The 72,089-nt window shown below is 43.7% G+C and overlaps 2 pseudogenes; both read left to right on the forward strand.

The window, feature by feature from the left end:
• Positions 1 to 18,954: 18,954 nt before the first annotated feature.
• Positions 18,955 to 46,066, forward strand: LOC143389411 (transmembrane protein 242-like; annotated as a pseudogene).
• LOC143389398 (L-lactate dehydrogenase A-like 6A) lies at positions 39,360 to 40,497 on the forward strand (annotated as a pseudogene).
• Positions 46,067 to 72,089: the final 26,023 nt, after the last annotated feature.

The raw sequence follows: 72,089 nt of genomic DNA on the forward strand, positions 1-72,089 counted from the left end.
CTTACTTATTTACTTATTTCAGTGTTGGGGATTGAACCCAGTGTCTGCTAGGCAGCCATGCAACTACTGAGCTACATCCCCAGCCCTGAATTTGTATGGTCTTTATCTTCAATCTACCCTTTTAACTCATTACCCTAAAGCCTGCATTTATTACCATCCCATATTTATTTGTAATTTTCCCCTTTACCACCAAAATATCTCTTTTATTTTTTTTTAATCTACCCATCTAAATGGGAACCACATTTTAAAAGCTTCTTGATATCATATAATATACCAAACTTGTCCCATCTCTGCTTACTTGGTCCACAACTGTGACACTATAAGCCATTTTATTTATTTATTTATTTTTATTAGCATAAGCCATTTTAATAATATTCATTGAAGTTTTTGTTTTCTTATCTATTTCCCATTATTATTACTAACCAATATAGTATCCAAAGCAATCTACATACTCCTTACATCTGGGCCCACTACTGTGCATTCCTTGTATACTTAAGGTTACAGTGCTATTTGTTGCTATAATGAACTTAATTCTCTCCTTGACTTTACAACAACTCCATAGACTGTCACATTTTTCCAGACACTGATTTCTTAATTCTTAATTCTCCAACTTAAGTGTATTTCAATGTTGTCTAGATTGTTGGGGGGGTGGGCAGGGGATAAATGTGTGTATGTATGTGTGTGTGTGTATATATATATATATATATATATATATATATATATATATATATATATATATATATATCCTCCCCTCCCCAATCCATTCATAAGGATTCAATTTATATAGGTATACACACACCCACACACACACACACACACACAAATGCTTGGTGGCCTGAGAGAAATCAAAATTAAAAATTTGAACTATAGTTTCTACTAAATGCATACTGCTTTTCCCAGAGGACATTAGAGAGTTGGGTATTTCTGTTACTTTTTTCCAATTTAATTTCAGGGTACTTGGGACCCTGGTCCTTGCTTCATCACCAGCCAGCTTACAGAAAGCAGGTGCATCTCCTTGTCTGTGCATGTCAATGTGTTCTGATTGGGTGTGTGTCATATCCATGAAATATTTGTCCTACTCTGTCTTGTGGTGGATCTTTCTTTGGACATGCTGTTTGGAATGTCTGAAGGTTAGGATCCCAGCGGAAGACTGAGATACAGCCCATGTCTCATTCTTATCATTACTAACTCTTCCCTCTGAGGTTGCTTAATTCTCTTTTAAATTTTTTTTTTGTAGTTGTAGATGGACAGAACGCCTTTATTTTATTTGTTAATGTTTTTGTGGTGCTGAGAATCGAACCCAGTGCCTCATACATGCTAGATAAGCACTCTGACATTGAGCTACAGCCCCGGCCCCAGAGGCTGCTTAATTCTTTGATTCAAAATGTTCCACCCCATTTCTAATTACTGCCAGACAGATAAGAGCACTCTGTCTTACACTGTATCAAGTTCCACTGATGCTTCTTCTTTTGGGGAGAGTAGGGTGGGGAATAATGGTGATTGAACCCTGGGGGCACTTAACCAGTGCTACATCCCCAGCTTTTCTATTTTTTTTATTTTGAGACAAGGTCTCACTAAGTTGCCTAGGTCTCATTAAGTTGCCAAGGCTGACTTTAAACTTGCAATTCTCCTGACTCATCCTCCCCAGTCTCTGCAATTACAAGTGTACTTGGCCATAGATGCATTATTAAAAATTGAGTAATATTCATGTTTTGTCTTCATTTTTATTTAATTCAAAATGTATTCCAATTTTTCTTGTGCTTTCTTCTTGGACCCATGGCTAATTTAGAAGCATGGTGTTTAAGTTTCAAGCATTCAGGTATTCTCTACATATATTTCTGTTACTTTTTTCCAATTTAATTTCATGATGATCATAGAAGATACTCTGTGTCATTTTAATCCTTTTAAATATATTTAGCATAGTTTTACTTATTTATTTAAAAACTCTTTTGAATTTGAATCTCATTTCTATTTTTTATTGTCTTTAAGAATTATAATTCTTTGAAACCAGCTTCCACATAAAATTTAAATAGAGGTAAGAGGTAATGGTGTCTGTATAGCACTGGAAGTTAGTAATAGTAACAGCCAATCTCACTCCAGGACCATGTTCTAGCACAGGCTCATGGGAAATGGGCAAGCTTGGGCAAGAAGGTAATCCAGGCTCTGTCCAATGGGGTCTGGTTCCATCTGATGCTGACACCTTTCACTGACAATGTCTCCTTCTAGGAAGTGTGTGTGTGGCTCTCTTGTGATGCACTATCCCCCAGAGGCAGAGCCAGGTCTCTCTTTGACCTTGTAAGCAGCAACGGTCCCTGTCCCTCCTAGAGAAGACAGCAGCGTCTCTCTCTGCTTGTCCCAAGACTTCATGGGTGGCCACCAGCTCCCAGCTCCCCACTAATCTCAGAAAGCACAGGGACCCCTGAGCCTCTTAATCAAAGGCCAAAGAAAATTGGAAAGGAGGAAGATCATGCCTTTTTTTTCCCTTCAATGCTGAGGATGAAACCCAGGACTTTGCTCAAGCTAGGCAAGTGCTGTGCCAGTGACCTATACCCCCAGCCCAGGGCATGCCAAATTTTAAAACCTAGTTAAAGTGGCTCCTGGCACCACTAAATTCAAATTATAACTCTTTGGTTATACATCTAGTAAAACAAAAATGATTCATTTCAGTTTTTCTTTCAGCAATGGCTATATCAAGTTGAACAGACTGAACTCCTTAAACAACCATTCCCTTTTACATGGTGGTTAATTAAATTCCCTCAAATATGTTAAATTGCCATTATAAATTTAATATATTCAGTTTTCTTTTGAACCACTTTAAGTGCCTATCCTAAACAGCACAGCCATTCCAAGTACAATAGTAAAAAATCTAGTAAATTAAACCTATAAATAATAGTGAATCTCATATGCACTTGAACATTCCAATACTATTTATAAATTCAATCAAATTTTAAATTTAATTTAAAATCACATCAAAAATCAATTACTTAATTACCCATTGTACATAGGTTCACAAGGAAGGCTGACCTATCTTTGTTCTAATGTGTCCAATTCTCAGTCTCCTTGAGCTTTGGGCAAAAACTTGAATAGCATTATTTGGTTTGCTTCAGCACCTGTATTGCCTTCTCAAGGTGGCTGAGTTCCATATTGGTCAGACGGCCAAGTCCTAGCTGAGACTCCAGTTCTGAGCTTGCTTTTGTCCCAGATCACCCTACCTGCAGCAGTTATGGATCAGTGCCCAACACATGTTAAGTGTTTTCAACAAAGATGCCAAGAACATGCAATGGGGAAAGGGCAGTCTCTTCAATGAAGCATTGGGCAACTGGATATCCACATGCAGAAGAACAAAATTAGACACATTATGCTATCCACAAAACTCAACTCAAGATGGATTAAACACTTGTGAAACCACTAGAAGAAAACACAAGAGAAAAGCTTCATGACATTAGTCATGAATCCAAAACCCAGGCAACAAAGGCAAATGGGCTAAGGAGATTGCATCAAACTGAAACTCTCCTGCCAGCCAAGGATACAACCAACAGGGTGAGGTCAAAGCCCACGGAATGGAGAAAATAAAACAAATATATGAGAAGGGATTAATATCCAAAATATATAAGTAACAACTCAAAATCAAGAATAGAAGTAATCTGATTTAAGATGGGCAAATAGACATTTCTGAAAAGAAGACATACACGTGGCCAACAGGTATAGGAAAACTTGCTCATCATCATCAGGGAATGCAAATTAAGGCCTCAGTGAGATATCATTTCATACCTATCCAAATGGCTATGATCAAGATGATGAAAGATAGGGTTGGGGGAACAGTTCAGGGTGCGAGGCCCTGGGTTCCATCGGCAGCACTGCAAAAAGAAATGAGAAGGAGAAGAAGAGAAGTGGGGGAGAAAAAAAGAGGTGGGTGAAGGAGGGGGTACCCTGAACACCATTAGTGGGAATGTAAACTAGTGTAGCCACATGGAAAACAGTATGGAAATTCCTCAAAAAATTAAAAAATAGAACTGCCATCTGTCCCAACACCCCCACTACTAGGTACTTAACATCAGCACACCCAAGGGACACCTGCACCCTTATGTTTATTGCAGAATAGCCAACACAAGGAAAGAACCTAAGAGTCCATTAACAGAGTAGATAAAGAAAATGTATACACAATGGAATACTTATTTGCCTTAAAAAGTAAAGAAATTCTGTCACTTGTGACAACATGGATGAACTTGAACATTATAGGCCAGGCACAGAAATATGAGTACCACATGATCTCATGTATGTGGAAGTGAAAAAAGTCTAGCACAGAAGCAGAAGAATGTTTCCGGTGGTCACCAGGAGGAGGGGCAGGGAGGGTGGGGTGCTGGCCAACACAAGGGATATGTATTTCAAAATATGATGTTGCATACATGTTGTATATTTGTCAACTTATATAAATAAGCAAGTTTTGTACTGAGGACGGTCATCAGCTCCAAGAAGCCAGTGTGTGGGTAGGGAAGCATGGGCCCGGATGTGGTTGATGCTCAGTGAACTCAGCCTCTCTGTTCTTTGTCCCCTGGACCTGACCCTGAGCTGATCCAGTGGTCTTCCCAGGGGGGCCTCCCTTCCTCAGTTTCCAGAGTATCTCATCCCTGTGCTCATGCCCACCTGGCTCGGGTGCCATGCTATAGGAGACTACAACATTTGGACCTGAATGTTGAAGCCATCTGTCTAGCTTTAGTTTCCAAAATGATCATATGGGTTCAGCTTTTCCTTAGGTAAAGAAAAAATAAACAAATTCAGATCAATGGCAAGTAATAGTAATAATTACAAATCAGCGAGACTTTCTCATAGTCTGACACTGGGAGAAAATAAGCCTTTACCTTGCTGAGGGTGTTAATTTTGAAGACTTTGTTAACTGGGTTTGAGGAAGAGCATTAACTAATCTTTGAGAATTTCTTTCAACATTCCTGCTTGATGGGGGTGATGGGAACCCTCACTCCCTTTAGGGTTTTAGTTGACCTCCTCTGGTCTCTCAGAGGAGTGCTGGGTGACTCTTGTCACCTTCATGCAAGCCAGGCCTCACCCTCACAGGCATTTACATGACATCTGGCCACATACCTCTGTGGCTCTCTCTTCCCATCACGTCAGCCTCCTGCACAAAGTCCCTCTTCCACACCCCTCTCTGGTGAGCTGCTCCCCTTAGCAAGCCAGACCCAGGGTGCCAACCAGTTTGTATTCAAACACACACCTGCCGACTTGGGTATAAAAAAGTGTAAGTGTGTTTCCCCTTGTTGAAGATGATTTTTGCACAACCAAAACGCACCATCAAGATGAAAGAATGTAAGTTACAAACATTGATTCTATTAGACCCCAGTCATGTATTCACTTCACAAACACAGTGTGCCTTACTTTATGCCAGGCAGGGTGGTACAGTGACAAACAAGACCTACCAGCTTCCTGCTGTGAGAGTCGTGACAGTGTCCTGGTAAGAGGAGCCAGACTACAAGCAAGTATGTCCTACCCCTCCACTGCCACACAAGTCAGGTCTCGGGTCCTCAGGGGGCTCCTGTGACCCAGGACCCCAATAGCAGCCCCTCCCCCTGGGGCAGCATCTGCTGCCAGTTATAGCAACCTGTCCACCAAGGATGAATGCCACCACCCTGGATGGCTGGGGACCTGGGGGAAAAATGGACAATTCCATGGACAACAATTTTCCTTTATGTCAAAGGGGACAACAGTGTTTACCCTGCCAGTGTGGGTGTTAAAAGAGCCCATGCCATAAGTACTTGGCACAGTACCTGGAACCAGACAGGTGCTTGGTGAAGATGGTACTTTCTCCAATATGCGCATGTTTCATTTTAGGTGTGGGACTTGGTCAGCTCAGGCTGCAGCAACGAAGTGCCATAGACTTAGAAGCTTAATCAACTTATTTCTCAAGTTCTGGAGCATAGAAACTTGAGATCAGGGTGACATCAGAACTGAGGGATTTTTTTTAATCTACTTATTTTATGCAGTGTTGAGGATTGAACCCAGGCCTCACACATGCGAGGCAAGCGCTCTACCACTGAGCTACCTCCCCAGCCCAGCATGGTTGAGTTCTGATGAGGACTTGCTTCCTGGCTTGCAAATAGCCCCCTCCCACAGTTTCTTCACAGGGGGTAAAGCACAGGGGTGAGTGGCTCTTCTGATAAGGACACTAATTAATCATTTTGTGAGGACCCCATCTTTGCCCTCGTGACCTCAGCTAACCTAATCACCTTCCATAGTCCCTGCTCCAATGCCATCCCACAGGCCTAGGGTTCAACATGTGAGTTTGGAGGGACACATTTGTCTATAATGGTGTGTTTCTCTGGGCTGCTCCTGGGCTTTGTTTTGTTCAGTCTCTCTTGAAAACTCTAAATTCCCAAAACCCCACATAGGTGAACTCTGAGGAAGCATGGCTGAGTATCGCCAAAATTGTACTTGAAGTCGTGTTATCTCTGTGTGTCTCCTTCTTTTTTTCCTTTTTCTCTTTCTCTCTTTTTTGGTGGTGCTGGTTGGGAATGGAACCCAGGGCCTGGAGCATGCTAGCACTTGCTAGGCAAGTACTCTACCACTAACCTTCAACCCCAAGCCCTGTGTTCTCTCTTGTAAAGGAACAGAATGTTCCTCCAGGGATCGAGAGGGTCCCTCTCCACGGGTGGCCTCACCCATTCATCACTCTCTCTAGCTTTCTCCACTCCTGTGAGTACTCAAGGGGTCTCTCTCAGCTGGTTTCTGCTATAATTTTGTCAATGGGAGGTAGTGAGGTGCCGCAGTCTGGCTGGGCTCAACAGTGAGGGGTCATTAGAGGGCATCTATGTCTGGTTCTGGGGGTAGTGACATTCTTCCAGGACTTCCCCTGTGCAGGAAGCTCCCCCTGCTGGCTCTGGGAAGTCACTGGGCTTCCAAACGCTCAGCCCACCTGCCACCTCGGGCTAATGACAGCTTCCCACTACTGCTGGCCTCTGAGTAGCCCAGCCTCTCATTGCTTCTCTGAAGCCTGCCAAGCCTCTGTAAAGAGTCCCTTCATTAAGGAGACTTCTGTGAACCAGCTGAGGGAGTTTCCATTTCCTTCTGGGACCCTCGATGCCAGACATCATTATAATAAATTTCAATATTTTCCCATCCAGCCTACTTCCTCTTATCAGTCATGCTCTTAGTTCAATAGAATATTTTTCCTTCTTTAAAAGAGACATTCTGGAGAGTTTCCAGCTGGCACATGTGGCTTCTGCAAGGTCATGATGGTTTAGCCTGAAGGGAAATAGTCATTTTTAGTTTTATGTGGAAGCGAGGTTGAGAAATCCTGTAAAGGAAACCTGATCCTTGCTCGTGCCTTGAATTAAGAAATAGGAAAAATGTTGAGTCAGAAGTCTTCAGCAGGACTTAGCAGAATGGAGCTAATCCTCTGTCTCTAGGAATCCAGCCCTGAGCCTCCCTCATGCCCCTTCCAAATCTTGGAAATAAGGGAAATAAAATTACTCCCTGAGAGTTCACTTGTACTGAGTCATAACAGAAACACAGAGTGCTCCTAAAACATAAGGGCGCGCAGAGCTGTAGGGCACGGCTTCAGCAGCAGCGACTGCGTCAATGAGAAGAGGCCAGGGAAAGCTGAGCTGCAAGCCTGGCTTCGATGGTGCTCAGTGAGTTGCCCGGAGAGGGAGAAACACACTTAGACCAGCTTAGAGTGTTCTGATACCCTCACTGTAAGTCCATGCCTCAGCTTATCTCAGCCTGATGCATTCAGTGATCAGCTCTTCTCCATCTTTGTGCTCACCATGAAATACTTTCAGAGTAATGATTTTTTTAGATCAAAAGTCATTCATGCCCTGGGTGATGTTAATGCCTTGATAGAGCTGTGTCCATGCCATTGTGGACACACAGAAATACACAAATATACTCATTAATGAAAATAAAATTGTTTGGACCTTATGGAGACTTTTTAACTTGCTACGCATTTAATAATGAATAACGGGAATCTTGTATATAACCAGATAGACCTGGACTACAACTAATGGAGACATAGTTTTTGTAGGAGGCAATCCTCTGACACATAAACAAAGCTCGATTACTGCACATTCCTGCCATTTTCATTATTTTGTAATCACCAACACCACTGTTGCAGAATCCTGATACAAATCTTTGCACTTCATTCATCATTTCTCACAGATTCCCAACAAGTCTGCATTCCAAAACTTAACACATTTTGTCAGATTGCTTTCTGGAAGATAGATTGTAATTCTCCCAATGTTTGTCAGATTTTTAAAATTATTTTTTTAGTTGTAGTTGGACACAATGCCTTTATTTTATTTATTGTTATGTGGTGCTGAGGATCAAACCCAGCACCTCACATGTGCTAGGTGAGTGCTCTACAGCTGAGCCACAGCCCCAGCCAGTTTGTCCGATTTTTTAGGTGGTAAATCATTATGCTATTATTTTAACTTGTATGTTTCTGATTACTAGGGAAGCTGAAATTTTTAATGAACTTATTCAGGATTTGAGTTGCTTATTCTTTATCTTCCTGTTCATATTCTTTGCCTTTCTTAAAATTAGAATATTGTGTTAGCTTTCTATTACTGTGACAAAATACCTGAGAAAATCAACTTTGAAAGCAGGAATTATTTATTTTGGCTCATGACTTCAGAAAGTTCAATTCAAGGTCAGATGGCTTCATTGCTTTGGGCCAGAGGTGAAGTAGAACTTCAAGGCAGGGGAAGCATTTGGAGAAGACGCTGCTCACCAGATGGCCGGGAAGCAGAGAGAGAAGGAGTGTGGAAGTCCAGGGATAAGATGCACCCTTCCAGGGAACACCCCCAGTGCTTCCTCCAACTGGACCCCAACTCCTAAGCTTTCTATCACCTCCCAGTAGTCTATTCAATCATGAACCTGTCAGTGGATTAACCGGTGGATGAGATTAGAGCCCTTTTGATTCAGCCACTTCTATAAAGCCCCACCTCTGAACTTCACTGCTGTGGGACCAGGCCTTCAACACACGAAACTTTGGGGACCCTCAGATCCAAACTACAACAGTTACCTTTGCCTATCTTACTTACTTACAGAGGTCTTATATTAATAGGGACATTGACTTTTATGTTGTATTGCAAATATTTGTTATTTGCCTTTTTAACAATATGGTGTCTTACCATAAGCTCAGATTCAGTTAGGAAGTCAAGTAACAGGAAACTCAACTCCACAGTCTTAAACAAGGTCGACTTTTTATCTCACATAACAAGCATCTCATAAAAAGGCAACTTCTGAAAATGACTCCGTCTTCCACTTTTCACTTTATAGTCACTAAATAGCTGCTATAGTACTAGCCATCAGGTTTGTGCTCCAAGCAGAAGGAGAAGGGAGGAAGAAGAGACAATGACAGCTGACTCCTGCCAATATTCTATTGTCCAGAACTGGTTACATGGCCACCTGTAAAGGAGAGGCAGACGAGGATGAAGGGGAAATAGATTAAATGAGAAAACACACCCCATCTTCCATAGAAGAGTTTCTCCCCCTGCAGAAATGAAGATTGATCCCAGGGCACTCTACCATTGAGCTACATCCCTAGACCTTTTTATTTTATTTATTTTATTTTGAGGCAGGGTCTTGTTAAATTGCTGAGGCTGGTTTTGAAATTGTGATTATCATGCTTCAACCTCCCTAGTAGATGGGATTACAGGTGTGTGCTACCATGCTGGACTATGGAGAGTTTTGAGATTGAAGTCATCAAATTAATCTATATTTATTTCCTTGGTTTTATGTTAGAAAGTTCTTGCTCAAGTGTGTGTTACGTTAGCTATTCATCTATATTTTCTTTCATTACTTTCATATTTCACTTTAGCATTAGAAAGAAATCAAACACCACCCGCCCAATAATTGACCAAAATAATCAACAACATGCACAGTTCCATCTTTTGGACCAAACACGTCCTGGAATCAGGTTGGCTTGGATGTGTCAGTTACATTTTTGCGATCATCACAGAGTGAGATCTATTTTTCTCTGTTTTGTGTTTTAATGAGTTAAAACTAATAGGTAGGAAACATAAAGATTTTTATAAGACTTCTTTTATAACTGGCCACTTTCCTGCGCCCTCACTTCACCCTAAAAGTTTTTCTTTCTTATTATTTGTCTATTTAATTCATCAGAGCTTCAAAGAGGGGTGGGTATCACACGTGGCTTTCTGATTGTTACCTGGTTTCCCACTAGAGCTCTTTAGCCATGTTTTTCATGACACTGAATTAAACTGGCTTCAGTCTCAAGAGCCTGATGAATGTAGTTTTTCCCTGAGAAGTGAATGAAAACAAGCTCCGAGACAGAGCTGATCTGGTCCATGTTATGGGATGTCAATCCCCTATAAGTTTTCACCTGTCACTCAGTGAAGGAATTTCTTCTCTATCACCTCCAACAGATGATAATACAACTTTCCCTCAGGAAGTCCTTGTGACGGGAAAAAGTATAATTCAAAGTAGTTAATTCCATCGTGGGGACATTTCAGATTTTTAGAAGGTTCCTAATTTGGAGATCAATTCCACCTGTCTAATTTCTGCCAGTGCTTCTGGGTAGATCCTACCGCCTTACTTAGCATCAGTCTCCCCATTGTGCTCTCCTCCAGCCTAAATCTCTCTCTTCCCCTCAACCATTTCTTCCCAGGGAATGAGGCTCAGCCTTCCCACCCCCAGCACCCTCACCTGTGTCTTCCTCTCTCTGAAGACAATTCCTCTCAGGTTACCCCAGAAGAGATGGGCCTGAGCAGGAGGGGCTCTCAGGTGAAGCTGCAGAGTGACCGCTGTCATTTCAGCCTTGCCAAACAACTCAACTGCTGCCTGTCACAGGAACCCTGCAGGATAAATTCTCTGAACCTGGGCTTGTGTGTTTTCTTGTATGTTTCCCTGCTGAAGTTCACTTGTTTGTTTCTTTCAGTCTATGTAGTGAGGTGACTTTGAGACATTTCTCCTGTTCATCTTGTTCATTAGGTAACTGTGCCTTCTGGAAACTGTCACAGGCATGTCTCATAGATAGAAGGTGCCTAGGCATCTGTTGAAACAGCACTGCTGAAGACAGAGACCTATGAAATGTCCTTGTTTGTGTCCTTCCAGGTGATACATAAATCCCTCTTGGGGCCTGGGTGCTCAACCAGCTTCAAATACAACCAACTTTTTCAATAATGCTATGAAAGGTGGGACTTTGCAAAAAGGTCTGCTGGAAAAAGAGTAGGACATTGTTCAGGTTATGGTGTTACTCAGAGTTCTGTCTGACCCGTGCGGGATGTGATCAGTTTGGGGGTAGCACCACAGTGGAGCAGCATCTAGGGAGAAACAGAAAAAGGAAAAGGTGACTGCCAAGAGAGGAGTGTCCCGCGGGCCGAAGACAGGCTAGGGTGTTAGAACTCACCATGAGTCATAGTAGGAAGGAAAACCCTCCCCTCCCCTCCCCTCGGTGTGGTGGACCTTAGCTTTCAGCGGGTGTGTGACTGAGAAAATTGGTGGCATGTGAAGGTACATCAGCTGCCTGCTGCCATAGGGCCACCATGTATTTAAGTGATGATCTATTCACATAAAATAATTTATGAGAAAGGGGTGTGTCCCCCATCCACTCCTATTCCAGCAGAGTGCCACAAGGGCCAGTGACATCCACAGCAAGATTGATCTAGTGAACTAGGCAGCCAGAGAAAGCAGGCCTGAGTAGGAGACCCTCCAGGACAGTGCAGGAGCATCAGAAAGAGAAAGCAGACAGACAGGGCATGGCAGATTGGTTGGACCATGCAAAAAAAAAAAAAAAAGAATTTGCTGGGTGACAGATGACCATCCTTGGGTCTGGTGATGAGCCTGGTGAATTTGCGTTGGCCAGCATAAGTAGATCATGTGACAGGAAACACAGAAACCTCTGCAAAAGCAATGGCCTATGGCTTGGAAGTTGGGGGTATGATTGGCATACAACACATGGTGGATGTCTTCAGGGCGTAGGGCTCCTGCTGCAGCACTCTGGGCTACCTGGTTCCTTTAGGAGAACTGTGTCTAAAGCACAGTGTGATCTGAAATCAGGGCTCATAACACACTTGCAGCTGGATCCGTAATTAAGAGGACTTGAGAGAAATTCTTCCTGGATACAAGATGATCAGTTATGTGATTCAAGGTCACTCTCATTTCCATAGTCATGCAACTCTGCAAAGGCAACCAAATAAGGACAAACATACAGCAGGGCTTGAAATAGTAAATCTAATTCTACTATACATCAGCTATTTTGGTTTCTCAACTCTACCAACTCAGAATGTGTTTCGGGAACTGCATCTTTCTTCCTAATTTATTGGAATGAAGTAGATTATCTGTGACCATTTTGACTCACCCCTGCCTTCCTTCCCCAGCAAACAGTTCTCTTCTCTTAGAATATGAAGAAAAGCTCTAAGCTCCACCTAGGGAAGGGAGCACTGACTTAAGGAGAAGGAAAGTTTCCACTCCCTCCATGAAATCCGGTCCTTGTTATTCCTGCTCACCCTCTGGTTCAGAGAAACTGCTGAGTGGAGATGTCACTAAATTTTATTTTTTTTAATTTTTTTATTGGTTGTTCAAAACATTACAAAACTCTTGACATATCATACTTCATACATTCGATTCAAGTGGTTTATGAACTCCCATTTTTACCCCAAATACAGATTGCAGAATCACATCAGTTACACATCCACATTTTTACATAATGCCATATTAGTAACTGTTGTATTCTGCTACCTTTTCTATCATCTACTATGCCCCCTCCCCTCCCTTCCAATCTTCTCTCTCTACCCCATCTACTTTAATTCATTTCTTTCCTTGTTTTTTTCCCATTCGCCTCACAACCTCTTATATGTTATTTTGTATAACAATGAGCGTCTCCTTCCATTTCCATGCAATTACCCTTTTCTCTCCCTTTCCCTCCCACCTTGTGTCTCTGTTTAATGTTAATCTTTTCCTCCTGCTCTTCCTCCCTGCTCTGTTCTTAGTTTCTCTCATTATATCAAAGAAGACATTTGGCATTTGTTTTTTAGGGATTGGCTAGCTTCACTTAGAATAATCTGCTCTAATGCCATCCATTTCCCTGCAAATTCCATGATTTTGTCATTTTTTAGTACAGAGTAATACTCCATTGTGTATAAATGCCACATTTTTTTTATCCATTCATCTTTTGAAGGGCATCTGGTTTGGTTCCACAGTCTAGCTATTGTGAATTGTGCTGCTATGAACATCGATGTGGCAGTATACCTGTAGTACACTCTTTTAAGGTCTTCAGGGAATAGTCCGAGAAGGGCAATAGCTGGGTCAAATGGTGGTTCCATTCCCAGCTTTCCCAGGAATCTCCATACTGCTTTCCAAATTGACCACACCAATTTGCAGTCCCACCAGCAATGTACAAGAGTGCCCTTTTCCCCACATCCTCACCAGCACTTGTTGTTTGACTTCATAATGGCTGCCAATCTTACTGGAGTGAGATGGGTTTTGATTTGCATTTCTCCGACTGCTAGAGATGGTGAGCATTTTTTCATGTACTTGTTGATTGATTGATTGTCCTCCTCTGAGAAGTGTCTGTTCAGGTCCTTGGCCCATTTGTTGATTGGGTTATTGTTATCTTATTGTTTAATTTTTTGAGTTCTTTGTATACTCTGAATATTAGGGCTCTATCAGAAGTGTGAGGAGTAAAAATGTGTTCCCATGATGTAGGCTCCCTATTTACCTCTCTTATTGTTTCTCTTGCTGAGAAAAAACTTTTTAGGCAGAAAGTGTAAATCAGGCGGCATAGCGATACCAGATTTCAAACTAAACTACAGAGCAATAATAACAAAAACAGCATGGTACTGGTACCAAAACAGGCAGGTGGACCAATGGTACAGAATAGAGAACACAGAGACAAATCCACAAAGTTATAACTATCTTATATTTGATAAAGGGGCTAAAAGCATGTAATGGAGAAAGGATAGCATCTTCAACAAATGGTGCTGGGAAAACTGGAAATCCATATGCAACAAAATGAAACTGAATCCCCTTCTCTCGCCATGCACAAAAGTTAACTCAAAATGGATCAAGGAGCTTGATATCAAATCAGAGACTGCGTCTGATAGAAGAAAAAGTTGGCTCCGATCTACATATTGTGGGGTCGGGCTGCAAATTCTTTAATAGGACACCCATAGCACAAGAGTTAATAACAAGAATCAACAAATGGGTCTTACTCAGACGTCGCTAAATTTTAGATCCAACCATGAGCTGAAGGGAGGAAGGCATGCTCTCTGTCTTCTAAGTGGAATAGCTGTATTTCCCTGCGCTTGACTGGAATCATGAAGTTTTAGAAAGAATCCCAGTGACTGAGCAGCTCAGTATTTTCTCAAGGTGATTTCTAAGGTATACAGGGCCACAAGATGCCCGAAACTAAGGTTCTATGGTCAAATAAGTTCATAGAATTTCTGCCTTATATGCCCTGCTCTTGAAGATGCTGAGAAGCCCTGAAGCCAAGTAACCAGGCTTACCAAATTTATTTGATCACAAGTAAGTATGTGTGTTTCCAGGTAACACGTAACAGCTTCTGGAGCTGATGTACCATGAAACACACTTGGAAGGATGCTCGTCCATTGAATCTTTTCCTCAATTTATAGAGAAAGAAAACAAAGCCTGTATTAAGGTGCAAGAGACTAATTGATCTCCGTTACTTGCAGGACTGGGAACTAGACCTAGTTTCCAATTAAGTCCCGGCTCCTCCTATCACCTTCTAAGTCATTGTCCATGGTGGTGACTCTGAGGTCTCCCCTCAAGCATCCTTTTCATTGTCAGGAATTTGAGGTCGTGTCTATTTGTGGTTCACACAGTAATGAATCCATCAAATACTTTGAATGTTTTAAAAAGGGCATTGGGCCCTGTACTGTTGATCCACTCTACAATAAAGAAAAATTGAAAGGAATAATGGATAGCAGCAACTTTTATTTACTGTGATAAAAACAGACATCTTACTCAACCTGGAACTGTTATAAAATAGGATTCTAAAAGATAAGTAATGAGATACTGCAAGTGAGTAATGAGACTCCTGCTTTGGAAGCCTAGCTTCAGCTCACCCAGAGGAATTATTCTCATTGTTACCATTTATATTGCACTGTATTGATTGTAGCACAGTGCACTCCAAAGTAGCTATGGCTCTGGGGACCCTGCACAGAATCTGGGAAGAATCCAAGAGGCCCAACAGCTGCATATTGCAGAAGGCACATAGGCTCTCTGGACAGCACAGACTTTCTCCTTATGATGTAATGCTTCTTGTTCATTTCTTCACCTTCCAAGAATCTTGTCACTGGGTATCCTGCTGGAGAGATTGATTAACTACCCTGGAAACCTTACATAATATTTCTATTTCAATCAGAAAGTCTGTCTTTTAAATAAAGTGATATATTTTGGAAGTATTTTATTGTTTTCCTTACAAAAGTAATGTGTTAAAATGCTTTTGACATTCCAAGTGAAAATGTTGCTTTGGCTAATGTTTCACTAATTAAGGCAGAAAATAGAAGAAATATGGATAGAAAACTCACCTTTCCTTTCCCTCCAGGTCACCTGTGTGAGCATGAAATCCAGCAGATCTTTTTCTTCTATGCATGCACTTAATTTGACAATAACTTTAAAGACCTCTGCACTATATTTTTGTCAAGCAGCAGTGAGAATGATTTGACCAATATGTGACCCTTACAGCATTTTAAAAATAATTCAGCCTCATACTTTAAACACAGAGTAAGTGAAGCTCCAAAGAAATGTTTTAAAAATTGATGGGAAAAAAAAAGCCCAACAGTGTGTGAAACCAGCTAGAGCAAGGGCTACCAGAATCCTGGGAACTGTAATGCTAATAGATTTCTAGCTGTCAAAATTTGAAATAGAATCTACAGGGACCAAAAATTTTGAAATAAAAATGTGGTCAGATGCATGTCTGGTGGGGACTTTTCAGCTGACTCAAAACAAACACCACAATAGCAACAGTGTCTATCTCTGATAAACTTGCCTTCCCAGCAGCCTCCTCTCTGCAGCAAGACATTTCTATTACATTTTCCTAAAAGGGACTCAAGCTTACTTTGAAGTGATAGTCCTGCTGGCATTGCATGCAGCACCAAAGCTCTGTAATTTCCTAATCTCTGGTTTCCACACTTGAAAATACTCTGTCTTGCTATTTTAGAACTAAAGTCTCTGTTTTGCAAAGACTGTGCTCTGAATGTTTGCAAGTCACCTGTTTAGAACTTGTATTATGCATTCCCACAGAACAAGTCTAAGTGGGATTTTGAAATTCCTGAAGCAGGCCAGTTAATCTGATTGCAGTTGAAGTACCTAATTGTGTGCACTGTGGAAATGTGAGACCTTGGGAAACAAGATCTTTTTTAAAAAATGTTTTCTTTCAGTGTTTTAACTTGGGATGCCTGGAATGTGGTCCTAATCTCAGGTACTTTCCTTGTGGTTTAAGGCTTCTGAGACTCTGGAAACACCATCTCCCAGAACCTGGTACAAGGCAAGTACCTAGTGTTGGTGTGGAATGGGGGCTGAAATCTCTCCCGGGAAACAAATGCACGCTCTCCAAAGAACAGTTGGTCCCTCCTGTAGTTTGTATCCAAAAGGGATCCTCAAAATGCAAATGACTTACCCTAAGGCTCAAGAGTAGCCACTGGTTTGCTTTACTTTTTCAGTGCTAGTGTATTGGAAAACAAGCTTGCAAGTAGAAAAGAGGGAAACTGTGGTTTAGATCAGGGAGTTAGTATGAAGCCACATACTCCATTACAAAAGTAGATGGGTCCCTCAGGGTTTGTAGTTGCTCTCAAAACACAGACAGACTCTGGATCACAGAACTCTGCAACTTCTCTAGATTTGAAGGTTCATTGTCTCCCTTTTGTTTCATATAGTAAAGAGCAATAAAATCCTTAAAACAAAAAGGTTCTGTGCTTCTACTGGGAGACAGCAAAGGAGGAGAGAGTGAAGGAACCTGCACTTCTAGACAAGTGAGTTTTCAGGCTCCACTCAATTGAAAACTCTGGAACTAGGACCAGCAATCTGTGTCTAACATTCCTCTCTGGGTGATTCCAGTCATCAAGCTCAAGTGTAAGGACCACTGGCCCAGTGGATAAGGAAGAGCCTCTTTTTAAATCCTAGTGTCACCCCTTAACATCAAGCTGCATAAGCTCTAGCAAGTTGTTCTTTCTGAGTTTTTAAGAGAAGATTAAATGAGACACTGTATTAGAAGCACTTGGGGCAATGCCAGACTGTGTTGATCAGCTTTCCATCACTTTAACAAATAATGAGATAATGAACTTTAAAAGAGAAAAGGCTTACTTTGGCTTATGGTTTTAGAAGTTCTAGTCCATAATAGGTTGGCCTTGTTGCTTTTAGGCCTGTAGGGAGGCAGGACCTCATGGTCGGAACACATGGTGGAGGAAAACCACTTAGATTGGAGGGATAAAAGAGATAAAGGACCCTTTCAGACCCTGGCATCCTACTTTCAGAGAATCTAAAGGTCAAATACATTCTGTGGGATCTCATCCACACAGAAAAAGAGCAGTATTTCTCAATCCTGGCTGATCACTAGTGCCTTCATGCAGCTTTTATTCTTTGCCCTATCCGGGACCTTCAGAGCCATCATCTCCAGTGGTGGAAGCTGGGTATCTGTAATTGTTACAATCTCCATAGGCAATTCTGAGGGGAAAGCCATTGGAAATCAAAGGTGGTAATGATTGGAGAGAACATTTATTGAGTGTTTGTGCCAGGCACTATGCTACCTTCTTTATATACATTTACTTCTCACTGCAACCCTTCCAAGGTAGGTATTTAACAAATGAGGAAACTGAGATACAGAGAAACTAAATAATCCAATTTCACACAACTGAGAAAGTGGTTTAGGACCTGAACTCATGTTTGAGTTGGTAGATGCATTTAACTGGTTAAAATAATCATAATGATAATCTTAATGCATTCATGTAGTCATTCATCAGACATGCATTTACTATGCATGGCCGAGTAATAAACTGGGAGCCAGAGAATGTAAAAATGAATATAGATCCGCATCCCCATCCTCAAGAAACCCACGCCCTAAAGTGATCCGGAAAAAAACAAAACCCAAAACGGCAGACAGGCTGCTTCATTCGGAAAAATGATGTCATGAGTCTCCCAGCGGCTGAAAAAGTTTCCTACTGACCACTAGACCTGTCCTCTCAAGAGCCATGTACCCATCCGTGCCCGTTTGGCTCCCCGCCTCCTAGGCTGTGAGGTCCAGGCCTGTCTGCCAGCTGTCCACGCTCCGCAGCAGCGCTGGGGCGCCCCGGAGCCCACGCGGCTGGCCCTGCGTGGGCCTCGGCGGTCCTCACTGGGTCCCAGAGCTGACGCAGTCATCTTGCCAGGCATCCTCGCTGGGCTGTAGGCCGACCAATCAATTCGGAGGGAGGAGGCGCAGCCCCACGGAGCGAGCAGTGGCTGTCTTCCAGGAGTAAATCCGGTCACTCGCATCAAAGGGACAGGAAATTTCTCAGAAAAGTACAGAGAAAAGACTGAAGCCTGTCTTTAGAATCGCGGGATTTTAGCGCGGGCCCAATCACAGTGTCAGAAAACCGAGCCCCGGGTCTCACCTGGAGGGGACCGTGCTCCTGGCTAATCTGCGACCCCTCACTGCCCCCTAGAGTTAGGGTCGAGCATTCTTTCAATAGACAAAATAATGATTAAAGTCAGCGATGGTCACCTTGGGGAAGGCGAGTGACACTCCCAGGGAGACCGCCGTGGAGGACATCGCCCCCGCTCCCGGTGCGGGGCAGGGGACACTGCGGGCTGCGCTCGCATCTTTCCCGCCCAGACCAGGAGAAGCGAGGGTCTGGGGACAGCGGCCATACTCCGGATTCATCTTCAGGTTGCACGGTGAGGCCGCAGCGGAACCTTTCTCCTCCGCCCTGCTCTAGATTCCACCCGGGCCCCGTTGGCGCCGTACGCAGTGGTGGAGACTTAGACATGGAGACGGCGGGCGCTGGGTCTGGCGAGCCTTCTCATCTGGAGACGCGCCCACTGACGATCGGCTTTTCCTGGTTAAAGGTGTGACGTGGGGAGGTGCGGTGCCTGGCCTGCGCCCAGGGTCATTCCCCTACGCATCCCGCTCAGAGCCCACGTCGCGGCCTTGCCCCTGGATTTGGCGCAGTCGGGAACAGCTGGCGGGGGAGGCTGCCGGAGCCCGGAGGCGGGTCCGCGATCGCTCCTCGCGTGCGGGCTGCATTTCCCCATCCCCTCGGCAGTTTTTCTCCTGCTCTAATTACACTCGCTCTCTTTACCTCCGGGAGAAACTTCACGCCGCCGCCCCGCGGAGAGGGCAAGGAACTGCATCCCGGAATGACCCCTGGAAGCAGAGGTCCTGAGGTCGGGCGCACTTCACCCGAGGCTGCCGCTTACCTTCGGCAACAGCTACTTAGCCATAATTTCTCGAATTTCAGAAGTAATTTTGAATGTAACTTAAAAAGTATCTGAAACTTATTTGTTTTGAACTTAATTGTTTCTTCTTTTTTTTAATTTGAATCTCCCCTCCCCCAAACTCTTGGCAGGTGGAATTTTCCTTGGTTCTGTTGCCACAGCAGGAATGTTGGCTGGATTTGTTACCACACTATCATTGGCTAAAAAGAAAAGCCCTGAATGGTTCAATAAGGTTTGTGACACTGAGATCCATTCTTTGCATTGTTATTGTTTATAATAAATGGCATCTTTTTATATAAAAAAGTAAAGGAAATGTTGATGTCCTTTCTCATTGTTTTAAGAAGTAAGTCTGGGTATACCACATGGGTTAAAGAAATTTACAAATTAATTGATGGTCTTCATTTTCATTTAAAAAGAAGTGCTTGATTCGTGGTTTTTTAAATTTTAGCAGAACAAGACTTTGGAAGCTTATCTGGTATAAGTCACAACATGACTTTAAATTTAGGTAACTCACTGTTAGTATAAGAGGTCTCAATATTTTATGTACTATTAGAAAAAGTATGGCAGTTAAGCTCTTGATACTTACTGCAGTAGGATCTCTGTTTCAGAGATGTAATACTGAAATAAAGCGCATCCTTGTGTCAGTGAGAAATATGTCGGCTCTTTAAACAGGAGGTTCATTCACTGCTATGGCCCCAGCCCCTAGAAAATAATTTAGGTGCTCAGAAACTAGTTGAATGATTGTAACATACTTAAAGCAAAATATCCTTATTAGCAAGATTGACACAGTTGCTTTTTGGTGTTGTGTACCTCATTTCCTTCACTTATGAGGAATTTTCTTTGAGTTTTCTTGTAGATTCGTGTCTTTGTATTGTTCCATCTCTTCTTCCCGCCTCTTTTGACTTATTCAGTACTTCATTGCTTTAACAAATGTTTACTTGGAAACTTTTATGTGTCATACACTGTACTAACTAGGTGCAAAGGATAAAAAATGAACAACACTTCTGCCACTCAGGAATCTTAGAGTCTAGTGAGGTGGACACAGATTAAATATTCACCCAGATTATTACCGTTGTTGAGGAAGAGTGTTGCATGAAAAATCTTAAACCATTTGGATTTGCTTTCTCTTATCTTGGGTATTCATACTTAACTCTTCTGGACACTGTAACGACAAGAGCCAAATTTAAAGCATTTAAATTCCCTATGAGGGCTTACATGGAACAACTCAAATTATCGCTAAGAACCATATGGATCATTTTCTCCCTTTGTAATTGAATATTTTTAGAGCAGAAATATATCTTGTGGCAGAAAGCAGTAAAATTTAATAGTGGTGCTTTAACAGTAGAATTTGGTTGATTTGTAAGCTGAAGTGTTTTTATGTTAACTCTCAGCTCACAGACTTAAGAATCTGATGAAAGCTAGAGATTCTACACATATTTACAACTTTGCATTCTGTTTTGTTCTTAGATTTATTCATCACATATGCTCTTCATGGTCTAAGATGGTGGTTTGCAGACTGATCCAGAGAACACGGGTGATTGAAACCCTTTTGTGGGCCTGTAAGGTCAGAATTATTCAAATTCTGATTATTTGAATATTATTCAAATTCTTCATGATTATTCAAACATAATTGCACTCATGGTATGGAAGTAATGGACAGTGAAACTGCTGTGCCTTGGCATAGTCACCGTAGTGGCAAAAAATCATACTAATAGTCATTTTTGTGTTTTTCATTTCAGTACATCTGCAATTAAAACAAACAAACATTACATAAGAATGTTATTGTCCAAGCAGTAAAAATTTTAGTTTTAGTAAATCATGACATTTGAATTGTGAGAAGAAATGGGAAATACTCATACAGTTTTTCTTAACATTGAGGCAAGATGTCTTTCTCTAGGAAAAGCAGTGTGTGATTGAGTTGCCAGCTGAACGAGCCACTTTTCCCATGGAATATTTTTTTTGAAAGAACAACTGACAAACTGTTATTTAGAAGGAGGTATATGAAAGACATTTTCCTAGGAGTGAAAAATATGAACCTGTGTTTCCACTGTTAAAATTCAAACTTTCAGTTAAAATTAGGTTTTAGAAAACTTATCTGCCATCCTGGGCTTAACCCCTACTTAGTGGTCAGCAACTTTACTGATGAGAATTTTTATGGTGATATTAAGGATGTTTTAAAAAATATATTGTTTAATAAATCATATCAGTAATTGAAATATGTATATAACTTGGTAAATCAGTATCTTCTGAGTAATCATGTATTCATGGAATAAAAGGTCTATTCAAAGTATAAAATAGACTAATATATTTTAATGTAATAAATTACAAAGAAGTTCATTGACATGACTTCAGATTCCATATTGTAACTAACCTTGAGTTAGGAGTTTTGTCAAGTTTTATAAAAAAGGAAAGTTTTTAAATTACTTCTCTCTTTCCCAGCCATATATCTGTAGGCCAGATTTTATTCATATAGTTTAACCAAAACAACAACAAAAAAATTTTGCAACATGAAGCAGACATGAAAATCCAGTTCTCTTTTTTATTAGATTAGGCATCTAAAAAATTAGCAAGAATGTAAAATTTGCTTCTATTTTAAAATGAATAAAACTTGAGAACTTCTTGGTTTTGATTTCTAATATATTAAATATTAGTAAATGTAACCCACATAACAGAAAATCTTTTAGGTCCAAGTATAAAAAGATCCTGAGACCCAGAAAGTTTGAGAACCACCATTCTGGATGGTTAAATATGTAAGTTCTGCTTCCCTCTGGGAAACAATGGAATCAGAGCATTACCATTTTTCCACGTTCTGAGAGTTAAAATGGGTTGTGGAAGAACTCAAGTTCTGGAGCACGAATTTAATCAGTGTGTATTGAGCAAGCACCAATGTAAGAGTATCACTGAGGCAATGAACTTAAAGGTCACCCACCACCTAGACATCTTCTATTATTATAATAATTATTTTTCCAAACATTGAATGCTTGCCAAGTGCCAGCTGTTATTCTAAAGGCTTTACCCATTTAACCAACACACAGCCCTATGAGCCGATATTACTGTGTGTTGTTCCCATTAAAGAGCAAGAAACTGAGGCACACGTGAATCAAGCAACTTGCTGGACATGGTACTTTTCTATCTTCAGTTATTTCTGGGAAATAAATTCTGGGGAATAAATCATACCACTTAGTAATATTGTTATTCACATAAACTCCTATCCACTAACCTGGGAATGTAGGTATTTATTATAACACAGGATTGTAACCCAAAAATACTTTTTAATGACCAACTTTTGAGCTAGGGGCTAGGACTTTTTAATGACCAACTTTTCAGCTAGGGGCTACCTACACTGCTTCTATTTCAGACAGATAATCAGCTCCTTAGTGACCTATTTTCATTTTTAGCTGTGTCTTATGCTAGAAAGCTGGAAACTGGAAAACAATAATAAGGGCTAAGTAAGCACAGTTGTTTTTCTTTGTAATTTTTTGAATAAACAGGAAAATGCCATCTAAGATGGCCAGAGAGTCCACTCTTGAGCTTCTTTGATCTATTTAAATGACCAAGCTTTATTTCTAAAACTGGTTCTTTTCACATATCAGTTTCATAAAAAGATTGCAAGGTTATATGAGTGAAATTTTGTGTGTATATTTCTATTAATATATACATAAACGTGAAATTTGCTTATCTAAAGTAATTCAGTGCCTTTACTTATAAATGTTATGGCATGGAACAACTTTATCACATTACTGAGTTATTTCAAGATCCATTTATGTAACAAGTAGATTAAAAGGACAGGTTATCATTCATCTTTCTCATAGCTGTAACTTCTGAAAAATTATAAAAAATACCTTTTAAATGTATTTTGCATACATTATTAAGTTATTCTGTGACGTAAATATAAAAATTTGATATTAGATAAGAATGCTTTATAGGGGAAATTAAACTAGATTGAACATTCTTTTTAAAAAATCTATTTGATTTATGTAAAATCCTAGAATTATACTGAAAAAAAAACTAAAACGTAGACTTATTCATTAGTATGCAGTTAGCATTCTGACAATTTGCTCTTGGTAGTTCCTACGTGTATGAATAATAGATTATTAATTCTCAGAGGCTACTAGGTAAATGTTAGAAGATAAGGAATATACATATGTTCTGGCATAGAAGTATTATAAATACTGAGTTTTCACTTAGAAAATCATTTTTGTTTTATCTTGGGAATACTCCTTAGTGTTTTACTGTAACTGCAGTATGATTTGTTAAATTCAACTTCCAAATACAAAAGCCTTAGTTTTACTTTTAAAAAAATGAAGCCAGGTGCAGTGGCATATGCCTGTAATCCCAAGACTCAGGAGGCTGAGGCAGGAGGATCTCAAGTTCAAGGTCATCCTTAGCAACCTAGTGAGGCCCCAAGCAACTTAGTAAGACCCTGTATTTTAAAACAAAAAATGGCAGTGAGAGAAAATGCTTTCACTTTTTGGCAAATTAATCTTTTCCTGAAGCAAGTCAGTCAACATTCATTTTGAAAAATTTGAATGGAGTGCGTGAATGTCATTGGCATTTTCCCCTAGAGGAAAAAGCTTGGGTCTACACTTTTAAAACTCAAAGATTAATTTTTAACATCAAGTTGCCACAAAAATTCATTTTCAGAAGCATAATTTATATAGTATGATTAATAATAACTAATTTTATTTTATAATTTATGAGACTGATATTACACAAATATGACCTGCTTTTTAAAAAGTCTAAGGCAAAATTAAGATTTTCATGTGAATATTGATGTATCATTAAGATTTATTTTCATGCAGTTTCTTTTTTACTTGATTTAGTAAAACAAATGAGGGTGAATGTAGACTTTAAAATATATATATGCATAGGCCAATTTCTGTCCTTCCCAGGGGAATGATGGTTTTTAATCTTTGTTTCTAAATTAATATTAAGGCTAAAGCACTTAAACTGACCCTGGTAAAATAACATTTGGTTAATTCTGGGCAAAAATCAGGTCAATTAAAAGCCAGGGAGTGCATCTATGTGAGATCTGTGGTGTCTAGGGAACCACACTGAAACTACAGCAACATGGACAAGGAATGAGATGGAGAGAATATTGTTTGTATTGTGGAAAATGGTTAAAGAAGGATGTGTTGGTGACCTGGTTAGGTCTAAGAATATCTACAAAAAGTGCCAGTCAATAAGCACTGCATACCTAGTAGATGTAGTCATGATGCTATGTACAGGGATTCTGATCAACAAAGTGTAGGCTTTCTGTGTGCTGGAGCAGTGTTAGCAATCTCCAGCCAAGCATGCATAAGAAAAAGCGGCACTAAGAAATAGGTTGAGCAATATAAAGAAAATTCTTCTGAAAAAGAAGTGGACACAAATAAATAGAATTTTCTTTCCAAATGAAAGGCAGGATGTTATAATCTGCTGTTATCAGATTAGGTAATTATTTTAATGTTATTCTAATAAAAAATGCCAATGATTGGGGAATAGAGAAATCTCGTGGAATGTTCTGAGTTTTTTTTCGGGAAGAATTAACAGGCACAGTGTCTTGTATGCTGAAATGTCTGTCAATCAGAGATATTGACTTAATAAGTAGTGAAGTTGTTATTTGACCTTGGTTTGGCCTGGCCTCCTAGCATCATGATGCTTACATCATTTCAAACACTCCCAGCTTTCTTATCCTTTCTGAATTGATCATTTTACCCAATCCTTTCTGTCTTCATTTCAGGGAAGCATGGCTATAGCTGCCTTACCAGAGAGCGGGTCTTCCCTTGCCTTGAGAGCTCTTGGCTGGGACTCTGGGCAAAAATTTATGCCTGGTGTGGAGTTGGTGTGATCAGCTTCGCAGTCTGGAAAGCTTTAGGAGTTCACAGTGTAAGTAACTACAAACTTATGATTGGCATCTGGCTGTTTTTTCTACTTTCTGCTATCTAAATTTTCCTGATGTTCGAATTTCCATGTAGTGTGGTCCTGTGTTGGGAAGTAATGTCAAAGAATGTAATGAAATTCTTGCCAATTTCTAGGCAACTTCTCATTACTAGTAACTAATAAAGCTTTTCAACTATAATTATGTAATGACTAATTCATAGCTAATGTTCATTCTATGTAAATTGATGTTAGCTACTTCTTTAATGAATTATTAATTGGAACAACTTTCTGTACTATTTAACATCCATCCATATGTATAAACATTCTTGTAAAATAATTAAAGCATTTTTAAAATGGGTTATTTAAATGATTAATTGTGTTGTTTACACATTATTGGAAAAAATCCTAAGAGCCTAAATATGTGTGTGTTTATGTCTGGGTGTATATGTATGTGTTTATAAAATTTATACCCTAAGCTAAAAAACTATTCATTAAAAAAGATTGGTTTCTTTCTTTTCTGTTGTTAAGAAGGTCCACAGAATTTCCAAACAACTAGTAGGAAGTTCTGTGTATCAGGCTCTTAATGACAGATGAGCATTGATGGGAGTTTAGAATAGGTGGCAGTAATGGAGTTGATGAAAAGAGGTTCTGGATTTATTTCAAAGGTGGAGTTAGCAAGGTCTTATTGTGGATTGGATGTGGGATGTGAGAAGAAAGTGAAATCAGGGAATGTCTCCAAGATTTTGGTGTGGGCAACTGCAAAATGGATAGAGACCAATGTTAGGGGATAACATAAAGGGCTCAGTCTGGGACTTGTGTTTGAGATATGTTAGACAGCCACATGAAGAACCAAGTAATCAGTTAGATATAGAAGTTTGGAATTCAGGGGTGCTGGGAGCCATCAGCCAAGTAGGTATGACAAATTCCTTGCCAGCTTACTCCCATGCTGTCTAGTGGAAGGACTTCTGAAAGGTGACCTTGCTCAAGGACCAGGGCAGGATCTGTATTTAGGGTGTTCCCCCTTTAGAATAGGGCGGTTTAGCATAATAGGAGATTAGGGTGTTCCCCCTTTAGAATAGGGTGTATCCTATTGCTGAGTTCCTCTTGAGTGCTTAGGGTCAGACAGTATATTTTGGGAGACAGAAGCCCATGCGGAGTGGATTTGGGCAGAGAACGTGGATTCCCCCAGAGCATGTTTGTAGACGGCCTGTGTGAGTTCGGGAATAAAGAATTGCTGTTTGAATCTACAAGCTGTGTGGAGACTCGTGATTTGTGCCCAGCCAGAGACTGCGGCACAGGGGGAGGTTCAAAGTAGAGATATAAATTTGAGACTCATCAGTAGATGGATAGTGTTTAAAGTCTTTAGACCAGATGAGCTCATGAAAGCAGGCAGCTGGGTGGCAAGAAAGCAAAGAGGTTTGAGGAGGGAGCTCTTATGCATTCCTAAGGTTGAGAGATTGGAGAGAGGAGAAAGTAGCAAAAGTGATATCCTGACCAAAGAGGCCAGGAGAGCCAGAGTAGTAGCTGGGATGCCACGAGAAGAAAACATTTTAAGAAGAGGCTGTGTTGCATGCTAGTGAGAATTTGCATAAGAACACTGACCACTGACTTGAGCATAGCAATATCATGGTCACTGTTGAAATGGTGGCAGAAAGCCTGAGTGGAGTAGATTCAAAGGAGAATAGAGGAGAGAAATTGGAGGCAGTAGGTACAGACAAGTATTGAGTTTTGCTGTAAAGTGAAATAAAGAAATGGAGTCATAACCAGAAGGATTGGGGGCGGGGGGGAGTTAAGAAGGTTTTGGTTTTAAGTTGGAGAATAATGTGGAGATGAATTAATTTAGTAGAGAAGGAGACACTGAGTTGCGGGGGGGCAACAGGGAGTAGTTTGCTAAAGCAACCTTATAAACATAGTTGAGCTTTTCACATTCAGTTTAATCATAACTAAACATGGGTATTATTGTACTTTTCAGTCAAAACACACTGATGGACAAATGATAGTTTCCCTGGTCTGAACAACCGTTATTTTTAAAGTGATTTTGCTTTCTAATCATCCTTTGTAACAATAAATTAGGGACAACTTGGAAAATTCTGAAAACCAGTGACTGAAGATTTTTGATGATTGTTATTACTTCAATTTTTTTCATTTCGTCCATTGTACCAACGTTTTAGACATAGCAGACTATTTATTCTGCCTAATAACAATATAGCATTACTATCCCCCATTTTATAAGTGAGGAATAAGGGCTCAAGACCCTAACTCACTTGCCTAGGATCACACAACTGACAGAGTCAAGTTTTGAACTGAATTCTAAATCCTAATATCTGCGTGTTTTCTAGCTTTACCTCCATTAGCTAAGATGGGAAATAAAGGAATAAGTGAAAGGAGCCAGGGGAGGAAGGCAGGTAGTGAATTTGGTTTTGATTGTGACCTGACCATGTTATTCTTGATAATTCACCAAGTTTTTCTGGGTAAGTGAGAGCCTCATCTCTCCACATGATAATTGATGTCAAGTCTGGTCTAGGACTGGCCATTCTTTACTCAAAGAAGAGAAAATCTTCTTTTAAGCTGTCATCTGCAATTAAAAAATGCCTACAATATTACAGTAAATGGAAAATGGGACTCATAGCTATGTATGATAGGAGAGCGGGTACCTGAAACAAGGTACCCGGGAGGAAAAATGTCAGATAGAAATATGTGAGTGAATTATGGGCATATGAGTGAATTTTTAATTTTGCCTTTACATATTTTCCTTTAAATTATTACTTTACTAGTAATACCTTTTAAAAAATTGTGCAGGATTTTATTTCTATTAGTTTTTTACTGCAAAGGAGTTCATAAAACTCCTCTGGCTACCCATGAAATGTACTCTGGGCTTGCACCTAGTAATAAAGTTAAGTGGCTGACAGTCTGTTACCACTTTCCATTGACAGTGCAATTGATGGGTGATGTTTCCAGTGTTTAGTACTCTGGTTATAAACTCAATAAAAAAATTTGAGGTATGAAAATATGAATAAACTTCGATTTAAGAGTCATGGAATGATTCAATCTAAATTTTCATAGACCAACAAAATTAGGTTATTATACACTGGAGAATTTGGCTTTATGGGTTAGATTGTGCTATTTTAGTTTCTAGAATGTGAACTTTGTTTTATGGCACTAGTAAGGATTATTGCCTAAATTAAATATTTTGGGGAGAAAAAATATTTTCTGACTGGCAACACTGAATACAAGAATACACAGTTTCCTTTTCTGTTGCATCTTTGTCTAATTAAATAGAGGGAATGCAGATACCCTCTCCCCACATACAGGTCACTAGGCACATCAGTTTGATCTGCATATTTAAGAAGTGTCACAGAAAAATGAATCCACTAATATTTTCCAAGAGGCACATGTTTTAAGGGCAGCGGTGTTTTTAATTTGTTGGTGTGTGCATTTGGAAATCATTAATGGGTCATTCGAGAGCCGCACACTGTGCTAAGAACATCTCCTCAGTAAGCTGTTGTCTACGCCTTACCATTCCTTTCCCAGGAAGATTCTTACTACCCTGTTCTGAGGCTCACAAACAGCATATGGGATATTTCATCTCTACATTTAGAGAGTTCCTGCATTTAGAGTTTTGATGATGAGATTGACCTAAGTCCAGTAATGAACTTGTGTCACTATCACTTCCTCTTTGGGAAATGGCATTTTTCTCTACCTAAGGACAACAGTATTGGTTAGAAAACAAAGAGCAGAAATGGTCCATGCACACAATAAATCGTTAAGAGGGGACTTTCTAGATAAATGCAGGTAAGTAAAAACCAACTCCAGCATCAAATAATTGTTGTTTAGCTACCTTGAAATGCATTAAATCTGCAATAAACTCAGCCCCCACCATCACAAAAAAAGGTGCCATCTAATGGCTGACTTTGAGCAGCTTGATAAAAGTACTTATATTTCCTAATTTAGTTCACAGCTACATCTACTGGCCTAAAAGGGAACGAACGTGTTAAAATGCTTAAATCAAAATACTGTTCAGATTCTTAAAAATATTTTTGTTTTACTCTATTTATAATTATCATGAAATTTTATATTTCATGGAGCACATGTAATACATCAAATATATTTGTATTTTATATAATGGCACATCATTTAATCAGGGTTCAAAAAAAGGAGAGCTAGTGGGAGTTCAGTAACATGCCCAATTAGGGGGTTTTCCCAGGACTAGGTGGGGACCTCCCTGCCTACAGAAATCAGCATAGACTCACGTCTACCCTGCCACCTGGCCAGCTTTGGGCCAGCAAGCACAGCCTGATTGTTCAGTCTAGGTGTGTTGGTTACTCTTAATTATTGTATCATTTGAGTAGGACTGAGGATTAAATTCAACACAGTAACTTAATTGTGGAGGCGGGAGATGAGTTTGTCCTATGGGTTCATTGTTCCTAAACGAGCTATGCACCTGATCTCAAGAGACTGATCATTCAACAGGGGCAGTATGATTAGCTTGTTTTATCAGGGCAGATACTTCAAGCTCAGAAAATAATTGAGGTAAATGATCTGAGTTCCTGTAGTGGACTAACTGGCAATTCCCTAATTATGGAAGAAAAAGTAGAAACCATGTCATATACAGTTATTCGTATGTTACTCAATTGCATAACTTTGACTTTATTACTTTTATTATCTATAGTGGGTATTGATATTTGAAGGATTTCTGAAGAGGTTTAGCTAGTTTTCAATTAGACTACCTTGGATATTGTTTTCTTCTGTTCAGAGGGGAAACACAGGTATCTCAGTATTCCCTGGTTGATTCAATTGGAACTTTACAGAAGGGAGAATACACTGCTGAGGCCCTGTGCTGTACATTTGTGAGGGGTTGCCATCTCAAAGAACTGGCAGAGTCACCTCTGCTTCCCTTTCCTGTGTCTTGTGTAGATGTATTCATGATGCCTGGTATAGTAAGAATTTATAGATAATTTATAGCAATTGCCTTCATAGAAACTAAAACCCAAATAAAAACATTGAATGAAAATGTTCTTAGTTATTTTGAATTACTTTAAATTATTTAGAGATATAAATTATAAATGTTTTTAACTTTTTTATTGTGGGATAAGAGGTATTTGTCTTTATTTCTATTTTATATTAGTCAGCTTCATGTCACTATAACAAAATATCTGAGAAAATTAATGTCTAAATGAAAAGATTTAGTTCACAGTTTTGGAGGTCCCAGGCATATTGAGTGACCCCATTGCTCTGGGCTCCTGGTGGAGGTGCTGGACAGCAGTGGCAGGGGTGTGTAGTGGAGCACAGTTGCTTGCTCATATCATGGGCCAGGGAGCAAAGAAAAAACTGCACAGTCCCTCTGGGTCACATACCCATGACCTCAGGAACTCCCACAAGATTCTACCACCTTCTATAATGTCCTTCTTGGGACCAAGCCCAAGACATATAGGTCCTAGGGGGACATTCAAGATCTAAACTAAAGTACACATATTGGTGTTTATTTTTAAAGAAAAATATATTTAGGGCCTATCTTTTTTTAAAAAATAAAGATGACATTGGTTTGGGGTTAAAATATATATATATATATATATATATATATATATATATATATATATATATATATATTTTCACTGTTTAAAAAAAAATCAACTCAATGTAGAAAAGTACAAAAAAGAAACAGAAGCCAGCAGAAATCCCACCAAGTTACAGTCACCATAGTAGGAACACCCTTTTAGACCTATGCTATGTATCTACAGGTAGATTCATAGAATTGTGCAGAAATGTTGTGTGCTGGGTTGGGATGGAGCTCAGTGATAGAGAGTTTGCTTAGTATGTGGGAGGCCCTGGGTTCCATCCCTCGCACTGAAACAACAAAAAACCCCTCGGGCACTGGGACCTTTCTGACTGCACAGTTACAGGGAAATTTCACACAGCAGAGTGTATAAATCTCTATCACTTTCAATGACTACATGGTACTCCATTGCATATTATAATCTACTTAATCTGCTTAACTGTCAGTAGTAGTTAGATAATAGTTTTTCACTATTATACACCATAGTGATCATGTAGGCATACATCTTACTGTACTTTTCTTGATTGAGAAATTTGTCTTAAAGATAGAGGATGTATGTTTGAAAAATGTCTTTGCAAAAAATTTAAAAATAAAAAATAAAAATGTTTTGCTATCTACTGCTAAATGACCCTAACCCTAACCCTAAATGACCCTCCAGAAAAATTTGTTTATAAGGTAACAGCTTAGAATAAATCTGACATAACTTTCCTATGTTTGAATATAAATATATGAATACAACACCAGTGAAAGTCCACATCATGTACAACCTCAAGAATAGGATCCTAATTAGAATAACTTATACTCCATGTATGTAAATATGTCAAAATACACTCTACTGTCATGTATATATAGAGAGAGGACAAATTTTTTAAGAAGATTACAGCCCATGTATGTTTCCTAGCATCCTGGCCGTTTGTGACTTGTATTATTCTGAAACTTTTGGCCATCTGATAGATAGGGAATTATCTCTTTTTTTTCTTTTTAAACTGCATCTCTGTTGATATAAAGGCTCAAATGAAAACAGTCTGTGATTGGATTTCTTCAAACCTCTTCAGGCCTGTCCTATCTTCTCATCTGCTAATATAGGTGGCTGCTTTCTCAAGATCCCAGGTCTCCTTTTCTTTAAAATAAACAAACAAAAAAGGTAAACCATATAGTAGAACAGCTATCTTTTAAATATTTTTCTAGAAATGGGCCTTTGGCCTTCCTGTTCTGAGAGTTAAAGGAAGTATTATTGTATTCTTCCTCTGAGACTATTCTGGGTGTATTCTAACAACATTTATTTTGTCTGATTGTTTGTTGTAACTGCTGCAAGGTATAATTTTTATGTTAATATTTAGATTTATTTCTTAACTCTATGATCAGCCTGATGGCTTTTGCTAATTATAATTACATTTCTTCCTTTGACTCTTTAATTCAGTTTTATTACTATTCTGGTTCATCTTTTATTAGTACATCTATTCTTAGACTATTTTTATGTATTCATCTCAAGTGAAGCAGTATTGTAGAGTGACTGTAAGACCCTAAATGTAAGTAAAACGAGGGAAAAATCTTAGAAGTTTTCAACTTTGATGATATCTAACAAAGGGAATAGGCTAAGTTCTGTTTACTTCTCACTGGTTTAGTTCAAAGATTAAAAACAAGTATGAGTCTCCTGGCAAATTGTTTAATGGTAGCCATTTCAGAGTGATCTGCAAGGGAAGTCTGAGAAGTGGCTGAAGCATCTTTCTGCGTCTTCCTAATCTAATTTCAATGTTTCTGAGATCTCTACCAGTTCTGCCCTAGGAAGAAGCTTCAGTTTTTTACTCTGATTAACACTCAGCATACTGGCCTCACCTCCTCTTCTTCACAGTGCTCACTAGAACCCCCAGAAAACAGGCAGAATGATCTTCCAGAGATTGTTTCATCTGTCAATCCCTTAGGCTTTCAAGCAGTTTATGGATTAAGGAATATTTTCCTGGAATCATTTTTAAATGAATTGGAAGCATCAGTTAGTAAGTTTGAGGCAACAGAGACATCTCTGTTGCCCTTGTTTTGCATTACTTTGCAGCTCTGATGGCTTAACATAGGGCTGGGGAGAGGCCCTTGATGTGTGGAGCAATTTGGTGACAGGGGGACTGAATCACAGGTCTTGTTCAGTGTAAAATGGGAGATAATGACCAACGTGTTTTACACCAAGGAAGGAGAAATCTGATGCTGGGGCATATTTACAAAATATTTCTTTAAAAACCCACCAGTTTCCTTTCATAAGTCAAATTGGGCCTCTGGCAATTTATGAAATGGGAATGTACACTCATTAAAGAAGGCCTTCTTTCCAGAGGCCTGGAACAAATCAGGCTTAGTCACCTCAGGAATGGTCCCAGCCATATTCCACAGGAGGAAAGGTGGCCTTGATCTCACTGAGTTTTCTTTTCATTTTTTTCCTTTGTCCTTATTTCTTATACTGAAATTATAAAATTTGGCCGGTATGAACAGATGTCTCTAAATAAAGCATTGTGGACTGATAGACCTGATATTGTGCTATTGTGTGCTTCCTCTTAAGCTTCATTTTAAAAGCTACCTGATATTGGTAGTCAAATATAGCTAAAGTTCAATGAAACATTGAGTTTAATAAATATGTGCCACAGTCTGGCTGGGCACAAATCACGAGCCACTCACAGCTTGTAGATTCAAACAGCAATTCTTTATTCCCGATCTCACACCGGCCATCTACAAACACGTTCTGGGGAAATCCATGTTCTCTGCCCAAATCCACCTCCACTGGGCTTCTGTCTCCCAATTATACTGTCTGACCCTAAGAACTCAAGAGGAACTCAGGCAGCAGGATACGCCCTATTCCCCCGGCAGGAATACGCCCTAAACTCGGATTATCTTAAACCGGGAACACCCTAAACACGGATCTGCCCTCGTCCTTGAGCAAGGTCACTTTCCAGGAGTCCTTCCACTAAACAGTATAGGGGTACACTGGCAAGGAAGTTGTCATACCTACTTGGCTAATGGCTCCCAGCAAATATGTTAATATACTTATATACTTACTTGTCAGTATATCAGAAAATGAAGTCTCTCAAATTCAATTTCCCTAATAAATATTACTAAAAATTTTAAGAAGAAATATATATATATATTTTTTAGTTGGGAACAATATCATCTTTATTTTTTATATATTTTTATATGGTGCTAAGGAGCGAACCCAGCATGTGCTAGGCAAGTGCTCTACTGTTGAGTAGTGAATGGCAGCACTGTCCACTAAGGTGCCCCAGGGGAGAAGCTAGATCACCATTCATGACCATACTCTTTCTCACGCTGTCTTGTCAGTCACGAAATGCCTCTCTCCTGCATAGCCACAATGGCTGGGGACACTTCTTGTCCCAAGATGATCAAAATGGCCTCTCTGCTCTCTCTGCCTCCCACCTTTCTTCACTGCAATCCTTGCTGCATCTTACTGCCAGGCACTCTGGCCTTCACCTTCCCCAGACTTCTCCCTGCAGCTTTACCATACACTCTACTTGTTACCAGGGACAAAATCTCCATGCTGCTACCAAAGGCCCACCCTTGCCACTTGGGCAGTAGGTCCCAATTCAGACCTTGCTGCTGTCCTGTTCCTCAGGCTTTACTGATGGTTACATTCTCCCTATTGCTGCAGCATGTACAGCTGTGCTGTTCTCTCCCATTGGTCTGCTCCCTTCACAGAAAATATTTCCTGAAAGGATTGTATGTGGTGGTCTATCTCCTGCCAGCTTCTTTCCTTGGGACTGCAGTACTATTGTCCAGGTTGCCAGTGCTCTCCTTCTTCCTAGATCCAGGTCTTACCTCCGTTCCTTGACCTTCAGGCTGCATTTGACCCATTGAGCAACCTCTCAGGAAGCAATGTCTTGTGGGTCTTGTGGTTTCTGAGACACCTTGGACCTCAATGGTCTTTGCCAGCTCCTCTTTTGATACTTTTGACATTAGTCCATTGACTCCATAGAGACTCTTCATTCTTCATCCATGCACAGACCCTCAGCTCTGTCATCTAGCTCCTGGCATTTTAAATCAATCTGTTCATGCGAGTGGCATCCAGATATATAGCTCTTCAGACTTGCCTCTCGGCTGCACTTTCCATTTTCACTGTGCCTCACAGGCATGTCTAATGACCCATGTCTCATCCAGAGCTCTTGATTTCCTCACCTCCTCCCAATGTATTCCTCACCTAGTCTCTCCCCCATTTCAGGAAGGACCACCATCATCCCGTCCCCCTAGTTCAAACCAAAAGCCCAGGTGAGAATTGTTTCAGATTCTCTCATTTCCCTTCATCCCTTCTAATCCATGGGCAAGACCTGTTAGTTGTAGCTCATAGCCCAACTCCTTCATCTCTCTCCACCTCCATTCTTCTCTTACCTAGTGTATTGAGCATCCTTTTGGTCTCCTGACCTCACCTTCATTTCCCCTGCATTTTTTTTCTCCACACAGCAGCTGGAGATATTTTTTAAATGTAAGTTAAGTTATGACACTATTTCACTTAAAATTCTTCACTAGCTTCCTGTGGAAGAAGGTTTGCATGGTAAAGCCCCACCTCCTTCCCTGACCTTGTCCTGAGCTACAACAGTTGCGCACCCCTCCTGTTGCACTTGGGCCCTGCCAATCCCCTTGTTTTCCCAATACACCAGGTTTACTCCTGCCTAGGACCTTTATTCTAACTTTACCCAGGAAATTTATGGCCTGACTCTCTGTACAGCCAGCTCTATTGCCATTCAGAACTTCCACCCAGATTTATTTCACCTCCTCAGAGAAGTATCCTCAAACCATATGGTCTAAAATTACTCATTATCCTGTTTTCTTCACAGCACCAATTGCAAAATAAAATTATTTGGCCTATTTTCTTGTTTTATCAGTTTTTGTAAAAATGTAAATTCTGAAAACAGAGCTCTCCTTTATCTTGTTCTTTGTATCATCGGCACCTGTCACAGTGCCTTCCATTAGTAGGTGTTTTTTAAATATTTGTTGAATGAAATCTGCTATCTCAAGGGCTCCCTTTGCCTTGAGAATGAAATTCAGTTCCTTTAATGGTTTATGCACCCTTCTGTGATCTGGCCCCTGCTTATTCTTTAACTTATTGGTTCTCAACTGGAGGCAAAAATGTCCCCCCACCTAGACCCGGAATATATATAGAAGATATGTGGCAGTATCTGGAGGCACTTTTGCTTGTCAGAACTGGGATGATGCTGCTGGCATGGTGCTTCTTGGAGACTTGGGGGCTTCTTTAATTCTAAAATATAATTTTATAACTTTAAAATTACAAAGAAAGCTTTTAAAATAATTTTGTTTATGTAATGCTCTTCTTCCTTGTGAGTTTATAGTCTGTTTCTGATCAGATTATAATGTTAATTAACACTAATTTTTACTCATTTGGATCCTCCCCCCCAAAAAAAATCAAGGAATTCTTATGCTGATTTTTTTGGGGAGGTACCAGTGATTGAAACCAGGGGTGCTTAACCACTGAGCCGCATCCCAGCCCTTTTTATATTTTATTTAGAAACAAAGTCTTACTAAGTTGCTTAGGCTGATTATTTTCTTAATGGTTCCCAAAAACAACATTTTAAATAATTCTAATGTTTAAAAATATTTTCTCTTCCATTTGTATACTTGTTTCACTGTATTTCTAGTAGTATAGATTTTGTTGTTATTTTAACTTGGTTAAGGTTTGAAAAATGCTTGGCTATGAAAATAGGTAAGAATTTTTTTTTAACTTATAGCCTTGCTAAGAAACCCAAAAGGGAGATGGGCGCAGTTGCAGACACCTGTGGCCTGGGAGGCTGAGGCAGGAGGATAGCAAGTTCAAAGCCAGTCTCAGTAATTTAGAGAGACCCTGAGCAACCTAGTGAGAGCCTGTCTAAAAATAGAATATAAAAATGGATAAATATGTGTGGCTCAGTGGTCAAGTGCACCCCTGGGTTTAATCCCCAGTATCAAATAAATAATAAATAAATAAATAAATAAAATAACCTAAAGGGGCATCACTCATTTTACTACCTCTGTTGTAGCACCAGGTAGATTCTCTAGCCCAGCTTTTCATCTCTTACTCTTCTGTCTAGCCTTACAAATTCAGGTCTGCATTGATTTACTCATCCTTTTCTATCATAAGCATTTCCCAAATCCCTATTCATGTGTCCATCTCTGATCTAGAGGACAAGGATACGCTAATAAATAAGGTTGATCCCTTTAGAAGTGATATATTCAATATGTATTTCACATTTAATTGTGATAAATCCTGTAATAGAGATAGGTACAAAGTGGTGACATAGGATTTTTAAAAATCCATTCTGCTTGAAGGATTGGCAAGATCTGTGAAATGATGGGCTGTGGGAACTGGGCTCCTGGACAGAAAAAAGGAGAGTGGGAGTGGGCTGGGAGAGGCCAGGTGGAAGGACAGAGTGACTGAGTTGCAACCATTCCAGAGACATGCGGTGGTCTGAATTTCCTGCCACCTCCCTCCTGAGTGGTATAAACAAAAGCATTAAAGTGTAATCCTGCCATCAGCTATAATATCACACTGCATTTTGAATAGATAATTTGAGCTAGGTTTTCAATTCAAAAAGAATAATGAGCCACCTAAGATAGAAACCATTAGGGAGCTGTCTGGCTATATTTGGCTTTCCACAACTTTGAGTAGACCTACATCTGCTCTGGAGGTCACTTACATCTCTTCATACTTCCCATTTATCTTGAGACTTATTGTAAATAAAAAGTGGCTTTGTTTGATGTATTTTTATTTTGGAGAGGTTTACCGCCCCCCCCCCCAACCCAGCCCTATAATGATTTAGTTATGGCTAGGTGGAAAGACTGAAGACACTGGTCTCATGCATTATATTGCTGAAGAAATTCAAACTCTAGGAAGAAAATTACATAGAAGGAAGCCATCCACTTTAGAGTCTTTATGTCCTTGAATTTCATGCTCAAGAGCACTTATCCTGGAAAATGACTTCTCTGGTCAAAGCAATCATTTAGGAAGAAGGTGGGAGCACTCATCAGGTTAAAACATTTCCAGTGAGGACTAGGATAAAAGAAATGATAGCTATCAAAATCTTTTTGTTTCTTTTAAAGGATCCCTCTAAAATATTGGCTACTATTCAAAAAAGATGATTATTTTTAAAATTCAGGTTTTTAATTTGACAAATGGTATACCATAAATCTGACTGCCTGAGTGGAGAGAATTCATGTTCTGATGCTTTTGTGCTTTTGTGTGTCACAGAGCTTGTGGCTCTGTACCATCTAAATAGAGTGTTGGGGTCCCTATGGCTTAGACAGTGCATCATCACAGCCAATGAGTCACATTGAAACAAGGTTGTGGAACTACAATGATTGCCAATTTTCCCCACCCCTCATCCAACTCCTTTGCTTATTGTTCCTCTCTTCAGTGTCAGGAAGAATGAGAACAGCTTTTCATGTCCTGAATATAAATTATTCATTTTGTCAGGATTTGTTATCCCAAAACTGTAATCTTGTGCATTATGAAAGGGCTATATGTACCAAGAAGCCCCATTCTGGGAGAGTAAATCCTGTCTTAGAACAAGAGGGGTGCTTTGAGCAATCCTTACTGGGTTCAAATCACTTATGAGTGGGGAGAAAGAATCATAATTGTAAGTGAGGCTTTTGTAGTTTATTGAGTTTATCAGAGGGTGCATTTCATCATATGTAAAATGTACATCTCCTCAGCAATTTGTAAGGAAATTAGTTAAGAAGACTGCCTTGAAAAAATGCAGAGGAAGTAAGATATACTAATACAGTGTTGTATACTAAATAATTTTCATTATTTTAGTCATCAGTCTGATTTGTGCATTGCTTAAAATTTGTGATTTTAAGAACATTTTAAAGATAAGTTCCTTTTTTGTGACTTCTTAAGAAGTCGTTTTTACTAGGACTCAATCACAGGCCTTCCTTTGGTATAAGAAGGAATGTGTATCCTCTCCTGGTGAGTTTTGACTATTGAAGTAATACACGGGCAGCCCCTTGCCCTGTTGTCGAGCACCTGTCGACTTACATGGGTGTGAGTCAAGGTCATGGTCATGGTCAGTCCTTCCTAAATAAAAGGTCCTTCAGCTAAATACACTGGGAAACAGGAGCCCATTTCTCTTCCGATGCTATTAGGAGACAATGCATAGGCACCTTTGTGGCCTGCAATATTACATACTCACCTGTACTTGATTGATGCATCTTACTTGGTCTGCCTACTCAGAGTAGAAAATTGATGACTCCAGGACTCTGGGTTCACCTGCCAAACGTGTAGAGTATGTGTATAAAACGGACTGCAGGATGCCCTCGCTGGACAGGAAGCCCATCCCCAAGCCTTGGTGTGTGCAGAGCCAGAGTGCTTGGCGAAGCCTCTTGGGATGGGGGCTTGGCCTGCGAGGCCTCATGGGATGGGGGCATGGCCTGTGAGGCCACGTGGGCGGGCGGGGCCTGCACAGAGGCGTTACCTCGCCCTAGCCGGGTTCCTCTGGCCCTCAACCAACTGTGCCTCTGCGGTGGCTTTCCTCCCTCTCTTCCTCCTGAGTGCGCAGCCATGAGCTGGGCTGCCGGCATGCTGCAGTCCAACCAGAGAGCCAGCGCGAAGCTCCTGGGCCCCGGGAGGGCGTGCAGGCCACCTCGGGCGGCGCAGGTCCCACTGGGCAGCGGTCGGCTTCTCACGCCCGCGTCGGAGATGGCGACAGTGAAGGGGAACCTCTTCAAGAATTTGGCTCCCGAGGAGCGCATCCACCACACCAAGGTGTCCATTATAGGGAGCAGGTCGATGGGCGTGGCCTGCGCCTTAAGCATCTTGCTGAAAGACCTGAGCCATTAGCTTGCCCTCGTGGATGTTAAGGAAGCCAGGCTGAAGGGCGAGACCATGGACCTTCAGCAAGGCAGCGCCTTCGCGAAGCTGCCCAGCATCGTGTGCAGCAGAGACTACCTGGTCACCGCGAACTCCAGCCTGGTGATTATCACAGCATGGGCGCACCAGGAGAAGGGAGAAACCCTCCTCGACTTAGTCCAGCGGAATGTGGCCATCTTTAGATTGATGATTTCCAGTGTCCTCCAGTACAGCCCCCTCTGCAAACTGATCGTGGTTTCCAACCCAGTGGATATCTTGACCTACGTAGCCTGGAAGTTCAGTGCGTTTCCCAAAAGCCGCGTTATTGGAAGTGGCTGTAATCTGGATACTGCTCGTTTCCGTTTTTTGATTGGAAAAAAGCTTGGTATCCACTCCGAAAGCTGTCATGAGTGGAGAACATGGAGAACATGGAGACTCGAGTGTTCCCATGTGGACTGCAGTAAACATCGCTGGCGTCCTTCTAAAAGATCTGAACACAGCTATAGGTACTGGTAAGGACCCTGAGCAGTGGGGAAATGTCCACAAAGAAGTAGTTAACAGTGCCTATGAGATTATTAAAATGAAAGGTTATACTTCATGGGCCATTGGCCTATCTGTAGCTGATTTAACAGAAAGTATCTTGAAGAATCTCAGGAGAGTGCATCCAGTTTCCACCATAATTAAAGGTCTTTATGGAATAAATGAAGAAGTATTCCTCAGTGTTCCTTGTGTCCTAGGAGAAAATGGTATAACAGACATTATAAAGACAAAGATGACCCCTGAAGAGGAGGCCCGCTTGAAAAAGAGTGCAAAAACTCTTTGGGGAACTCAGAAGGAGCTCAAGCTTTGAAGTTGTTTGGAGACACCATTCTGAAGTTACTGAAGACAAGATATAGATATAGGATTGTGTATGCCAAGGTTTGGAATAACTTGAATTCCTAAAAATTGATGAAGAGGTTCCCCTCTTTATTTAGCCCTCCAGGTTTTGTTTGTTTGGTTTTTATTATTTAGTATCCAGATGTTAGATGGTACTTTTTACAATTCTTGACTGCAACATAAAAGGGGGTTTTGGTGTCTCTTATTTATCATTACTTTCCTTGAACATCAGTGTCGTTGCTATCTAGTCCAAAAACAAGTCTGTTTGGTTTGGGATACAAAACAAAGATATTGGTGTTTATTGTGTTATAGAAATCCCATTCTTTTTGTTAAATACATACTAATTCATTCTGGCTCATTGATAAATATGTTCACTTATATACTCTTTTTAAAATTTGTAACTTCCTCTAATGTAGAAATAAAATTGTGTAAACACATGGTACTTTTTTGTAATGAATCCATCTTGAGGCTTCCCTCTTTTTGCTGGGACAGCCAATCAGCTGGACCATTAAACACAAACATCATGAAATGGGGACTCTGTGTGTGTGTGTGTACAGCACACGTGTGCATGCATGCCTGTGAAGCAAGATCATTAAGATATGAAAATAATGGTGATCAGATGTAGCTGTTATCAAACGTTCAATGCAGGGGGGCTGAGGTTGTGGCTCAGCAGTACAGCTCTTGCCTAGCACATGTGAAGCCCTGGGTTCAATCCTCAGCACACATAAAAATAAAAAAAAATAAAAATACTGTGTCCATCTACAACCAAAAATTAAATATCTTAAAAAAAAAGTTCAGTGCAGTCAAGTAGAATATCTTTAGAAAGAGGCCTGACAGTCACAGGTGGTACAGCTACTGTCATTGATTTGGCAAAAAAAGGAAACCCTTGAATTGTGCTGTTACCAAAAGTAAAACCTGATTTAGGGAAAGCAATTCAGACATGCCTGTGAGAACATCATTTGCTGTCTTGTTAAATCAAGATGCTATTATAAATTGTTCTAGCTGGGCTAGGTCTTAGTACTGTGGGCCCTGGCTCCGAGAGTCATCCCTGTTGCTTGGTTTATTTCATGTGAACAGCTTTTGCTTTTTGGTTGTGCCCTGTTTTTAATTGCTTCATAAGACTTGGCCATCGTAGTGAGAATTGCTTTTCTCAGAAAACATTCATTTAAGTTTATATTCTAGACTTTATGGATATGATATACTAAGAGTTTAGGAAAAAGTAAAGATGGTTTATCTGTCCTTTACTTAAAGGACAATATTAATAACTTAGAAAATGGAAAGCTGAGATTTAAAAATTCACATTAGCTTTCCTAACACCATTGGATATCTAAATGAATAACATGATTATGTTCTAATACATGTCATCTTCAAATCCTTGTTGCAATCAGCATCTGCTCTCTAAGCCAAGCCAGTGCTGGCTGCTTAGTTGAATTTTATCAAACAGATTTAGGACAGCAATCCCTCATTAAAAAAAAAAATGGCCCTGTGTATGCTGATCAGATGGATCTCCCATATACAATTTCACTGAAAACATCTAGAAACGTTCTAATTCCCCCAGGAAACAGTTTCATATAAAGGGATTAACTGATTTGCTGAGTTCCCTGAACATGGGAAAACTGGTGGTTTGTTTCACCCAAGTGGGTATAAGAGATTTGTAGGGCTCATTTGCAGAGTCCCTGTTCCCTCTTATGTGATAAACTTTCATTCAACTGTGTTACAGTCATAATGAATGACTTTAGGGTATCAGAGTATGCCTTATGTCTGTTTTTTATGTCAGCCAGGATAGGCTGAGTTATGCCACAATGAAAGACAATCTCCCCACAATCTCCCTTAAAATACAGAGGTTTATTTCTCATGTAGACGCCTCAGAGGGTTCAAGTGACTCTTTTGGAAAGCTTTTCTTCAAGTTCTGGCTTAGCACCTCAGGTTACTTTTATCTTGAAGCACCACCTGGGTGACACAGATTTCCAGTACTGCAATGGGAAGGCAGGAGAGGCCTAGAAAGTCAACTCCCGTGGTTAATACTCAGCCTGGAAGTGACAAACATTTCTTTTTCTTATATACACTAGTCACATGTTTATCGAACTTCAAGAAGTGGGAGTATGATCCCTTATCTCCAGAAGTAGATGTATCCTGGTTCTTGGTGAAAATTAGTGCTACATCTGTCATACATACAAAAGAAAATATCCACTATTACAAGAGGTATATATTATGTTTTTAAAAATGTTTTCAGTGAAAGGTGGCACATGGGTGAAAGTTTTAGAGACACTTTGTGTTTCTGGATCATAGAAACAGAGTGACTGAAGGGAGATTCCAAGACATCAGTCAGCCAGACAAGTATCCTTAGGAGCCACATCATCTCTCTTATTTCTGGTTTTTCATAATAAAGCGGAGAGTCATAATTTAAGCTATATAGAACTTTGAAGATTCAATAATGGTGCTTTGTCCATGCCTGATACATAGGATATCCCAAATGATAAACATTATGATTCCTGTTCAAGTAACACTTTTACAACCTAACGATAATTTTTATCTCCTGATATATTAGTATTATATGGTCTTACTCTGTTCTGTTTTAGGAAGAAACTGAATTACCAGATTCTTGAAAGTTATCATTGATGCTATAATCACTGACATATCTAAAGGCTGTGCCTTCATATCAGTAGATCCTATAATGATCCTGGCAATAGTCCTACATCTGCAAGTGAGAAGATAGAAACTAAGTGAACTCATTAGTGACAAAAACAACTCAAAAGAGTTTTAAATTCCAATAACTGCCCATTTATTAGAATTGATGCTGTAAGGATTTTCAGAAATTAATTAAACTGAGGTATAATCTGAAGATCTTAAGTATATGGAGCTCCATATGGAGCTCTAAAACAACTAGAGACCCTGTTTATAACTTAAATGTAGACATTTAAGGCACCACCTTGGTGACAGATTTCCAGTATTGCAATGGGAATGCAGGAGAGACCTAGGAAGTCACCTCCTATGGTTAATACTCAGCCTGGAAGTGACACACATTTCTTTTTCTCATATACACTAGTCACATGGTTAAGCTACATATACTTAAAATCTGAAGTTGTTGTTGCTTTGCTTTGGAGAAGTCAGTTCTTTCTGTGTACCATCAATGAAGATTTTCAGAATAAAAAACTATACCAAAAACTCCCACAAAATACAAATAGTAGTCCACCAAGATTGAGGCAACCAGAAATAGACACCCCCCCTATAGTTCCAGTTCCTTCCAGGGATGAAGTGCTATCTCTAGTGAAAAAAATGTGAAGATTTTAAGTAGCAGAGCTCCATTGTCTAAAGCAACTTGAGACCTGTTTATAACTTAAATGTAGATGCTGGGTTTCCATATCCACAGCTTGAGCATTCGAGACTAGGGCTAAGTGGTGTTTCCCCCACTCTCCTCGGTTCTTTCTCCTGTTTTGAAGCCCTTATATTCCTGGTTGGCTGTTTTCCAGATGATTCCTCCTACTGGTTCAGTTACTTACCTATGACCCTGGGAAAAAGCAAATAATACAGTATGGGGGAAATGAGAGGAAAGAGGAAAACCAGGCCAGGAATGGGAATGGGAGCACTATCCTGCTGAAGTTGAGCAGCTGCCCTTCACTCTCCTACCCTGGCCTCCTTTGCCTCCCACCCACTGCTTCCTGGCAGCTTATTATTCTATGTCACTGAGAAGAGAACGGTAAATGATGCTGCTTGTGCCTTGGCCATCTCACATCCCTTTTGAAAACTGTGTCATTAAGCTAAGTTTTAACATGTTCACCCAGAAAGACGAAGGGAGAGAACCAGGCAACACATTGTAAACTCTGTCCGAGAAGTGCCTGTTTTTCAACTACGAAAGTGTGTGCAAAGTTCCTCAATGGGGGCATGGTTGGTGCTTTGGACAAGTCAGTTCTTTCTGTGTACCATCAATAAGGATTTTCAGAGTAAAAAACTACCAAAAATTCCACCAAATACAAATAGTAGTCCACTAAGATTGTGACAACCAGAAATAGACACCCCCCCCCATATTCCAGGTCCTTCCAGGGATGAAGTACTGTCCCTAGTGAAGAACCTCTTATAAAGGGATCATCATAGTGCAAAAACTCTGCTCACCAAGGAGAGTGAAAAGAAGGGGTGGGGGAAAGAGAGGCATGTCCCATAATGTGTGTATCTTCAAGATTGGAATCTGGGTCTAGAGCTTGGAGATGCTTGGCGTGGGTCTCCTAAGACTATATAGTATCTTCAGTCTCAGAACAGTTCAACCAAAATTATATACAACTAAAATAATGCTTTTAACAAACAAACCACTATAATTATATCCATGTGAGCTTTGTTCTTAGAACACATCTTTATAATGTGTGTGCACCTAATATACAGTAGGTGTGCTTTATGTGCATCATCGCAATCCTCACAACTGGAGGCAGATAGTTATTATCTCCATCCTGCATAGTGGAAATTATGGCTGGAGAGAGTAGGCAGCTTTTCCAGGTGGCGGAACTAGAGTTTGAATGGAGACTCTGATATCACCTCTGAATTTGGAAACAAGGTAAAGATTTAGCCTCAATTTGAAAAAATAAGTATCAACATGAAAAAATATATTAACTAACTCTCAGATAACCACTCTAAGAATGTCTGCATGTTGCTGATGAGTCCAGGGTTCTTCACAATCCAGATGAGGAGAGGAGAAACGGTGAGGCTGTGGTGCTGCCGAAATGGCGTCTTCATAGCAGACCCAGAGAGAGGATAAGCATCCATCAGAGTGTGTAAGACTCTAGCTCCAGGAGCCAGCACTTCCCCTCTCAGCTGGGGTGTAGGCCTTAGGTGGACCAGGCACCCAGGTGAACTGCAGGAATCCTATCAGCACTACATAAGATCTCCCAACCCCTGCCCTGACTCTTGGATTCCATATCAACTTCTGCTGGTAAAACCCCTCCCCAGGCTTTTCTACACTGCATGGCCCATAAGAACTTTCTAATTTATTTGCCATTCATTGATTCATTTGTTTTAATAAACTCCTACTAAGTTTCTTTTCTCCATTTTTTCCCTCTGACCCTAAAATTCTCACTTTGAATGACCTAAGAATGTTCATTTATTTGGACTGACAGAAATGGCATTCTTTGCTTCATCTGTATGTGTGAAAGCCAGCGATCCACACCATTCCTCTGATAGCAGATTCATATCCTGGAGGGTTGACAGTGTTGCCTTCCAGACTAAGAATGAAATTTTGTGTTATTTAGTTAATGGATTCATACTTGGAAGAAGAGGTGTGTGCTTTGTTCTGTCGAGGCAGCTGGAATACAGACCTCGGTGGTTATTGGTTATTCCTTTTGCTCTGCGCCTGTGAGCAGTGAAGTGTTTTCCAGTCAGCAAAGGTGCCGTCTCTAATAGTTTTGGCTGTTTCTCCCTTCTTCTGACATTTGATGACCAATTGTTTTTCCTTCTTCTAGATGAAAGACTTTCAAAGTAAAATGCAATCGATATTTCCAACAATTCCCAAGAACTCCACATCAGCTGTTGAGTGGGAGGAAGCACTGAAATCTAAATAGAAGGACATGGGTGAATTCCAGAATGATTGCTGCAGGAAGGGTGATTTTGGAAACACCACCACAGTTAAAAAGGGACTGGGAGCAATTTCCCCATCGATCACCAACAGATTGTGATGAAGCGCAGGACAGCAGTGTCGAGGCTCCCTGGCAGGAGCTCTTTCTGTGTACCTGAGTCTGTCGGGTGGGAAATGTCTTCCCAAAGTTCAGATGCCTATTTAACAATAATAATCAGTGGGATGCCTTCCCAGGTGGAGGGGGCCCAAAGGAAAGATGTCTGTTTGGAACAATAAACCAAGGGTTGTACCTGGGAAAAAAAAGAGTTTATAATAAAGTATGACAAAGAATCTTTATAAGCAGACCTGTAACAGCAGTGATACCTCAATGTATTTAAATAAGTGGGTTTTATGAGCCTTTCCTGTCAGTATATGCCTGAGAGTATGGATGGTTACTATGAGGCAGTGTCTAAAGTGACAGGCTCATTGGTGACTCCCACAGAGTGGGAGGCAGTGGTGTGGCTTGTGGTCTGGAAAGTCATCTTTGGTTTGCAGCTAGGACACATTCCAGTTGCTCATCTAATGGCCTCACTGGAAGGCCCTGTGAACCATTATGGGTAGGACAAAAAGCCAACAACAGATTATGATAAATGACACAGCTGGGCTAAAATAACAATAATGGGTATAAGTTGTACTTTCTTGAAAAATTAGTTCTGGGTCCTGAATACTGACAATCTATAGTTTTGTCTTAAAGTAAACCTATCTTGAATATTTTTAACAGAGTCATCTGAGTCTCAGAAATTGGTAACTGTTCCTTAATGAAGCTAATTCTTACCTACATACGTAACCCTCTCATGTCCTCCAGGATCTCACAGAAAACAGATGGAAAATAATGTCTACATGCAATTATTTTTACTGGAAATTAAAATTCTTTAAAGAAGAGAAAATAATGTGTCAGTATGTCCAGAGAAATCACCTTGGTCGAACATCACTTGTGCAATTTTCTTAGACTCACTTAGGCTCTAATTAGTCAGCAATCAGGTTTAATAAAGCACATTTGAAATTTCTGTTATAATGAAACCTTTTAGTTGTAAGGGAAAATTTTAAATGAAATGCCAAATGCATAATGTAACATTCTTCTCTAGATCATGCTACCCTATTAAAATTACTGTATTGTTAATTAAACAGGTGTAATCAGTGTCTGGGTTCATGTGGAAGCTGTTAAAAATCCAAGACTAAAAGGAAAGGATTGTGAAATTTATCAGCGTATGGGGTGAGGAGTAGTAAAAAATTCTTCACTCATTTTTAAGTAACTCTTTAAATATCTCTCTCTGAAGAGAAGATTTCCATCCTTTGAATGCAACGAAGAGGCAGGAGCCAAACCAAGCAGGTGAGGGCTGGGTCCAGGCTCCCCTCAGCAGGTGGGTGACCTACAACCATTTGTAGCTAGGATCTCCATTTTCATTTCCCCAGATGGAGAGAGCCTATTGATTTCTGGAAGATCTTCCCTGGGTAGAAGGAATGAGAATCCTAAGTTGCTGGAGTGATAAAGGGGAGTCATTAATTGTGATTCTGTTGAATGAATTCCTGCCTTTGAGCTCCTTGAGGGTGGGGACTTCCTCTGGGGGGCCTTCTGAACTTGTGACAGCACCTGCTTTGGGGGCTGGGTACACTAGACTGATGGCAGACAAGCCCTATGAAGGAGCCAGGCCTTGGTGGGTGTGCTGCGTTCCCACGGGGCCTGGCACAGAGGAAGCCTGAGAAAGGCACGCAGGTGGAGTGAGGGAATGCTGGCCTGTGGTGCTAACAAAACCCTGTCCTTACACATGACTTATGTCATCCTTGACAGATGGCAGAGGGACCCTGTAGAAATGACCATGAGTCACCTGCTGAGGGAAAGCTACCTGGGACAGATTTCCCAGAATAGGTACCAAGCATTGGCTCCAATTGCACTTTAAAAGCAAAAACAAAGTAACAAAGATGAAAATTCAAAAAGAAAACAAGCAATATGACTAAAGTGATGTCTTTCCTCAGTCAGAACTCAGATATCAGAAGATTTAGTCTATTCCTTTTATACCAGAGACATATTGTTAAATTGGTTAATGGAAAGGAAAAATGTTTAACAGATAATGTTATTCTTTATGTGAAGTACCATCTGTGTATTGCATTCTGAATGTTCTGGACATGGAAGAGAGGAAGTGTTATGGAATTTCAAGTTTGCCTTCTTGCTGTCTTTATCTTGGGTAGAGTATGACAAACATAATCACATTTATCTCCTGGAGCATTAAGAGTTTTAATCACCCTATTAACCAGGATGACATTTTTCACAGACTTAAAAAGAAATAGAACAGATATTATCTCCCCATAAGCAATCCATTTCATGGAGGCTGAGCACTAGAAATGCTTTGAAGAAGGGTTAACACAAGCCATTTCCATTTCCTGTCTCAGCCAACATTAAGGAGGTTTTTGGTAAGGATGTGGCTTCCACTGGGTGAGTGTTAAGCTTTACACTTAGAATCACAGTGCCCAAAGGGATGCAAGAGGAAGTCATAGGAGAAAACATGGCGGGCAGAGGTGACTTTCAACACTCGATTCTTTCAAGAGAAATGTGCATCCTGGTAAGTTATGTATCCTCTCCACTGGCTGGTTTTTTTTTTTTTTTTTTGTTGTTGTTGTTGTTGTTGTTTTTTGAGCCAAGAAAATGTGATTTTTGAACAACCTGAGAATGGAAAATAGAGACTGGGAAGTATCTCAGCAGCCTGCCACTAGAAGAAACAAGAATGGATTCCAGTGATAGGGACGGTAAGCAGATGTCTTACAGCAAAGCCAAGATGGGGCAGTGGGTCACCCTCCTCCATCCTCATTCCAACTTGACATTGACAGTGGAAAGAAACTTGCCATGCTCTCATCTGAGCTACTGGGGAGGCTGAGGCAGGAGGTTCCCAAATGCCAGGCCCTTCTGGCAACCCGATAAGACCGTGTCTTGAAATAAAAAGGGCTGTAGCTCAGAGAGCACCCCTGGGTTCAATCCCCAGTACAACTAATCATCTCAATTATCTCACCTGCCATACTTTAGTCCCATGGGTGGTATGGGGCTGAGCTTGCAAATTAATCATTGCAACCTAAGGGAAAGACCGAAGAAATCAGCATCGGGAGGAGGGCCCATTGGGACAAAAGTAATTTAAATCCACTGAATTTAGCTATTTCACTTCAGGCAATATTTAATCTTCCATAGGTCTGGTTTATGGAGAACGTTGTTTATTTTCATCTCATTTCACATATCTTCTTTAAAACAAATAGTTAAGTATAGGAAAAGTACAAAAGTTTTCCTCAAATAGTTGAATTTCCTGCCACAGTCAGATGCATATTTTATAGCTTTTTTTGATGTTTAGAATTTTTCATGTAGGTGTTTTTATTTTCTGCCAAGAGTCACTGAATGATAGAGCAAGTACTGGGGCCTCTCTTAGTGTTATCAGGATTCATTGTCAAAGGCTGTGATTTCATGAGCACAGAGAGAAGGAAAGCAAGCATCTTTTTAGCAAATCTTGTCTGTTGACAGATAACTCAGTTTTGGAGAAAATTAGAAATCACAGTTATCAGGAAGTACTGTACCAGTTTCTGTATTAGTGGAGTGATTTAGGACCTTAATTTACATTTCTTACATAAGGTGGATCAGATCCTTTGCCTCATTACCATTTAATGAGGCATGAACACTTACTTTAAAAAATGGAACAATAGTAAAATAATAATAATAACAGGCAAGTGAGTGTGTAAATGTACTTAAAGACATAAAGTCCATCGTCACTGGACTCTCCTGAGAAGCCCCATCAGGCAGAGTGGGAAAACTTGGTATATTCATAACACCTATTACCTGCTCATCTGAAAACAATTAAAAAGTCAGTCGTCCCCTGATATCCCAGGCTCAGGGTGGTTTTCCAGGTTTTAACCTGACAGTGACACTCTGTGGGACACATTTGGGAGGATGTCTGAAACATGAGGCTCTGGGCTGTACTCTCAGCATCCATGCCCTGCTTGAAAAGAACAAGTTGACCAAACAGTTGGTAAAAGAAAGCTCCATTCAATAGTCCTTCTGGAATCGTGCCCCACCTTGAAGAGGCAGGTGATGGGAATGGGTTTATTTTGTTGCTACTGGTTGTCTTCTCCAGCTGTCCCTGTGGTAGGGGTCGAGTTTCTCCATTTTCTGCCCCAAGCAGAGACCAGATGTTAGACAGCCAGGGGAGGGTGACCAACGGGTCCATCAAGGCAGCCACCACCTGAACCCTTTCATTTTTCTTCATACATGGTGGCCACAGCTGCTCAGGGACCTTCCTGCAATTGAGACAGAGGTTATAAAGCTAAGAAAGTTCTAGTGAGACCTCTCATCATAAGAAAGGAGGAAACCCTCTGCTCTCAGTTTTCTTGTGGGCCAGCTCAGATTCCCTTTTCATAGATTTTTATTACAAATAATTTTGGTAAAATATCTGTGTGGTAAAATATCATAAAGTCTGCCAACTGTTTCTGAGGGACACTGTTTTTTACGGCATCGTCAGCGCAAGACAATGCAAGTAGGTGATCCTGGTTCTTCCCAAGTTGGAGGTCAAGATGTGGCTCCCACCAGCCATCAAGTTGAGTCCCAGTTGCCCGTGTCTCTCACATACAATAATGTCCTGGCTGGTGAAGATGATGGATTGGTGAAGTTTAACGTCTCCAAGCAGGAGGTGGAATTCACATTCCATACAGGAGCAAGTTAGCTGTAAACTTCCAAATGTAACTGAAGGAGCTGGAAGTGAGGTTCGGGATCAAAAGCACAGGGTCCAGGGAGACCTCAGCAAAATGCCCACACCCATGCCAGAGGCAGACATTCACCCTCAGATTGTTTCTTCAGGTAGGACCAAGCCTACCATGAGCTCCTGTCAAGCATGGAGAGGGGTGGAGGGAAAGGGAGATGAAGAAAAGGGCCAGGGGCTGGGAGAGAAGGAAAGAGCAGGGAGGAGAAGGAGGAGATGCCTCACCAGGAGAGGACCCAAATGGCCAAGTGGCTGAACCAGGGTACAGCCATGTCCTGGTGGAACACATCTGCCTTCTCACCCAGGCTAGCCCCATTTACACCAGCCACCAAAACTCAAAAAAAAAAAAATGAAAATCACATCAAACAGGCAAAGAAATCATTTCTGAGTCCTGTGGAGGACAATTCCAACTCTTAGTCCTGTGACCAAATAGGTTAAAAATTAAAAGCCATCTGGCAAAATCCTAATGCATTCACTAACTCTGGCCTACTGGACAGGAAGAAGCACTTGAGGTGAAGAGCCCCAGCACCGAGAGGGCCCAGTCCCACCCAGCGCCTGATCTCGGGGTCCTCCCTGAGTGCAGAGACCTGGAAATACACACACACTTCTCACCTCATTTCTGAAACCTCTCCTCTCACTTTAGCATTTTCAAAACCGTCTTGAACTCAGCCTGCCTCTTCTTCTCTGGAGTGGAGGGTTTTATTTTGTCTCCAGAAAGGCACATTGAAGTTCTACTCTGAGAGCACCTGGGATCAGGAAGGGCTCCCAGGAATACCGTGGGCCAGGGCATCTGGTCACAAAGTTGTTTGTTGAACAAATTGGACAAACCAACCAGCCATCCACTTTGCTTGAATCTAATATTGCCTGGAAAGACCAATAATTCCACCCAATCTCCCCAATCTGTGCCCTTAATGTAAGTCCAAGCATTATGTCTTACTTTTTCACTAGTCACTAAATCATTCTGAGAGGAGTGCCATCACATATTAATTATGTAGCATGACAAAGCCCACTGTCCTCTGGTTTCCGGGATTGTGTCTGCTGGGAGGCAGTGGCAGTTATTAGACAAGTTCGGCTGCCAGGTTAATATCATCCCTTCTGGTATCAGTTTGCCACCCACTCTCTGTGCCTGGACTGTAAGCACCAAAATTAAACCCTCTCTTTCAAACATGCAGCAGGCTGAGTCTTCTGGGCCCCGGGCCATGCTGACCAGGCAGTGACTTTATTCCCTGTGGCTTCAAACTTCTAAATTGCCCACTCAGAGTAAGTGTTCAGCACCCAGGAGCTGTGCCAGCCCAGGCCCCAGGCTGGGAGCCTGGCGATCACTCTTCAGTGTGGGATCCAGCACTGGCCAGGGGCAGCTGGCCAGAGGGAGGCAGAAGCACCTCCAGGCTCAGCCAGAGGCCCAGGAAACCTTAGCCCTGAGTGCTCCAGAAAATATTCCTGAAACCTTCCTGAAGAAGCCATTTCCAAACCCTGTCCATGTCCATCCTGGTTATTAACAGTCTGTGACACACCAATAAAAGTTTTCTGTGTGGCTAAAACTCCTTCATAACAAACCCGCCACAGTTCACACTGGAAAGGTTCTTCACGCTCACGCAGCACCCACATAACCAGGCAGTCTGCTCGAAGGGGCTTCCAGGGGCCACTTGGGAGTGAAAGGGACACCAGAGTCCCTTGCCCTCCAGCGGCTCAGTCGCCAGACCACCACCTGCAGGCCCTCTCTATCATAACTCAGCCCCCAGCTGGAGGCCTCTCAGAAGCAAACCACTGACAGCCGAGATGATGGGCAAACGACACCATGCCCACTGCCTTCATTTCAAAAGGGCACAAGGACTCTTGTGTCACCACTGGCAGGGACACTGAATGAAGATGTGTGGTGGTCTGCAGCACACAACAATCGACAGGACGCCCTGCCAGCCCTTCCCATGTGGTGCAGCTGACAGCGTGAGGCAGCAGACAGACAGCAGACGCTCACCCCAGCTCACTCCTGCCCGCCCCTCGGGGCAGCTTCCTCCCAAGCTGGTGCTTGGGTCTCCAGGTCACAGCCACCTCTCACCCAGCCCCCAGACCTCGGCTTCCAAGGCTGCACCTGCTGGTGAGCTGGGCCTTCTTGGGGACAGTCCCTACCTCCATATGTACATATCTGAATTCTGAGGGACCACTGGGGTCAGAGGGGAGGGCTGGGATGCCTCCCTGCTGGGGTAAACAGGGCCCATGAGTTGACTTAAGTCAGGAAAGGAGGGGCACCCCATCACCTTGTCTAGACCATGGTTCTCAAATCTTAGCCTGAATCCAAATCATCCAGGGAAACAGTTAAAACACAGACCCCTGGCCCCAGCTGTGGGGTCTGATTCAGCCTGTCTTGGATAGAGTCGGAACCCAGGTTCTTCAGTTCCCTGGGCTGCTCTGCTGCCTGTTCTTACAATGTGCCAAGGCTCCTTACGGAGCAGGGCTTGGCTTGCCCTCTGCACACCGTCTGCTCTTTAGAGCCTTGTACTCTGGCATGTCTGGGTGGCCCCGAGTGCTGCCCAGCACCCTGGGTGATGCTGGTCCAGGAACCACAGTCTGAGAACCACTGCCCTATTCTGTTCCTTCCTCTAATGATAGGATGGTGCCTGTGATAAAAATGGGTCCCAGAGACTCACCATTGCTGATGGTTCACTTGCCACCACAAGCAACCGTCTCAGGCTTCTGCAGCTTCCTGCACCCGACCTTGTCCTGATTCCACACCTCCAAGCCACTGTGTTCACAGGGCTGGAAAGACATCCAGGGTGTCACTGTCTCACCTCAGCAGACCGTCTCCCACCTGGCCACCTCTGAGTGTGGCAGGACCTTCACCTTCACCTTCATCCAGGCAGCCAGTGGAGGGTACTACCTGCCCCTGTGGAATGTCAGGGGACGGGGCAGGACAAAGGAGCCCACAACAAGAGGAGAATCAACAGACCTCTTCTGGGTGGTATGGGGATAAGGCGAGCATACAGGTGTTCAGCAGGTCTCAGCCCAGAAGCTGTGGACACTCAGTCAAGGTCACATGCAACTTCAGCTGCAAGACTCTGACATGGCTGATGAGAGTCCTTCCCTGCAGTTCTCCTCTGGGGCAGGAGAGGAAGGGGCCTTGGGAGACAAGTTGAGAGGGCATTAGGCTGAACAGAGCTGACTAATCCAGCTTGGGACTGGGTCACGGGATGGGGATGGGGGTACAAGAGGGAAATACAGAAAGATGGGTTAGAGCCAAAATTACAAAAGGCCTGGATTGGCAACAAGAGGCTGTGGTTTTGCCTATAAACAATGGGACTATGAAGTTCATTCCGTTTTCTGAGCTTGTGACAAATGACACTGATATGTTCAAGTAATTAGTTAATTAATCTAAGGCACGCTTATTAAGTGCCTGGTTGGTGCTAGGTGGGGGCCTGGCAACAATTAAACAGGCCTCCTGAAAGAACTCCCCTTCTAGTGACAGGGAAGGGAGAAGACGGCTTTGACTGTGGAGGACAGGAAGGAGTGAGGCGCCACCGTGGGTGGCCAGCAGGGGGCGAAGAGCCCAGTCAGATGACCAGAGAGAGACTGGCTGAACAGCCTGGAGCACAAAGGGTGTGGGCTGTGGGCTGAGCTTCCACAGGACCCCCAGAACCCCCAGGACCCCCAATAATTTTCCTTTTTGAAAAAGAGAAAATTAAAACTGTTATAACAGAGCTGTAACCAGGCAGGATCCCTGTGTGGTCACCACATGGGGACATGTTGGCTAGAGCAGCTTGGTGACCCTGGGTGCAGCCTCTCTGTGGGATCCTTCCATGAAATGGTGAGAGCCAGGTCACATGCTGCCCATAAAAGTACTAGAGGTATGGGTGTCACCCCAGGTTCCAGGGAAAGGGGGCCAGGACACACAGGCATAGGACCTCAAGGTCCCTTGAGGGACTGGCTACTGAGCACAGGCATATGCAGCAAAGGGTCTCATCCTGTGCTCTGGAGAACCCCCAGGAGGTAATTAGACAACCCCCACTATGAGGAAGAGGAACCGATCCTATTAATAACAGCATCTGCTGTTTTGGAGAAAATTAGAAATCACAGTTATCAGGAAGTACTGTACCAGTTTCTGTATTAGTGGAGTGATTTAGGACCTTAATTTACATTTCTTACATAAGGTGGATCAGATCCTTTGCCTCATTACCATTTAATGAGGCATGAACACTTACTTTAAAAAATGGAACAATAGTAAAATAATAATAATAACAGGCAAGTGAGTGTGTAAATGTACTTAAAGACATAAAGTCCATCGTCACTGGACTCTCCCCCATTGAAGCCTTCTTATTTCAGAAGGTTCCTGAAATCCTGACTTGGCATTTGAGATAAATTCAACGCAAAGCATCTTGTGCACCAACACATTTCTAAGGTTTTGCTTAGATGCTGGCTTGCAATTGGCCTGGACTCAAAACTGAAAACTCTCCTGGGGTAAGCATCTGACCTCAAACAGGGCTGTTTGCAATGCCTCAAATTTTTCCTAAGAAAGCATGGTTTAAATTTGGGGGTTAAAATTTGTGGGTTATTCCTAGCTAGCTGGGCATAGCTGGAGTGGGAGGTTGGGAAAGGTGGAGTCACTTATGATTGAAGATAAAGAGTCTTGAATTTACCAGTTAGCACAGGGATTTCATTGTCTTTCCTTTTTCTCTGTCATCAGAGGGGCCAATGGAAAGAAGGGCATTCCCTCTGGTGGGGGTGCAGTAGGGGGAAATCAGGATTCTGCTGCCACTGGTCTAACTCTCTAAAGGGAGTTCCAGCACTGACCGAGCAGACATCCTTCAGCTCTCCAGGGTCAGGGAAAAGGAACCTTCTTACTTAACCCAGGAGAAGAGACACCCAAGAGATTCAGCCTGTCCAATGAACACCTTTGTCTCATGCCTTTATTTTTTGAAATCTTATCCTATGAGACTAGATACTTTGCCAGTTAATGCTATTGATATTTAGCAGTTGTGCTAGAGAATTCTGTTTTGTTCAAAAGAAGCTGTATACACACACCCATGGTATCTGGCTGCTTTAAGCTCCTGGGGGCCCCTGTCCCCTTCCCTGACCACTACCCCGAAGGGAGTTTGCTTATTATGGGTCAACCATGAACCTGGTTCTGCTTCTCCCACCCCAACTCCTCCACATCCAATTCAGCCCTGCTTTTGGTCTGCAGGACAATGGGGTCTCTTCTCCATTCCTGTCTTCAGGACACTGTAAGCTCTATTCCTCGGCCATGGGCCCAGCTACTCACTGTGGGTATGTCTCCTGCAGTCACACTACAGGACATCCTTCCCCGAGCTCACCTATGCTCCTCCAGGCAATCTGGACTTTGCTCCTCTTTGAACCACACAAGCAAAGCACCTGTGGCCTATGGAGGTCCTACTGCCAGACTCGCTTTGAAGGATGAATCACCCTTCAGAAAGTGAATTTACAAAGTGACACGGAAACCATAGCTGCAGAAAGGCTGGACATGTGGCACTGTTTTCAGTGTGAACACTGCCGTCATTGTGCATATAGACGCATCTTTCCCATGCACACATCTCTGGAAGCCGGGACCCCAGGGAATTTTAACCCTTCTTTGCACTCCTTGGGCTCCCCCAGCCCCAGTGGACATGCCTTACTCTTCGAACTAGAAAAAGTAATAAAGGGTGTTTTTTTTAATAAATATTGAGAATAATAAAAACAACATTGCCTACAGTATATTGGTTGATCTGAAACCTTGAGCAGTCTCCACTCCCCAGTCCTACCCTGGGGAAGTAGAAATGTCCCCAGTCCTCCTTGCTGTAAGTCTCTGCACCAGACTGGTGCTTGCCTGGGGCCACTCGGGTCATGGAGACCCTTCAGTGTTCCCTCTGCCTTGAGAGCAGAGCCCTCAGTTCCCACTCTGGACTTTGCTTGCCCACCCAGAGCAGGCCTGCTGTGGGTGGAGTTGAGATTCTACAGAAGCTGTGTGCAGTCCTGCCCCCAGCACCTGTGACCTTCTTCAGAAACCATCTTTGCAGATATGATCAAGTTAAAGTCATATTTCATTAGAGTAGGGTCTCCAACATGAATGCTGTCCTTATAAACAGAGAAGAGACAAGGGCATGCTGCAGAATGGCACTGTGAGAAAGACATGCTGGAGTGACAGGTGGCCCCCTAGGAGAAAGGAATGGAGCAGATCCTCCCCTGGAGCCTTGGAAAGCAGGGCCCTGTGCACACTTAGAACCATGGGAGAATAAATTTCTGTCGTTTTAAGCCACCTAATCTGTGGCACTTTGGTGAGGCAGCTCCAGGGAAGAATACACGGCCTTTGTCGCCCCACAAGCACCTGCAGAGGGCGGCCCCTGCCAGATGCCCAGTGGAAACGCCCGCTGCTGACTTTCCCAGTCTCACCTCCTAGAGGAAGCCACCCATCTGCCACCCCCATCTGCCGCCCCCCTGGGCTTCTGATGGCGTTGCTTGTCAAGCTGTCCCTGCCTTCACCTCCAGTTCCAGGAGGAACTGGGTCCACGTCTTGTTGCTCTGTGTGGGTCCCCACGCTCTCAGCATGGGCTCACAGGCAACATGAGACAAGTGTCCGTCCTGCTCGCGGACCGGTGGGTCGCTGGGCCACAGTCAGCCTCTCGCGCTCCTCGGCCTGTCCCGCTAAGCTAAGCCCGCCCTTCCACCCTTCCAGGGTCCCCTGCGTTGGTGTTCTCAAGGACACCGTGTCGACTCCCCCATGGGAGCAGGAAGCGCGAAGAAGTGTCATTCAGGCTTCGACCAGCAGATGGCGGGCGCGACGCGGCCCGCGGCCGCTGCTGTCGCACTGCTGGTGGGTGACAGAACCGCGGAGAGGGTGGGGAGCGCGGCGGCCCGACACGGGGCCCTGTCCCAACCCGCGCAGGACGCGGCCTCCCACGCGTGCCACAATCTGGCCGCTGGCAAGCCGGGGCCCAGCCTCACGTGCCATCTGCAAAAAGGACTGCGAGGACACCGCCAGCTACCGGGCCCCGCCGCGCGGGTCGCATTGCCTTTGGCTCTTTTGTTTTACGTCCAGTTCCCGAGAACCAGGGCCACTAAAGGCTCCCGGAAACGCCCAAGCGACATCTCACGGATCTTCCCCCTGAGAAGCCACACGCAACCCTGGCCTGCCCACGTGTCCTAAAGGTGTGGTCAAGGGCTCGCGGTCACTCCGACCCGGTCGCCTTTAGCCATTGAGCACCAGTCCGGAAAGGCCCACTCAGGCGGTCCTGTCGCCTGTCCCTGGCTCCCGCGGCGCACCACCCCAGATGCGGGAGGCTGGCCGCATGGTTCCGGTCCAGACGGAGGTGCAAGGGCGGAGAGACACTCGGGGTTCACTCCCAGCCGCCCCACCACCCCATCTCCACGCTTCCGAGAGCTGGCAGAGGAGGGCGACAGCCTGCGCATTCCCGGAACTCCTTGTCGCGCCCGGTGCCCTCTCCCGAAGCTCAGCCCCAGGGGAGCCCTCCCCAGATTGCCAGGGTCGCCCGCGAGATCCAGTGAGGTTTCTGGCAATTTAGACATCAGCGTACTTTCTAAGTGTCTACTTTCCTACTTTTTGAATGACTTTTGTTTCTTGCTCAAGATAGAAAAATGAGAAAATGTATAAAACATATAAGATAAATGAATGAAGAGTCACCTGAAATCCCAGCTTCCTCTGCCAGTAATGGGAGTGACATTTAGGTGTGTCTGTCTCCGTGCATGGGTGTGTGTACAGTGATGTTATTTTTCCAAAGCTGGGGTCACACCCTCCCACCTACCTCTGAGATGTGCCTTTCCTGCTGCTGAAGCGTCATTGAGCACACACTCAGAGGCCACACGAAGAGCTGGCAGCCCTGGGAGGAAGGGCGGGGGGGGGGGGCAAACCCCACGGCCCAGGGTCAGGGGGAGGAGGACTAAGCCTGTGAGCCTCCTGAGAACCTGCCACCCCATGGTCCTCGGGGTTCAGTGTGGCCTTTTAAAGGACTCTTTGAATAAGAAAATACCATTCCTGCTCTTTCTCTCTTGCCCCTGACAGTTCCATCTGCAGTTGAAACAACTCCCTCTTTCATAGGGGGCTCTTTTGGCATGGATTTAAATCTGAAAAATATGAACCACATCTATGTATTGATACCTAAAGGAGCACCATGCCTATTGTCTACAACCTGGCATGAAGGAGTATCTAATCAGTGATTCTCCATGTGGAAGGGTGGAGGTCAGGTCCCCCCCTCCTGCAGGGGACATGTGACAGTGCCTAGAAACATTTTTGATTGCCAAGACTGGTGGAGTGCTCCTGGCAGTGCACAGGAGTGCCACACTCTTCTCCGTCGTCCCTGCAGGTTCATAAAGAAAAGGCAGCTGAAAGAAACCCAGAGAAGGGCGAAGAGAAGCAGGGCAGAGAGGAGAGCGGGGAGGGGAGGGTTCCATGACAACGGGTGGGAAATGGCTTCTGTCCTGGGTGGGGGACAGGCCGGATGAAGGAAAGTCCAGGAGACTGGGAAACTTGGGCCCCAGAGCCACCTGGGATTCTCTCCAAATCCCACACGAGGCATCTCAAAACCCAGTGTGGCCGTGGTCCGGGTCCTCAGGCAGCACCCAAGTTTGCATGTCTACATTCTAATTGTACCCTCCTCTGGGCTCTGTTTGGCCCCCCTCCTGAGACTTTTAGGTGTCTTTTGAGGTTCTGGTGTTTTGCTTGCTCTGCTAACAAGTCAGAATGTGCATGAGCAGGCCAAGAAAGAAGGCACAGTGCCTCACACTGGCTGCTGCTGAGCTGCCCAAGTCCACCAGGCTGGCTGGGGTTTGAGCTGAGCTAGAATGTCTTTGGGTGCTGCCTCGCTTTCCTCAGAGCCTGTGAGACAGCTGTGCCCTCTCTCTAGGGACCAGCCCATCCATGATCAAGGGGCTTGGACCCTTCTCTTGGTGCTGTGAGCCTCCTGTGGTCAGGTAGGGTAGGAAGACCTGTTGTCTGGCCCTATTTAGGTCTTGAAGGAGTTCTTGTCCTCAAAATTTCTGTAGTTTGCAGAGACACTAGGGACTTCATCTTCCTGCTCAGACAGTCTGGGTACAAGGAGTACCTCCTGCCCACCCCACTCCTAGAAGCACAGGGAGGGCCCTCTGGGGCAGCAACTCAGGTGAGCTGCCCAGGAGAAGCTCTACCCTTTGGAGGATAACTACAAACCTGGTCGTCTCCAGTGGGCCTTGTGAGTGGTGCCTGGGACCCTCTGTGGCCATTGCTCTGTAGCACTTGTAGGACTGAGACACACAATTCACAATCACACATTGCCGCAGAACAGTGTATTGCGAGAGAGGGAATCTGGGCCAGGCTGTTGGGTGGGAACCTTTTCCACTGACTGTGGTGATTCAGCCTCTCTGAAATCAAAGTTCTTGTGTCAAGCTGGGATGAACCTACCTTACAGGGTAACTCTTAGCATTTAGAGGTAAAAGATTCAGTGTGCATGGTTCAGCCCTGGGCCTGATGCAAATTATGATAATGATCTTTACTTCCTATCATTTTCCTTGGGCAGCAGTCATTGGCTTGATAACCTGTCAGAGAAATTCCACCATTTGTCCTTTGATCACAGCTCAATATAGGGGTCATTAGAAGCCACCAATATCTGGTATCTAGATTTTACTGCCCAGTGACCTGTCACTCAATCTTGGAAAGCTGTCCCCATGTGGCACCACATGAGCACCTGTGCAAAGACTGATTACAAATGGGCCTTGTACAGAGAAGTGAAGCCCTTAGCGGAGGTGAAGAGTGCTTTCTGGGGGCTCCTTTTCTGCTTTTGTTTATGTTGGTCCTTTTATTCCCACAGCATACATTTGTCCTATTATTGGTGGCTCCCCTCTTCTTAAGGAAAATCCCCACCATATGAATCTTGACTTCTCAGGCAGCAGTTCACATTCCCAGCTCCCCTTGCAGCTGGACTTGGGCTCCACCCACCAGATATGACCACAGAGGGAGTCTGGGAGAGGCCAACGCACAGGAACCAGCCTGCCGGGAAGCCCACGGTGCTAGCACTGGTGGAGGCAAATGTACCCCAGTTCTGGTAACAGTAGTGGCTTGGGCTGCAGCACCTGGCTGCTTGGTCCCCTTCTTGTGCAGGGAGGCACCATGGTGGGTAGAGCCCTGCTTGTGACGGAGCCTAGAGCTCCATGTTTGGTGTGACTTTGACACTGATCCTGGAAGATCAGCCTTGACCTGTTTCCCAGACCTCTCCATGAGCCTGAGGACCCCTGCTACCCTTTGTTGATTTTTTTTTCTGTCTGAGCTAAGCGATGTGTCCTGCTGCTCAGAACCAAGACAACTGCCCAAGAAGCCTCTATTCCCTGATAGTCACGATACCATGTGGCAGGTCCACATCCTCTTCACCTCGCCTCATGGCATCGCCTCATTCCTTCCACAACAGCAGTGGAAGGGGAGCAACTGGCCTCAGATCCAAGCCTCCTTGTGTCAGCCATATATCTATATCTATATCTATATCTATATCTATATCTATATATATCTATATCTATATCTATATCTATATCTATATATATATATATTTGGGTCATCAAACCTAAAATACACTTCAGACCAGACGCTGAGATGGGCACTGGAGCTCACCTGGAGCTCACAGGTACTCCATGGCCCCCGAGCAGCTGGACCCCAGTTACCTCTTCTCAACTTGGAGCCCCTAGGTCTCAGGCAGAGGCAGGAGACCTTGGGGAGTGATGGGGAGAAGTGTGCACCCCTGAGGCTTCCTGGTACCATCAGGAGGGAGAAGGCCACCTCATGCTGCCTGGGGAGTCTGCCTGGGCCTTGCCCTTTGCCTCACTTCTTAAGTTTGTTGAAGCATTTGAGCTGCTCACCGGCAACTCAGAACACCCAGTGAACTGTGTCTCTGCAGGCCAGGCCCGTGCATGGAAGGAACAGCTGTGCATGCTCATTTTCTCTCTGATGACCCTTGTCTCAAATCTTTCTGTGAGCAGCACTTTTTATCTCCTTCAACGACCTCCAGGTCAAAGCCAGGGTCTAAGTCTGGATTAGGAGGGCTGCTCCCCCACCCCCACTCATTTCCTCACTTAATGCACATTTCTTGAGCAGACACTCTGCTGCGCTGGGTGTGACCCCAGGTGTGGGTTCCCGGTGTTCATCAGACAAGGTGACACTGCTGTCATGTGGCCTTCACAGCATGGAAGGCAGACTCCAGGAATGAAGGAGGTGGTCTGACAGAGGACAGGTCCCGGGAGACATGGGGAGAATGGGGTTTGCCTGGGCTCTGGGGGTGCTGGGCAGTGTCAAGCTCTGTGACCACCACAGACTGAGACAACAGGGTCCACTGAAGGTCTGGGGAGCTCCTGAGCCTAGGAAGAAAGAGGACGATTCTGGTGTTCAGAGGCCAAAGGGGCTGGAGTGTGGGGGATGACAGAGAGGGTGGGAAGAATCTGTGAGCCCACTGCAAGGCGAAATCACAGGCCTACTTTAGTCAGCTTTTTTGTAGCATTGACTAAAGGACCAAACCAGAACAATTGTAGAGGAGAAAAAGTTTATCTAGGGGCTCACAGTTTCAGAGGTCTCAATCCATAGACAGCAGACTCCATTCCTCAGGGCTCAAGGTGAGGCAGGACATTGTGGCAGAAGAGTATGGCAGAGGGAAGCAGCTCACATGGTGATCAGAAAGTCGAGAGAAATCTCCACTTACTAGATACAAATATATTCCCCAAGCCACACACAATTCCCACCTCCTCCAGCCACACCCCACAGCCTTCTGTTACCACTCAGTTCATCCCATGGATTGGGTTAAGACTCTCACAACCCAATCACTCTCCCCTAAAACTTCTTGCATTGTGTCATATGGGAGCTTTTTGGGGGGCATCTCACATCCCAACTGTAACAGAGTCACTTGTTCAAAACTTCAGGCAGTGTGCACGGTGGCACACATCCACAGTCCCAGGTCCCACCTCAGGAGGCTGAGGCAGGAGGATCACCAAGAGTTGGAGACCAACCTGGGCAACACAGTGAGACCTTGACTCTAAACAACCAAACAAACAAACAATAAAATGCTACTTAAAAAAAAAAAAAAAGAAAAGAAAATTTCCTTTTCAGAATTCCTCAAGGACACAGCATCAGGATGGAAATGGCTCCATATCTGAGTGACACCAGGCAGCAGAACTGGACCTGTGAGCAGAGGCAGCTATCTGAGGCTCTGACAGGGGCTGCCCAGGAGGAGACCTGGGGAGAGATGGATGTGGGGGTCTGTTTAGAGAGAGCTGGTGAATAGGCTGCAGGAGTGAGAACAGCAGACCCCAGAGTTCTGCGTAATGTTTGCAAGTTCGAGGTGGCCGTTCAACAAGCGGTCAGGAGGGTCAAGCCGGCCACCTTCGCCTGCAGGTGGAAGGAGCGGCTTTCCCAAACAGATGCCCTCTCTCTCTCCCCTCGCCGAAGCCTGATTCCAGCACGTGACCCACCACAATGCTTGTTAGGAGACTCCTCGCAGTTAGAAGCCATGTTGCCAGATGTTAATCTCCCCCATAAGAAATCTGAAGACAAAATTGCAGCAGTCACTGTCCAAAACCAATATGTACAAAACAGCACAGAGCCTGTCGGAGCAGCAGGTGTTGCAGCAGTAAACACTGGAGCCAAGCATGTTGACTTTGGAAACGCTCACACGCATCTCATCATGGAAAGAGAGTTTATTGAAATTGAAAACTGGGAGTAGATGACTCGGCGAGGCTGCCCTCTCCTACTGTCGTCCAAGGTAATGAGAAGAAGGACAAGCACTACCATTTCTTGAGCTCATGGTATGTCATGGTGTTCAAAACACTGACTTTGTCCTCCCAACAACACTGTGGAGCAGCCTGATTATCCTATTTTTCAAGGGCTGAAATGGGGCTCAGAGAAGCTGAGTGATTTGCTTGGGATTCCAGACACAAGTAGCTGGTGACCATATTAAAAATCAGAGTTAAAGACCCTGAGAGTTGCCTGCCAACTTGCAGCCACCTCTTTCTGCCTAATGGAACCTAGCAATCTGACTGCCCCCCTCCCTCCAGGATGAATTATGATTGGTCTCTGCTGGTCACAAGAATCCTGTTTTCCTTTGCTAGTGGCTGGTATAGGAAAACATGTAACTCATTCTGGCCAATGAGATGGAAGAGAAAACTATGGGAGGAGGGGCTTTGGGTATAAAAAAGGGAGAGGACTCAAAGACATTCTTTTTGAATCCACCTCTCCTTCCTGCCTGTGGATACATGGTGTGGGCTAAGGTATGTGGCCTGTGGCAGCCTCCTTAGATCTAGGAGGTGACAAAGATAAAGCTAAAGATGCAAAATAGAAGCTTGGAATATGCCCAGGTCCAGAATGACATCACTGACTGCCAAACCGATCTTAGTCCACCTGCTTCCAGACTTCTTGTTGAGCAAGCAATACGTGTCCTATGGTTGAAGCCACTGGGAGGCATTGATAGGTTATTTTTGGGGTGAACACCTTCTAACATGATCCCCAGGTTGATTTAGCTTCAAAGCTCATGATCTTTTTCCTCTTACACTCTGACGTTTGCATGGGGATCCAGCTGTCCTCTGCTATCCATTGTCAACTTAATGCTCAACAATTACAGAAACAATCAGATTTAGAAACTGCAAGGAAAACTGTCAATTTGAAGGAGAGTTGGTCAATTCAGCAAGATCAGAAATCTTGATCTGGCCTCAATTGTTCTTGGCATAAATCCTAGGATCACAGAACATCAAAGCTGGAATGGACCAAAAATATCATCTGACCCAAACCCCTGGCTTAAAGATGAAGAAATTGAGGCTTTGAGAGGCCAAGTGCCCTGTGCAGAGGCCCATGGACAGCGGCAGCCTGACATGGGGACAACTCTCCCAGCTGGCTCTCCACCAGCGAGCTGCTCTGTGGTCACCTCTCCAACTCCTCACACTTTGTCCCAACTCTGCTTGGCCAGTCACCTCAAATCAAAAAGAGATTCAACCTCACCATAACTCGTGGTAGAATAAATTTGGGTGGCCTAACTGAAGTTTCTCACTGCCCTCTCCCTGCGTTATTGTGGAAACTTAACCAGAAAAATACAAGGAACCTGGCAGTGTGGTGGTGAGGAGGGTCAGATTCTTGGCCTTTCAGATTTATATCAATTCTGAAACTCATCCAAGAGAATTAGCATGAAAGTGTACATTCAGAAGTGGATCCAGGAAGCTCTATAGGGACCCAGGCAGAAGTGTGTGCTATCAGCTCCATGTTGGGAAGGGGAGAGCTGAAAGCCAGGTCCTTCGCCCCCAGAAAAGAAGGCCAATGACCCTTAAGCTCCCCTGGAGGAAATGGGTGCTTAGGTGCTCGAGATTCCCTTAGAAGGCTCTGACGTCCTGGGAGAAGGGGACACCAGACAAGCTTAAGAAGGAGACTTTGAGATTTTTTTGTGGGGACATGGGGCAACCAACGACAGATCACCAAGCTGGGTTTCAAGTCTCTGAGCACTGAGAGTTGGGTCTGCTTCCTGTCTGAAGGCCTGGGAGGCCAGCCTACTATACAGATAGAGTCCACACCTCTGTGGACTCGGGTAATGGAGTGGAGATTCTTTCCTGGGAGCCAGGAAAAGACAGGGCTGGTTGACATTCCCCAGTCTCTAACAGTCCTGGGAGGTTCCAGCAGGCAGCCTCATCCTGATGCCCTGAGAAGGGGTGGACGTTGGTGGAAGGAGAGCGCCATCAGCTCAGAGGCGCCAGGATGAGGGCAGAGCCTCAGATAGCACAGTGACCTATGGAGCTGTGGCCAGTCAGTCAGTCCGGGGAGGGATGGCTCCGGCCAGAGCTCCCACGAGGAATAAAGAGCAATAATCAACTATGAGAAGAATTTGCATTTCCATAACTCCCTGTGCTGGAAAGACAGGCACTTTCCCGAGGCAGTACGACCTGGTGTGGATCATTTATTTACAGCCCCTGAAATGCTGCACAACAACACCAGACATTCATTCAGCTCCTGAGCCTCCAGGGGGCTGTTCAGAGTGCCCCTAGCTGCTGTGGGTAGCTCACCCACACATCTGGGACTGCTGGCCACTCAAGGATGGCCTCCCTCACATCTGGGGCAAGCCAGGCTGCCCTGGGTGTGCCCAGCTCTTGGCCAGAGCAGAGGGAAAGACAAGCAAATCTAACAATGCAAGTGCCCTGCGAGCCTGGAGTGGCCTCACATTTGTAAAAATCCATCAACCAAAGCAAGGCCCCATGGCGAGGGCTAGAGTTGAAGTAGACAGGGAAGAATTGGGTCACCCTTATAATATGATATACCAACTAAGCCAACCGCCTCCCAGCAGCCCCTAAAATGAGATGCCGTCAATGGAGGAGAGGAGAAACCTAATTTGAGCTGATCTTAAGCACAAAAGGGCTGCTAGATCATGAAATGGTCTGAGATGATCAGGTTAGACTAGTTTTTCTGCCATCAGACAGAAATGGGGTTTAGGATAAAAACTAAGTTTAATTGTAGAAAAATTAAGTTATGATTTTTGCTCATGTGATTTTGTGACTGCAATTTGTATCACTACAAAATTCAAACCAAAGGTTTAAAAATTACAGAACAGGACTGGGGTTGTAGCTCAGTAGAACTGCATGTGCTTAGCATGCTCCAGGCCCTGGGTAACATCCACAGCACCAAATAAAAAAATAAAGGAAAAATCATCAAGTCACAAGACAGCAACCAAGTCAGTCTTAAAAATCATGGAAGCCAGCCCTCTGAGGAACTCCAACCCAACTGGCAGTTGCCACCCGAAGCAGATATGGATTGACTTCCAAAAGGAGAAGAGGCTGGTGACACATTTTGCCTCACAGGGTGAATTCTGCAACAGTGTGTCCAGGAGCCTCTGACACCTTCCCTAGAATATCACCTTTCTGTTGACAACCATCTCTGTAATTGCAACAATGACTGCTTCAAATGTAACATACCACTTATCTGACCAGAAGGCCCTTCTGGGTCAAGACAAAAAATAACGTTCAATTACTCGTTGTGGAATGAATAATGCTATCATCATGAAGCCAATTCTAGGGTGCAATCTACTGGATGAGGGTGGTTCATTTGGGGACTCACCTGAACACCAAACTAAGTACGAATGTTCTGAGTCTCTCCCCGTGCCTGACTTGCAGCAAGTTGGCCATAGGAATGCAGGGGCTGGGGCCCAGGACAGCCAGAGCAAAAGGAGAAGGGACACGAATGCCACAGAGTGGAGGGAGGGGCTCTTCAGGTCTGGGCGATCTGTCTTATGAGAGGGAGATGTTCTCCCCACTTTCCCAGTGACATAAGTATGATGTGATCTGGGTGTATGAACCTTGTCTTGCCCATGCCTGTGTGAGTATGTGGGGATGAGAGAGAGAGAGAGAGAGAGAGAGAGAGAGAGAGAGAGAGAGAGAGAGAGAGAGCAAGAGTAAGCATGCGTGTGCATATGTGATATTGTGATATTTGTTCCAATGCCTCAAAATTTTTTCAAAGAACAAAACACGGTACCTTTCCCATAAGCATGGGTTGCGGCCTAGGGGACAGAGTTGACGGGATCTATTCTTTCTGTCCCGATATTTCTTGGTGACTAAAGGTCATGGGGTCCTGCAGGCCTCTTAGTCAGGAGTTCTACTTCAAATTGGGATCCCAAAGGGCAAGGACTTCCCACTCCACTTAAATAGCAGGTACCAAGTCAAAAGAGGCCTGCCCTGAGGTGCCCGCTTACTGTGGGTGAACCAGCTCGAGGTGGTTTGCAAAGTTGATCTCAATGGTGCTTTTAAAAAGCAGGTCTGGAGTGCCAGGCTCTGCAGTCTCTGGGGGCCTGGGAGGCTCTGCTGCAGAGCCAGAACACCTGGCCTGAGCTCTGGGGATTTCTTTCTGATTCCAGGCACCAGTGGCCACCCTCACCAAGGACTGTGGAAGTGGCGTGGAAAGCCAGAGAAACACCTCCAAAGGGTTGTGCCTTGGATCGTTGCCTGTAGAGTGGTGGGGACCCCAGCATCTTCAGGGCTGGGGCTGGATCCAGACCTCTGCAGGACCTGCTTGGTCACTGATTCACAGAGGGACATAGAGCCCACTGGTGTCAGCCAAACACTCAGGGGACTGGAACAGGCAGCCCATCTGCACAGAGGGTCCACAGCTCCCAGATGAGGGCCTGAGAGCTGCTTTCTTACAGAGGAGCTCTTCCTCTCCCCAACCCTGGAAAGTCTCTCAGAGAGCAGGGGAACCCTACCCTGCCCACAGTGGGCAGCACAGGGGTCATCATCACCCTCTGAGGACCCTGAGTCACATCAAGCAAGAAGAAAGAGAAGATCTCCACAGTCCTTGCTCTGGTGTGCTGCTGTGAGGCAGGGTACAATTCTACTGCTTTCCTGTAGAAGCTTCTGGAAGATCCCACAGGGAAGCTCAAGGTGTGGACATTGCCATCCTGAAGACAGGCCCCCAGCCCACGTTCTGGCAATGAGTGTGGTTCTTTAAACCACGGTGACACATAAACCTTTGGCCAGCAGGCCACTGTGCAGCTGCCAGTGCCCATGCTGTGAAGGAAAGGGTCTGGTTGGAACAGCCTGTCCTCTGGCCTGGACTAGTCACCCAGATTTGGCCCTGCAGCCCTGCTTTTATGAGTCAAATGCTGGGCCCCTGAGATCCCTGTAAACAAAGGCTGTATCTATTTGAGTTCCTGTTTGGACAGACCTGCAGTCCCCATGGGCAGGGAGGCCCCAGCTGGCCCCTCTCTGGGGACACCACACAGTTTTCTACCCAAAGTGGCCTTGTAGAGCAGCTGCAGATGCTGCCCGGGCAGGAAGTTCTTTCCCGCTCCAGGGTTTAGCTGGTACTATGGGTTGCTCACACAACATGCCCCCAATTTTGTTCCAGGTCACCCTGTCCCCAGCTCCAGGACATGCTCTGATTGGACCAAACCCAAGATCATGCTCTGCTAACTGGCAGAGATTGGTTAGAAGAGGGCACTGGACCCAGGCTGGGAAAATTTCCTGGCTCTTAAGAAGATGCAGAAGAATCAGTCCTTCCTCTGAGGACAATGTCTGGATGTGACAGTCCAAAGACACCCAGAGCCCCGTGGCCAACCTGCTGCCACTCTGCCTTCCAAAGTCAGACATGCAAGAATCCCTGCCTGTGTGGACTCTGCCAGTGTTGCCTGGCCTCCCTGTTCCCTGCTGATGGTGGCCCCAGAGCCACTCCTACTGTAAATGTGGAAACACCTGGGGGCCCTCCAGGGTCCCCCTGCTTTGGCTTTCCCTCCTCTCACGGGGCATGTCCTTGTCTTCCTCATTTGCCCACTTTTTACTCGACCTTCCCTGGCCACAGAGATCAGTAGGAGTCAGGCCTCCTGACTCTTCCACCCAAGTCCTGCCTCCCGGTGGGACTCGAGTAGTGAGCAGCAGCAGCAGGAGCAGCCACGCCTCCTGAGCCCCACCCTGGTCAGGCCGTGGGCCTCGGGCTCACACTCCTTCATCCTATCCTGGCCTCCAGGGCCATGACCTCATTTTACACACTTGAGTGCAAAGGCCCAAAGAGGTGTGAGGACTTGTCCAACATCACCAAGCTGGAATCTGTCAGAAACAGAATCTGAACCCTCTGTAGATGGGCTACTCAGGGCAGCTGCCTTGGGCCCCTACACCCAATGCTCCCAGCATGGCCTCAGCTCTTCACCATACCTGTAGCCTCCAGTGTTTCAGGCAGAGATGGCAGAGGACCTTCACCACAGGAAGCAGGAAAGAGGGTGCCTCACACCACAGCAACCAGGGTCCTCAGAGCCCGTGAGGATGAGCTCTACTGCAGGGTGCTGGTGGCCTGGTTTTTGGCTCTGAGCTTGCCCACATGACTCCTTTTGGTCATTGACACTGTGCCAGCTCTAAGTCCATCCTCAAAAAAACTTGTCTGTTCCCACTTATTTCTTGCAATTTTGTCATCATCATGAGAGCAGCTGCTGCCCCTTCAGCCAGGACCCAGCCTGAGCACACACCCTCTGTGACACCTAGAAGAGAGGCATCCCTGCTGACCCTAAGCTCTGCAGCCCAGCCCAGGGAGACCACTCCCAGCTGCAATAGTGCATGAGTGAAGACAGTTGTGGTGGGCAGAGCCACCCAGCCACCTGGCAACTGCCTAAGGTGGTAGCTCCAGTTCATGGTTGCTTGCCACATATGTGATGGGGGTCGTTTGTCCTGTTCGTACCCATATTTTCATATCTTGTGTGGTATACTGCCTCTTTGACAAAAAGAAGTGTTTTGCCTTGAGAGAGCTATTTCTATAAAATGTTCTGTATAAAATAATAGCATGCGATGAAGATGGCAATGGTGATGATGGCAATGATGTTGGTGACATTGATATCGATGGTGGTAATATGTTGGTAGTGATGATAGTAATGACGATGATGGTGATCATGTTCATACTGATGATGCTAATGATGGTGATGATGCTGGTAGTGCTGATGATGGTGATGATGATGATGATGGTAATGATGACAATCATGTTCATATTGATGAGATTGATGATGCTCATCATGTTCATATTGATGATAGTGATGGTGATGATTGTAATGGTGGTGATGATGGTGATGATGGTGATGACACTGCTTATGTTCATATTGATGATGGTGATAGTGGTAATGGTGATGATGATGATGGTGGTGATAGTGATCATGGTGGTGATGGTGGTGATGGTTGTGATGGTGGTGATGGTGGTGGTGATAATGATGATGGTAATGATGGTGGTGATGGTAGTGATGGTGGTGATGGTGGTGATGATGATGGTGATAGTGATGATGATGGTGATGGTGGTGGTTATAATGATGATGGTGATGATGGTGGTGATGGTGGTGATGGTAGTGATGGTGGTAATGATGATGATGATAGTGATGATGATAGTGATGGTGGTGGTGATAATGATGATAGTGATGATGGTGGTGATGGTGGTGATAGTGATCATGGTGGTGATGGTAGTGATGGTAGTGATGGTGGTGATGATGGTGGTGATAATGATGATTGTGATGATGGTGGTGATGGTGGTGATGGTGGTGATGATGATGATGGTGGTGATATTGATGATGGTGATATGGTGATACTAATGGTAGTAATGATGGTAATGCTGACAATGAAGATGACCATGATAATGATAGTAGTTCCTTAGGTCCTGTTCAGGCCCCTGGCTGCTCAGGGACCCCTGAGATCCCCATTCCTTTGGCCACAGAAGGAGCCCCTTCCTTCCACAAAGAGCTTGGTGCCGTAGAAAGCCTTGGGCTCCCGACCCAAACCTCCTTCATCTCAGTCCAATTATACAGCAGCTGCCAGGCACTGGTAGCTCTCTCTGATGGTATTTACCTGCCCCTGGCATTTTGGCTTATAAACACAGAGGATAACTCTTCCATCTTGTCATTTCTGTCAGGGGGATGAGACCTGACAAATAATGAGGTGATTACAAAGAAAAAGAATATCTGTGGTCCCTCTGTGACCTCCAAGGCTTTCTGGGAGTGGACTCAGGCCTCTCCTGTCACCAGTGGTTCTCTGCAGAGTCACAGGCAGCTGGGCCTATGCTCACCTGAAGAAGTTAGGGGGCACTGTGGCCACTAGAGGGAAAGTGGGACACCAAGACACACAGGTGAGAGCTGAATTCACTCCTTCCCTCCCAGAGCAGCCAGGTGCTCAGGCTGGGAAGATGGAGAGAGGACTCACTTCCTCCCAATTACATTCACATGGGACAGACACACCCCAAGCATATCCAGAAAAAAGATCAGAAGTATGAAAGAATGCTTCCAAGAAGAGCAAGGGAGGGGATGTAAGAGGCTGCTGGGGGCCATGTTGTGGGCCGCACTGTGCCCCCCTGCCCCATTCATATGTCGAAGTCCTACCCCCTGGTCAGCAGGGCCCCCAGTCCAGTCCACCTGGGGTTCTTACAAGAGGGGAAATTTGGCCACCAGCACACACAGGGAAAACAGGTGTGATCAGGGAGATGCCATTTACAAGCCACACAAGAAGCCGGGAACAGACCCTCCCTCGCAGGCTCAGAAGGACCCACCAGCCAATGCCCTGAATACAGACTCCAGTCTCCAGGACAGGGACGAAACACATCTTGCTGTTTAGAGCCCCCAGTCTGTGTGGCTCCAAGAAACAAATTCAGGGTGTTCAGGTTGACTGGGGAGAGGAGAACTGACCAGTACAGAGGCTGAGCCAGGTAAGGTTGGAAGAGCATTCCAGATGAAAAGTGGGACCAGAGGACAGGGGCCTGGCAGGAGCAAGCCAGGGTGAGGTGGGCTGGCGAGGAGCAAGAGTTTTATCCCCAACATCCTCGGA

The sequence above is a fragment of the Callospermophilus lateralis genome, unplaced genomic scaffold (genome assembly GCF_048772815.1).
Source record: "Callospermophilus lateralis isolate mCalLat2 unplaced genomic scaffold, mCalLat2.hap1 Scaffold_73, whole genome shotgun sequence".
Taxonomy (NCBI): domain Eukaryota; kingdom Metazoa; phylum Chordata; class Mammalia; order Rodentia; family Sciuridae; genus Callospermophilus; species Callospermophilus lateralis.